Source organism: Telopea speciosissima, chromosome 3 (assembly GCF_018873765.1).
Source record: "Telopea speciosissima isolate NSW1024214 ecotype Mountain lineage chromosome 3, Tspe_v1, whole genome shotgun sequence".
Classification (NCBI taxonomy): Eukaryota; Viridiplantae; Streptophyta; class Magnoliopsida; order Proteales; family Proteaceae; genus Telopea; species Telopea speciosissima.
This window is the reverse complement of record NC_057918.1, coordinates 17264991-17337079: the sequence shown is the minus strand read 5'-3', so window position 1 is coordinate 17337079 and position 72089 is coordinate 17264991. Positions and strand designations below refer to the sequence as shown.

The 72089-nt window shown below is 38.5% G+C and overlaps 5 protein-coding genes across 6 annotated transcripts; 1 reads left to right on the top strand and 4 right to left on the bottom strand.

Annotated features, from left to right (window-relative positions):
- Nucleotides 1-755: 755 nt before the first annotated feature.
- On the bottom strand, nt 756-1137 carry LOC122653763 (histone H4). The gene has a single exon (XM_043847701.1). The coding sequence runs from the start codon at nt 1099-1101 to the stop codon at nt 790-792; it is 312 nt and encodes a 103-aa protein (XP_043703636.1). The 5' UTR covers nt 1102-1137; the 3' UTR covers nt 756-789.
- Nucleotides 1138-16262: 15125 nt separating this feature from the next.
- Nucleotides 16263-19231, top strand: LOC122655548 (probable inactive receptor kinase RLK902). Its single transcript, XM_043849742.1, has 2 exons — nt 16263-17698; nt 18438-19231. Exons 1-2 carry the CDS (start codon nt 16372-16374, stop codon nt 19073-19075), a joined length of 1965 nt encoding a protein of 654 aa, XP_043705677.1. The 5' UTR covers nt 16263-16371; the 3' UTR covers nt 19076-19231.
- A 9500-nt stretch (nt 19232-28731) lies between these two features.
- LOC122654906 (probable serine/threonine protein kinase IREH1) lies at nt 28732-34187 on the bottom strand. The gene is made up of 7 exons (XM_043849168.1): nt 34133-34187; nt 33610-33750; nt 33381-33450; nt 29619-29883; nt 29317-29394; nt 28913-29101; nt 28732-28811 (listed from the first exon to the last, which is right to left on the bottom strand). Exons 1-6 carry the CDS (start codon nt 34185-34187, stop codon nt 28985-28987), a joined length of 726 nt encoding a protein of 241 aa, XP_043705103.1. The 3' UTR covers nt 28732-28811; nt 28913-28984.
- Nucleotides 34188-35044: 857 nt separating this feature from the next.
- Nucleotides 35045-37508, bottom strand: LOC122654090 (pentatricopeptide repeat-containing protein At1g20230-like). The gene is made up of 2 exons (XM_043848068.1): nt 35206-37508; nt 35045-35174 (listed from the first exon to the last, which is right to left on the bottom strand). The coding sequence occupies exon 1, from the start codon at nt 37315-37317 to the stop codon at nt 35248-35250; it is 2070 nt and encodes a 689-aa protein (XP_043704003.1). The 5' UTR covers nt 37318-37508; the 3' UTR covers nt 35045-35174; nt 35206-35247.
- A 7779-nt stretch (nt 37509-45287) lies between these two features.
- LOC122654089 (probable serine/threonine protein kinase IREH1) lies at nt 45288-69381 on the bottom strand. Of its 2 annotated transcripts, none has more exons than XM_043848066.1 (18): nt 68451-69381; nt 64598-64662; nt 64292-64474; nt 62735-64099; nt 53872-54044; nt 53165-53411; nt 52710-52802; nt 52485-52625; nt 52309-52401; nt 51646-51856; nt 51436-51521; nt 50972-51060; nt 47504-47555; nt 47328-47384; nt 47041-47217; nt 46748-46840; nt 45749-45940; nt 45288-45650 (listed from the first exon to the last, which is right to left on the bottom strand). In XM_043848066.1, the coding sequence occupies exons 1-17, from the start codon at nt 69154-69156 to the stop codon at nt 45857-45859; spliced, it is 3915 nt and encodes a 1304-aa protein (XP_043704001.1). In that variant the 5' UTR covers nt 69157-69381; the 3' UTR covers nt 45288-45650; nt 45749-45856. The 2 variants fall into 2 exon arrangements, with proteins under 2 accessions (XP_043704001.1, XP_043704002.1); XM_043848067.1 differs by having other exon boundaries at nt 46748-46825; nt 47044-47217.
- Between the last annotated feature and the right edge of the window lie 2708 nt (nt 69382-72089).

The window sequence follows — 72089 nt, the reverse complement described above, 5'->3', positions numbered from 1 at the left end:
TTTTAAATTAAAGGAGAGAGATAGACACATAAATCAATCATTGTGCTATCATGATTTTTACCTTATTATGTTTTTTTTTTTCTTCTGGACAATCAAACATAACCTAAGATTATGTTTGAATGCCATGAAAAGAAGAAAAAAAAAACATTAGACAAAAATTATGATTCTATAATAATTAATTTATGTATCTATCTCTCACCTTAAATTCAAAATTTGTAAAATTGTTTTTCTTACCTTGACTTCCAAACATAGCCTTACAGAGGTGGCTACCATTATCCGCTAAAAATTCTATCATTAGTAGCATGTCATGGATATAGACTGTATTGGGTATCTACCAAAAAAAGACAAACTCAATTTTAGTTTCCTAATTTCTTGCTTCTGAATGCAATTTTAAACCTAGAATCCATTTCAAAAATACCTTAATTTTCTGTACAACGGTGGTCTTCATTGGCCTCAAATTTTATCACAGATCCATCCATTGTGGTTCAATTATTGTCAGTCCATCTTAAACTATGAATGTTGCCAACCATCAACTGGCTCAAATGAGATGGAATCTGTGTCGGCAACGTTAGCGACATCTAAATCTTATCATCATGTGCTCATGGATTGATGTTGGCTGATTCATGTGGTAGAGAAGCTTATACTCAACGCAAAGGTGTAATTTCAACTTGGAACAAGTATTGAAAAAGACAAAATGTTATAAATTCAGGAACAAATACAGCCAACATCTACAATCACTAATGGATTTTTCAAGAAAGACATCAATAAAACCCAAAAAGAAGAAATGTCTTAACCTCCGAATCCGTAAAGCGTCCTCCCCTGCCTCTTCAGAGCATAGACGACGTCCATGGCTGTCACTGTTTTCCTCCTTGCATGCTCTGTATAAGTCACAGCATCTCGAATGACGTTCTCAAGGAAGATCTTGAGAACACCTCTTGTCTCTTCGTAAATGAGACCACTGATCCTCTTAACTCCTCCTCTTCTCGCAAGACGACGAATTGCAGGCTTAGTGATGCCTTGGATGTTATCTCGCAAAACCTTTCTATGACGCTTCGCTCCTCCTTTGCCCAAACCCTTACCGCCCTTCCCTCGACCAGACATCTTCAAATGCTTCCTTCCTTCCTTCCTTCGATCGGGAGCAAAAGATTTCCGCTTCTGGTTTCCAATTTGGTGAAGTGAGTGGAGGTTCAAGAGAGTTTTTATAGATGGAAGTTTTTGAATTCCATTCTTGGCGGGGTTTATGGCGCCATCAGCCAATTTCAGCGTTTAATCTACGGCCGAAAAGGTCGATCCGCGTGTTACGATTTGGTTGATTATGAATCGTCGATCATATGTGAATCGACGATGGACATTGTTTATTCACAAACTCCAATGATCCACTCACCTAAAATACCATAAGCCCTCACATGTCCCCAGCCAAGCCCAATGGGCCAGTTTTAGTCATGCCAAATGATATTCTTTCTAGCCAATGGGATCTTATGCAACATATTTGTTGTACATGTTTTTGTTAATTAATTCATTTTTGGTGTTTATAACTTTATTTCCCTTTCATGGTAGGGGTGTTAATCGATCGGTTTGGGTTAGTTTTGGTCTAGACTGAATCAGTTTTGATGTGATAAAGTTGAATTTGAAACCTAACCAATAAGAAAAGTTTCGATTTCTATTCAATCTGGTTTCGGATTCATATTGGTTTCTCTTAATCGAGTTGGTTTGGATTTTGATCTAGTTTGGGTTCGATTTGAATTATATATGTAATCATAATTATGGGAAAAATACATTTTTCAAAATGAGTTTTGGGCTGGTATCAGGTTATATTGATTTTGGTTTGATTTTCAATCGTTTTTTATTTTAGCTTCGAGTTAAGTCGTTTTCAGTTTGATTTCAAGTGTGCAATGTCCCCAGCCCAAATTCGATCCAATAAAGATTGGTTCGGGCTAGATTTTGACATCCCTTCATCCCCAACCCCGAAAAAAAAGTGGGCCTAAATTTACCCTAAAATTTTCAATCCCATCAAGCCGTTCACTAATCAACACTTAGGGTATTTTTAAACCCCCCCCCCCCCCCAAAAAAAAAAAAAAATTCAACACTAGGCTATTAATAAACGCAGTTTCAATTTCTCCCTTGTGCATTGACAGAAGCCAGAAGGGACACTCATTGTGCCCTCTTGCGTGAGCACTTGCATGTGAATGTGGACATTTCAGTTCCCTAAACATGATCAATGGACGTGTGGGCTCTTGTAGCCATTTTCACTTTTCTTTTACTCATTTCCGAAGGGATTTTGGAGACAATGTTGCTCCAAAAATGAAAAGAAAACTTGGTTGAAACTTGTCGAAACCATCATGATATCTTGGTTTCGCAGGTTTTCGAGACGAGATAGAGGGGTATTTTAAAATTACATGGTTTCGATTCGATATCGACATCTTCGACCATGTTTCGGTCGAAACATGGTTGAACCATCTTGAACCAAGCCTATATAATACCTCATCTAGACTGAGAAAGGCATATCTCGACTTGGTTTCGACTGAAACCCCTCCAACCAAGGTTTCCCCATGAATGGGAAAAAGTACTAGGTTTTGACCTGGATTCGATTGGTTTCGACCAAATCTCGGTTTTAGCAAGGTCGATACCCGAGTTCTTGATCCTTGGCTCCAAAGAGTAATAGATGTTAAAGATTGACACTACCTTATTATTCAACTGTTAGAATTGACAAATCACCATTCCACATTTCCACTTGGCAAAATTAATCGTATGTACTCATGGCTTTAGGGGGGGGGGCGGGGGGGGGGGGGGGGAAGCATTAGATCGTAGAGATAGTTTTACAAAATTAAGTAAATAAATAAAGGGGTGTTGAGCACATGGGGGCTCATACTGCACCCAGACACATGGGGCAGGATGGGGTAGTTATTTCAGTCATTCAAGGGGCAGGGTGGTCATTACACCAACCCCATGTGTCTGGACGTATCCTGTGTCCCACTATAGAGAACATTTTCCCATAAAGAATCTTGGTTTTAATTAATTCTTAGATTCACTTTGTTAAAATTAATATCAAATTCAATCTTTTATTCAGAAGATTCAAGCAATGGAAGTTTCTAGAACACTAAAATGGCTAATTTGGGGAAGCCTTTGTAATAAAGTCTTACCAAAAGCCTATGTTACTTAAGGAAGACGTTACTTGCACGGGTAACATCAGTGTTATGTCTTTAATTTATGCAAGAAAGAAGCCACCAGGTCATGTAGCGCATGCTGCCCTTACGCCTAGACACAGGGTGCGTATATTGATCATCACATCCTCTGAAAATATGAAAATGACTAGACGTGTGTTGGTCATTTTGCGTGTCCTTGTGACGCATGGATGACATACGCTGTGTAACCGGATGTCATTCTCTTTCCCTTAATTTATTTATATTTGAGAAACATCTATTTTAAGACTTTAAGTTCATAATTACGTGGCAAGTAATAGAAAGACTTGATTGGATATCCATTTATAGATCCCCATCTCCTACAGTGTGCTCTTATTCTTGTAGGTAGGGGCGTCAAACGGTCGGTTCAGTGTGGTTTCAATCGAATTGAACCAATTCTGGGCTGATAATGGGTGATTGTGAAATTGAAGTCGGCTCGATGAGAGAAGGCTCAGTTTCAATATGATTTTGGGTTCAATTTTATTTGGTTTCTTCTTATCGGGTTGTTGTCATCTGATATTTGAAGTCGGCTCAATGTATTTAAAATATTATGAAAAAATGTTTTTTTCTCTTTCTCATAGTTTGTTTTTTATCAGGTTTTTTATTGGTTTTGTATCGAGTTTTTGGGTCCAATTTTTGGTAGATTCGGTGTCATAATACCCAAACCAAAGCCTGACCCGATTAAAAAACGGTTCGATTTGATTCACTTTGACCGATTGTGTTTAGGGTTTGATACGCCCACTTGTAAGGCAAGGGTCGGCATCTCTTTAAGCTGACTAATAAATGGGTCGGGTTAAAGCTTGGTGTATCAGCTGTCAGTCAATCCAACTAACCAATCACCATCTATTGCTTTTATTGACCGAAAGTTCCTGGATCCTTATGGCTCACCCACCATATGAAAAAAGAAAAAGGAAAAAAGAGAGAGAGAGAGAGAATTAAATATGCTTCACAACCAATTATACAATGACCTGATGATACTCATTATTACTAGACTTTTTAAGACAGCAAAAATCATCGGCTTTTTGACACTTCTTAAAAAATTATGTTGTGTTAAAAAATCTCATAATTAATCTATTGAATAGACAAAATTGTTTTGATTAAAGAAAATTAAACCTCATCATTATTTTTAAATCTTTTTAACATCTTCCACTGTTCTATGATATCACAAAAAGGATATGAAACTGGTCTTGCATTGTATATTTTTCTACCAAATTGAATGATTATAAAGCTCTTTTTCTTCATTTTTTTTTTTTAATGAAAAGAATCCCCACACCATAGTGTGGTAGTGTAACATCTCAGCATTCTTTCTCACTCTTGTTAGAATTTTAGTTCTAATAAAATTCCATATGAACATAATTAAATCTCTAAACCAGGTTAATTAGGATTTTTGTCTAATAAAGTGGGGTCATTAAGTTATATTAGAAGTCTAATGTGGACTAGCTTAGTGTGGGCCAGATAGATTCCTATTGGGACTGTGATGAGTCAGACCCTATAGGGATTACTATATAAGGAGAGCTAGGTACCCCCTCTACCCATCACAACTAATTATTCTCAATTGTTATTGAGGAGTGCATCTTGAAAGAGAGGGAGATATTCAGTGTTCGTAATCCCTGCGCATTCGGTATTCTCATCAAGCCAGTTACTTTGGAAATAGAGGGGAAGCACCTAAATCTTCATTCTTTATTTTCCGTTGCAATCATCATCATTATGGATGCGAAACAAAGTCAGTGGTTCTATCCCTATTTTCTATTATTTATTTGATTGTATTTTTGAACACCCTATGGAGATCCTGGCTTTTGGGATTTTGTCTCTATTCGGATCAATCTATTCTAACATGTGGTATCAAAGCCTCCATAGATCCGTTCTTGAACGTATATGGATTCAAAATAATAGATTTGGCTAAGGGAATCGAAAATTTTTCGTTTCAAATAAGGTTTTTTAGGGTGGACAAGGCTTACTGTAGGAATTTTTCTCCGACGAAAATCGAAACAGATCACATAGGAGTGTAGAGCTCGGAGAGCTGAACATCTGGATGGGTGGATCACCGCCGCCAGAAACTACTTGTTATTTTCAAATCTCATGAGAGTGAAAAGTCTAAAAACCATACTCATAAGTCTGCCAATAAATAATGCGATCGGATTAATAATTTGGGATCCAAGAAAGACTCTTTCAAGAAAGAGAGTGATCGCTGCTTCTTTTGCAAGAAGAAGGGTCACATAAAGAAGGACTGCAACAAATACAAGATTTGGTTATCAAAACCCAGGCCATCAGGTAACGATTCTTTGACTTTTGTTTGTGAATCCAATCTATCATAAGCCTCATCCAGTACTTGGAGGCTAGACGGCGGGGCAACTAACTAAGATGCTTTTACCATATAAGGATTCATAAACCGGAAGAGGCCAAATCAGGATGAATCAAGGCTTGTCATAGGGAACGATGGATATGATTGACGTAAAGTTCATGGGAGATATCATTTTATTACTAGTTTCTAGTTTTAATTTGACTGTAAATAATACTTTTTATGTACTATCCTTCAGGCGGAATTTAATTTCGATTTTAGTGTTGGACATTGGTAGTTACCATTTTGAAATAAATAATAGTATGATAAATTTGTTTCAAATAAAGTTGGTTCCTGCATCACGTCCAATGGATTGTACAGACTGTGTTTATCTCCCAATGATATCTACGCCTTCTATAATGTTGAAAACGTTGTTTCCAAAAGACCCTTAGCTAAAGAACGGTCTTTTACTTTGTGGCATAAGTTGTTAGGTCATATTTCTAATTACCATTTTGAAATAAATAACAGTATGATAAATTTGTTTCAAATAAAGTTGGTTCCGGCATTACGTCCAATGGATTGTATAGACTGTGTTTATCTCCCACTGATATCTACGCCTTTTATAATGTTGAAAACGTTGTTTCCAAAAGACCCTTAGCTAAAGAACGGTCTTTCACTTTGTGGCATAAGTTGTTAGGTCATATTTCTAAGACAAGAGTGGAAAGGCTGATAAAGTTTGACATCCTACCTACTCTCGAAAGTGATCTAGAAACTTATGTAGACTGATGTAAGGGAAAGATGACTAAGATAAGAAAACTGTAGTCTATAGTTCTGACCTGTTGGAGGTCATTCACATTGACATCAGTGGTCCCTATTCAGCCACATTGTGTGGAAATTTTTTATTCATCACTTCTAACAGACGACTACTCCCGATATGGCTATCTGTTCTTAATTGAAGAAAAGTCTGAATCTATTGACAAGTTCAAGATTTTTGGAACTGAAGTTGACAAACAGTTGGAAAAAGTTATTAAAATTGTTAAATCCGATCGTGGGGGTGAGCATTATGGCAGACATGGCGATGCTGGATAGCTTAAGGGCCTGTTTGCCAAATACTAAGAGGATTCTGGGATAGTTGGTCAGTTTACTATACCAGGAAGTTCTGAGAAAAATGGTGTCACTTAAAGGCATAACCGCACTGGTGAGGAGTATGATTAGTAAGACAAATTTTACCTAAGTTCTTATGGGAGAAGTTTTTTAAAACTACTCCTTGTATCCTTTACCATGTAGTTACTAAACCCATAAACCATCTTAGAGTTTGGGCGTGCCCTGCAGAAGTAAAACTATATTATCCAACTTTGAACAAGTTGGATCATAGGACTACTCGTTACTATTTTGTTAGCTACCCAGATCATTCGAAGGGATTTAAATTTTATAATCCCTACGGAGGCACTAGGATTGTGGACTTATCGATAGTGAAGTTTCTGGAATTTGATGTGGCCGAAAAGAATGATTGTTCTCAGACTGTTCAAGATAGTGACATGGTTAGTACATTAGTACCTATTCTTCTACCTGTTCAGACGGATGTGGGGCATACTATGCCATTGGTTACACCTGCTGGAGTTCAGGATCCTGATATTGATACGGTCCTTAACATTCATGTAGCACCTGATGAGATTTCTCTTAATCAGGATGCGGTTGAAGATCCTATCATTGATGCAGTTCCAGCTGAGATTCCTCAGATTTAGGGTGAGGCAGTCGTAGCACCATTACGGAAATCCATCAAGGAGAGAAATTCAGTTATACCATCTATCTATGAGGTCTATCTGGGAGAACATGACTACGACATAGGTTGTGTGGTTGATCCAAATACTTATTTGGGCGTTGTTTCTAGTCCTCAGTTAGATTTGTGGTTTGATGTAATGAGAGATGAGGTGAAATCAATGAAACATAATGATGTTTGGGAGCTTATTGAATTAAACCTGAGGGTCTTGCGGTGGATGGTTCAGACTATCTTGCGTGGACTCAAGAAGTCTATTTACGATCCCAAACAAGCTTTCAGGCAGTGGTATTTGAAGTTCGACAGTGTCGTGACTTCATTCGGTTTTGTGAAAAACAAAGTGGATCAGTGTATATATCATAAGGTCAATGGGAGCAAATTTTGTTTTCTGATATTTTATATGGATGACATCCTGCTTGCTAGCAGTGACCTAGGGATGTTGCATAAATGAAAGCAACTATTATCTAGGGAATTTGACATGAAGGACCTTGGTGAGGTTTCTTTTGTCCTTGGCATTGAAATCCATAGGGATCGTTCTTGCCGTTTACTAAGTTTTTCTCATAGGGCTTATGTTGATCGTATTCAGGAGAGGTTCAGTATGCTGGATTACAAACTTGGGAATGTTCCTGTTCTCAAACTGAGCTCGACACAGTGCAAAAAAAATGAAGCTGAGAAGGATGACATAATGAGGTGCCTTATGCTAGCGCACTAGGTAGTATCATGTATGCTCAGGTCTGTACCAAATCGGATATTACCTTTGTGACGGGTCTTTTTGACAGATATCAATCAGATCCTAGTCTTAGCTACTGAGTTGCTGCCAAGAAAGTATTACAGTACTTGAAGGAGACAAAAGATTAAATGTAACATAAAGACACATTCCTGAACTCAAGCTAGTGGGTCATACAGATTCCGACCTTGCTAGCTGTGAGAATGATAGGAGATCCATATCTGGTTATGTTTTTCTGATGGCAGGAAAGGTAGTATTATGGAACAGTACAAAACAGACATTGGTAACCACATTGACTATACAGATAAAGTTTATAGCATGCCATGGGACTGCTACTCAGGTTATTTGACTCAAGAATCTCATAAAGTAGTTGACCATTTAAGATTTTGTGGATAGACCCATCCAGATATATAGTCATAACAGTTTTGTTATGTTATTTATAAACAACAATAAAGAACTTAGAGGGTCTAAGGACATGAAGGTAAAGTGTTTGACCATAAAGGAGACAGTGAAGAAAGGTGACATTGCAGTGGAGCATATTGGTACAGATGATATGGTTATAGATCCCCTAACCTAAGGTCTTCGCCCTTGTGTTTTGAAAAACATGTCATAAGCATGGGTTTAGGTGCATCATGGGATGCGGTTGGTTAGTAGGAGTTGTTTTGCTCCATTGTAAATGAAGTTTATTTTCATCTGTAATTTTTACCGTGTGGTAAATCTTGGCTTATATGTATCAGTTGTCATTGCATGCAAAATTCTTTTGAACACTTGGGTGTTTCATTTATTGACATGATGTATATATATCTAGTTTTAAAGACTTAAGGAATGTGTTAATCTTAAGTAAGGCTGGGGTATTAAGTTATTAGCCTAAAGGTATGTCTTGTAACATATAAAGTAAAACTTGAGTTATTCAAGATGAGACATGCAAATTCGTTAGAATCATAAAGATTATTTCTCTAGTGAGCCTGTGCCACTTAAAGAAAAGAAATTTTGGACTGACAAATTGATAATACATGAGGAATCACTATGTGAGTATTATCTCATTGCCACACTACCACATTACATCCATGTTAGTAGAGTTGAGAGCTTTCGTGATCATGGAAGGCTCTGTGTCGCTTGATCATAGATGCAGTTACCGCCATGATTCGGTGTCTAAAACTCTATGGGATAGGATTGACTTTCTAATATGACCTCTAGATTAATTTATTTTAAAAAATTGTGCATATAAAGTTTTCTTAAAGAGTTGTTAGCCTTTGATTTATTTTGATCAAAACTGTTTTTAAATCTTTAAAAAAAAAAAAAAGAATTTAATGTAAATCTAAGTGGGAGAATGTTAGAATTTTAGTTCTAATAAAATTCCATATGGACATAATTAAATCCCTAAACCAGGCTAATTAGGATTTTGGTCTAATAAAGTGGGGTCATTAAGTTATATTAGAAGTCTAATGTGGACTGGCTTAGTGTGGGCCAGATAGATTCTTATTGGGACTGTGATGAGTTAGACCTTATAGGGATTACTATATAAGAAGAGCTAGGTCCCCCTCTACCCATCACAACTAATTATTCTTAATTGCTATTGAAGAGTGCATTATTGAAAGAGATGGAGATATTCAGTGTTCGTCGTCCCTGCGCATTCGGTATTCTCATCAAGGCAGTTACTTTGGGAATAGAGGGGAAGCACCTAGATCTTTATTCTTTATTTTTCGCTGCAATCATCATCACTATGGACGCGAAACAAGGTCAGTGGTTCTATCCTTATTTTTTATTATTTATTTGATTGTATACTTGAACGCCCTATGGAGATCTTGGCTTTTGGGATTTTGTCCCTAGTCGGATCGATCTATTCTAACAACGCTCACATGCAACTTTGATATACTTGGCTCTACATATAAACAAATAACTTAAAAAGACAACAACTTATGAAAAACAATATACAAACATATGATTTGATACCATATTTGAAGGTCTAACTCAAAATACTACAAGATTTTAGTTCATGGTATCGATGTCGATATCGAAATCGATCGGTCATATCAATCTATGTCGGATCAATTCCAATACCCAAACAAAAAGAAGAAAAAAAAAACCAAAAAACCTATTATTTTTTATTGTATTGATTGATGTCGATACGTCAATGTATGCTTGAGGCATTAGTTTGAGGTATCCCACAAGCATATTAAAATACATCCACTGTAGATCTTAATATACGTCCTAACCATGACTATCCCACAAAAACACTCTCTCTCCTGCTAATCATGTGGACCCCTATTAGAGGAATTCGAGCCACCTTTTGAGCACCTTTAGTCTAATAAGGTACTCATTTAAGGCGTTTCAAATGGGTAATTAATGAAACTCTTTAGTATATTCTTGTACGCTTCTTTCCCGTTGGTTGAAGTTTTGGAGTTTTTAAAAGAACGTATGGGTGGCGGAACAAATTTTCCACATAATCTGGACTTCATTTTCTCCCATGTTTCAATAGGTTCCTTATCTTTCAACTGCCCCATGCTATAGTTAATGTAGGATATGAAATCCCCCCCCCCCCCGGTTCCCTTCCTTTTGGCCTTCCTTACTAAGAAAATTGGGAAGTAGTTTTCTGTCCAATAAGAGTGTTGTCTATGCAAGCAATCTCATATGTCTCTTTCTCCTCCTCAAAATAAAGGGCAAATATATCTTTTCATATGGAGAGGAAAGATAGACTCGTGACAGTGTGAGTTCCTTTTTCAAAAACATAAAATCAACCAACACTATCGGCTGGTAAACTCTCTCTTTTTTGTAAATACAAATTATGGCTACAGTCTACTGACATGATTCTCACTACCCTTAAAAATCTAGACCTTCAAAAAGCTCCTGGTTGGCCATGCCCAGTTTTTGAGATAAGATTCGACTTTAGCAGTCAAAGGCTCAAAGCAGACTCCTTTTGCTGCATTGTTTCACATCCACCTGATCACCTTACCTAGAATTAGGCACATCTAATAGCTTCTGCTATCAAGAATCCAAACAGGACCTTATCAAAGTTTGCCCATTACTGTAATTGTACCTGCTGTAATGAGTTGCATGTAAAACTATTAAAAAGTAGACGCATGTGAATCTCGTATAATAAATGCCATAAATGCGTAACTGTTACTGGTTTTAAATCCATACAATTCTGACCAAGCAAAAAAAAAAAAATTCCATACAATTTTGAATTATTGACAATATTATTAATATAGACAAACAAGTTCCATAAGACCAACACTTCAAATAATAAATTGAACAGATAGATTTATCCAACCAACCTACAATTTGGTTAGCCTACCTTTGTATTCACTCATAAGTTATACTAATATGTACCACACGGTTCTAATAGGAAGATTATCGATTGGGACATCCATTAATGATTTTCCCATAGCTTCTAAAACTGGATCACTTACCCGGGAAAAAAAACCGAATACATTAATTGACCCGGCGCACAGGATTTAAGAGAATGGAATCGGGATGATGGATCCAAGTCAGTTAGAATTCAACCAGAATGAGCCAAAAATATGTCTTAATCCTAGAAATCAAATACGGATCAACCAATCCAAAGTGGCCGAATCAAAATCTTTCAAAGCCTACTGACGAGGTGTTTGGTCTTAATACTACTCAGTAACATTTTTTTCTTCTTCCCTTGGTTAGCCCGTGTTTTATAGTCAGAGATTCTTATTTGTTCTCTCATGACTTATTCTAAGAGTCGATCACATTTAATTGGTATAAGGCTAAGTTAAGTTCCCTTAAGTTTTTATGTGTTCATTTTACAAATAACCTTAGAATCGTCAGATGAGCTCCACCAAATGTAGGCCCCATGCATCAATGGTTTCAAATTGAAATGATTCTCAGTAAGAGCAAATAAATCCAAAAATTAGTTTATTTATTATTAAAATCGAGGGTCATGATACCGAAATTAAAAGTTATGGTCCCATCATCATCCATGTATGGTTAAAAGCTAAAAAGCATCATAGGTGTGTTGTAGGGTACTAAGTACCCAAATTCAACTTTCTTTTGTTGGCAAAGGGTCATAAAGGGTGGATTTGGAGTCGCTCCTAATTTCTACCTTTGGATTGCTTTTCTAGAATGGGTTTTTCTTGAGCAATCAAATTGTTGGATTTTTCAGGTTAGTTGAGAAGCTAGACATTTTTCTAACCAACCAAACGTAGACTATGGAAAGTAAATTAGAAAATAAAGGTCAAAATGTTTGTGTGTTACCTTACCATGGCCATGGTATCACGAGAAAGGGAAAGCTAAAGCACATATTGGATTTTAAGCTCCCCATTACTGTGCATGTGACCAGCCGACAAATACAAAAGAAAAGAAAAGAAAAGAAAAGCCAAAACCCCTATTCCAACTTCCAACTCATCCCACCTCAACAGCCTAGATTTATAGGTCTTTTTCTATGGGTGGTTGGCTTTACTCTTTACTATTTTGTGTACTTACGTCTTATTGGTGCCTAATGTTGATTCTCTCTTCTTCTTCTTAAGTTGCTCTTAATTAATTATAATGAATGCCTCATAAGAAACCCCTACTTCACTCCTCCTTCAATTCATTCCCTCCTCATTTCATTTCTCTACTTTTTTAGCTTTACTTCCTTAATTTCCACCTTCCACTTGGTTGTTGGTACCTAAGATTATTTAACTCGGAATCAAAACCTATATTAGATCTAGCTGATTTCGATTCAATCGAAGTAGATCAGAATCAATCTAAACCCTAGAAATGTAGTGGGAATTGACTACTCTAGAATGATGAGAATCAGGATTGGCATCCCAGCCTCGGTTGATTCAAAAATCAAATCAATCGATTTGGGCGATTCAATTTTGATTCTTGAATCCATGTAGGCACCTTGGTAGCTTTAAATCACAATTTGGAAGCATTAGATCACACTTTCAAGAACCGGGATCTGATTATTCTGATCACCGAAGCAATTCGGACTAATTTGGATGGTGCAATATTGTATGGTAAAAGCTTAGATGCCAAGAATATATCAATCCGGGCCGATACAGACCGACCCAGGCGGATGGACCAATCCGAATACCGATCCAGTGTTTTTAATCATTGCTTTAGATGCTTGAGATGTTAAAAAGTTCCTTTGGATTCCTGTTTTTTAAATAATCACTCCACCAAAGCTGCCAGCTCCAAAATAATGTTCTTGTCACTGTTGTCTCATTTCCTAACATCTTCTACAGCAAAAGACAGCCCACCTGGGCCCACTCTCATGTTTTCTTCAGGATATCATGGCCCTACAACCATCATCATAGATGGATCCCAATCATCAACCCTAGATGAGCTGAGAAAAGATAATCCGATCAAGAGTGGATGATCTCCACCCTACATTGGCCACCACAGGAGATATGGAGATATTCTGCGGCAGGGTCTGAAAGACAGAACGGTTATGATTATAAAAATCTCTAAGGTACTACTAACTTTTATCTGTATCCAACCGTCCACTAGCAGTCAAGCAGTGCGTCCCAGACAAGTGTTCACCACGTGTATGGTGTCTATTGGATCAGATTTTGGATCCATTTAACTGGTCCCCTCCTCTGGCCTACAACCTTTTGTACCTATAGTAGACTAGTAGTGTCTTTGACATACTTACACGTGGCGGACAACCAGTGCGCTGATGGCCAATCGAGGGATTTTAAGATGTGATAGATCGAATGGTTAACAGTTTCTCAAAGTGGTCCCTCTCCCCATTCCCTGTTTTTGCAAACTCTGGAATCTGTGTTGAACATCATTACACGTGTGTTTGGTACAGTTGGGACAGTGGGACCCACAGACAGAGCACTTCGCGCGCATTTTTTTCTCCCTCTCTTCCCATAATTTTTTCGTTAGGTTCCGTTTTTATACTGGGGAAGCTGTGGGCCCCGCAGTCAGCAGACTCAGTACCGTCTCGGCGGAATCAAAAGCAGATAAAAGGCATTTAATGAAATGTCAAATTTACCCTAATGAAGCCGGTATTTTTTGAGGGTGTTTTCGGTATTTCAAGATTTTATCTGTTCCAGGTTTTACGATGTCCGAGGCAACGAGTCAGAAAAGCCGCAACTCGGCGGTCTTTCCCAATAAAAAACAAACTTACGGCGTTTCCCTTCCAAGTCTAACGGGGGCAATATCCAGATAAAAGGCATTTAATGAAATGTCAAATTTACCCTAATGAAGCCGGTATTTTCGAGGGTGTTTTCGGTATTTCAAGATTTTATCTGTTCCAGGTTTTACGATGTCCGAGGCAACGAGTCGGAAAAGCCGCAACTCGGCGGTCTTTCCCAATAAAAAACAAAGTTACGGCGTTTCCCTTCCAAGTCTTACGGGGGGCAATATCCATACGGAACGGCGTCGGACCGGTAGGTCCCACTCTATGTTTGATTTGACGGTTAATCAGTTTAACGGCGACGGGGTGTGATAATGATGTGTGGGTTTTATGTGGAGAAGGTGTGGGACCCACAAGGAATTTTAACAAAGGCGTTCAACCGCTGCTATCTGCCGGAATTTGGGAGTTTAGGAGTTACCCTTATCTTGACGTATAGCTTACTGGCCGTTGACACATACATTTCCCGATATCCCCAACCACAATCTTGACTTTTCTCCTTTTTTTTAATTATTAACAATTAATTACCAGGCAAATCCACACCGTTTGTTCTGCGGATCCAGGTGAGGAAAAGCACATGATCAAAGCCCAACACAGATGATCATATAATCTGGGCGGTGAGGATTCATTATCTCATTACACCTGGTCCACTGGCCCCACCTGTCCGCAGACCCTTTTTTTTTTTATAATAATTTTCGCATAAAATCTCGGTCATCAGGCATCATTATAATAATATCTCCCCTTTTTCCTTAAATTAAAACTTCCAGTTTGGTTCTACGAAAAAAAATAAAATAAAATTCCAGTTTGGTTACAAATTTATAAAAAAAAAAAAAAAAAAGGGAAATTTACATGTACCTCCCTAATGCAAGGTCTAATTACAGATCCACCTATGAATTACACATAAACCCTTCATAGGATAAAGATATGCTCTTCACCCACAATCCATCGTTTAGGGTTTGAATACTCTAAAAACATCTATGTGCAAGAACATCTGTCATTCATCTTCCCTGCGTAAAAACACTTGCAACTCATCTTCTACGTCGTCGATGACCTGGTGGTAAGCTTTGAGAAGCTAAGCATCCTCTTGCGCTCACAACAAGATTGTACACTAATTTACCCTCTTCAAATGCAACTCATCCCTGAAGGAGTGATGATTTAGCGACAGCCCCATTCATCTCAACCTACAACTCTTCATCCAAAGATATCTTTCTAAGATAAAACTCATAAAAAATTTACATGTTTTCTTAGAGGTACGAAGGTTGAATTTTTGCTCACATCAGATCCTCCCATTAGAGTTATGAGAAAGGATGGAATCATTACTGCAGCTCCTAAAGCCAAGATGTAATGCTGAAAACCCCGAGCAATTGCTTCCCCCATCTCAAACACACACATACATGAACACAAGACAATTGTTAACAACATAGCAGAGTAAGGAGAAAGATGAATGGAAGTACCCCAAGAAGGGTTAGAATCTCAAGTTGAAGTTTAGAGAAAACTAATTTAAATGTGTTTGGTTGGATAGGATTGAAGAGAGTCCCTGATTGTGGAGTTGTTCTCGTTGCCTCTTGGTCATTTGGCTTTAGTCCTTTAAGTTGGAGGAAGACGGGGTACCCAGTTTTATTGTTGAAGATTATAGGCGAAACGCAAATTAGTTAATACACCATTCTAATTAGAGGGGGGGCGTAACCTCGAGTTAAGCTGGCAACCTTAGATCTTGTACGTATACAATGGCAAGTGCATTTTGGTTTCGGTGGAAATGAATATTTTCCACAATTTAGAGGACAACAGAGGAGCATTTGCATTGACAATGCTAACGAAAGAGGGAAACAGACCTGAACTTGGAAAGATCCATCATGGATGTTCAGAGGAAACCAAGAGATACCCAAATAGATTATGAGGTGTAGTAGCAGCAACAGGTAAAGGGTAATTTGATCAACAAATGAACAATTCTAATGTTTTCAATCACAGGTTGATAGAGTGGGTTTACTTATTAATTATTTTGAAAAGCAGCCAAGCAGGTGAGATATACATAAATATTTAAAACTCACAGGAAAATCTGTAATTAGGCTTTACCACAGGGGAGTTACGTGTAAATTTCCCAAAAATTAAATGTTATTTGTAACTCACATTTCACTCTCTGGTAGATTAAAATTACTAAAAACTCTACACGACAAGGGTTTTTTATAACGCTAAGCGGAGCTCTCTCTAAGTTCTCTCTCACTCTCAGCGTGGACTGTGTGAAAGAGGAGGGGGAGAAATGGTGGTCATGAAAACTGCTGTTTAAGGAGAGAGAGTGGTTGTGGCTTTGCGAAAACGCCAATGGCGTTGTCTCATTGTCTGGTTTTTCTCTGTTTACTGGTTTTGCTTCCTCTCGGAAAACCAGATCTTGCGTCGGAAAAGGCAGCACTTCTAGCATTCAAAGCCGCCGTCGGCAAGTATATTCCGTGGAACCAGAGCTCACCGACACCATGCACATGGCAGGGTGTACAGTGTGCGAACAACAGCGTTACCGTCATTCGCCTCCCCGGCTCTGCACTTACCGGTGAAATCCCGACCGGTATCTTTGGCAACCTCAGCCACCTCCGCACCCTTAGCCTCCGTTTCAACGCTCTCTCCGGTCAACTCCCGTCGGATCTCGCCGCCTGTACTGACCTCCGGAATCTCTACTTGCAGGGTAACCATTTCTCCGGTGAGATCCCTAACTTCTTGTTCGGTCTCTACAACCTCGTTCGCCTGAACCTCGCCCAGAATAACTTTGCTGGAGAGATCTCGCCGGATTTCAACAACCTTACCAGGTTGGGGACTCTTTATTTGGAGAACAATCAACTCAATGGTTCGTTACCGAATCTACCACAAATCAAGAGTCTTGTCCAGTTCAATGTCTCGTATAATCACTTGAACGGTTCAATTCCGTCAAGCCTAAGTGGAAAGAGTGCCAATGCGTTCCTCGGGAATTCACTTTGTGGCGGTCCGCTCCTTGCTTGTCCTGGCCAGGCACCGCCGCCCATGAGTAGGGTGGACGGTGGCGGCAGCGGTAGTGGAAAGAAGTTATCGGGAGGAGCAATTGCAGGGATTGCGATTGGATCCGTGATTGGGTTTTTGTTGATTCTTCTCATTATGTTCATTTTGTGCCGGAAGAAGAGTAGTGGAAAGACGAGATCGGTAGACATTGCTTCAGTTAAGCAGGGGCCTGAAGTAGAGATGCCGGGTGAGAAGAGAGAAAATGGTAGTTTTAGTAGCAGTGCTGTTCCCTCTGCAGCTGCTGCGGCAACAGCCGCAACCACGACAGTGGCAACAGCTTCGAAGGTGGACATGAACGGTAGTGGGAATAAGAAGCTTATTTTCTTTGGAAATGCTCCTAGGGTTTTCGATCTGGAGGATCTTTTGAGGGCTTCGGCCGAGGTTTTGGGGAAGGGAACGTTTGGCACGGCGTACAAGGCGGTTTTGGAGACGGGAACGGTTCTGGCTGTTAAGAGGCTCAAGGACGTAACCATTTCGGAGAGGGAATTCAGGGAGAAGATTGAAACTGTTGGATCCATGGATCACGAAAACTTGGTCCCGCTCAGGGCTTACTATTACAGCAAAGACGAGAAGCTCCTTGTCTACGATTACATGGCTATGGGTAGTCTTTCTGCACTATTGCATGGTGAGACTTTCCTCCTTCTTCTTTTCATTACCTTACTGCATCTTGCTCTGCTTTTAGTGTTTTTTAGTTCTGATTTTAGTTCCCTTTTTTTAGTTGTGGTTTTCATTTTTAATGATCTCTGCGAGATGTTTGTTTATTGTGCCTCATTTTTCTTTTATATGATTTTTTTATTTCCCCCTGTGCTAATTTTAAATTTTCTGCTCAAATTGTTTAATTGAGATTGTTCTGTGTGCCTACATTACGTAAAAATCTGCTAGAAGCTCAGAGATCCTGGCCCCCCTAAGTTTTGCGATAACTTATCTAGTTTGAATTTACCACACTTTACTGCTTGAATATTATCCTCCATCCATGCCTAGAATTTTTGCGGTTTTCTTGGCTAATGGATCTTTTGTTTTTTCTCAGTATACATTCTTTTGGATTGTATTACCAATGGAAACTTTAGTTGTTTCTGCTCTAGCTTCATTGTTGCTTCCGGTATTACTATGCTCTTGATGTATGCTGTGTAATTGCATGCTATTCCTCATTCATCTGCAACCTTCACTCAATTGAGTTTGAAACAAATTGATTCAAGTCAGACCCTTAGAACTTGTCTCAACCGTGTTAAATGGGAAGAAACCCCTCAAACAGTGATAGAAAAACGGAAAATGAACTTATGAGAGCAGAGTCAGTGTGTGCCTGCCTGATTACAATTTTTCTGTTTTTTTTATATTTTAAATTCTCTTTTCTCTCACAACTACAGGAAACAGAGGAGCAGGTAGGACTCCATTGAATTGGGTTACCAGGTCTGGCATTGCTCTTGGAGCTGCCCGTGGTATTGAGTATCTCCATGCGAGGGGATCCAGCATCTCGCATGGCAACATCAAGTCGTCCAATATCCTCCTCACCAAATCCTATGATGGCCGTGTATCTGACTTTGGTCTTGCACACCTTGTTGGCCCTACTTCCACCCCAAATCGTGTTGCAGGATACCGAGCACCTGAGGTGACGGATGCCCGTAAGGTATCACAAAAGGCAGATGTCTACAGCTTCGGTGTCCTTCTGTTGGAACTGTTGACAGGGAAGCCTCCAACGCATGCCCTCATGAATGAAGACGGAGTTGATCTACCAAGGTGGGTACAGTCGGTAGTGCGAGAGGAGTGGACATCAGAGGTGTTTGACCTTGAGCTCCTGAGGAACCAGAATGTGGAGGAAGAGATGGTTCAGCTCCTACAGCTTGCAATAGATTGTTGTGCTCAGTATCCCGACAAGCGACCATCAATGGTTGAGGTGACCCGGCGGATTGAAGAGCTTCGACGTTCCAGCATTGGCCAAGAAGAGGATCTGCAGCCTGATCTGGTTGACGAATTGGATGTTGGATCAGCCTGGCAAACCAACTGAGTTGGATTGGGCCAACCACATCCCTCACTTCTGCACTGAAGAGAGGATCATTTGCTATGCCCATTTTAAGCATGTTTAATTTGGGTTTTTTGGTGGTTTCATTGAATCAAGGTTTCGGATGGGCTTAATTCTTCTCATTAAGAATCGACTGGGCATTTTTTTTTTCATTCCCCACTGGATAGTGGCAGCCTTTTTTTCATTAGTTTTACCTTCATATATTTACATGATGGGTGGAGGAAGGTGGGTTAATCGTTTCTTTCTTTCTTTTTTCCTCACATGTTTCTCTTATGTAACTGTGTATTGTTAGTTCTTCATGGTGGGTTGGGGTTCGGGATGGTGTTGCTGTAATTACATTGGTTTTCACTTTTGAAGCAACTTCTCATTTGTTGAGGTTGAAATGTTTCGTTCTTTGCAAGTTTAGCTTTTGGTTTTTTGTTTTCAATCTCTCTCTCTCCAAAATAAGATATGAAACTTGCCCAGGCTATATCACATTTTGGTTACCTTACCTGAGCTAAATTAGGAAAAGGGTTAAAGAATGCTACCTGGGAGCATACGTAGTGCTTCCCCTGCGCCCAGAGCCCTAGACACGGGCAAGCAAAATGGCTGTCACGCTCTCATGGAAAAGTGGAATTTCTTAGGGGTGTGGTGGTCATTTTGCCCACCTATGTGTCTGAGCATAGAGATAGCACATCACACATGCCCAGGTAGCGTTCTCTTTTCCCGGAAGATAATTCATCTTCTTGGGCTTGGCGACATCAATGAAGACATTGCCCAGGAACCGCTAAGGGCATTAAGATGGTCTTCAGCCTTGAAGTCAGTAGTTTTCTGGCCTGCATTGTTGTGGTTGGAATTGACTACCGCTCTATAATTGGTGTCATACCTCAAATTATAAGACTCAGGAGTCGAGGGAAGTTATGACCCGAGTTAATACACAAGGCAATACTGAATTTGTATACTTCATAAAGAAGGAACTATCTATTCATAGATTATTAGATTATGATTTCTTATTATCTTACTGGTATGGTTCTCTTTCCTTCTTTTGTAGTTTAAACTATAAGCAATAATACAAAATAAAATTTCAACATATGATAAAATCACATCATTTCCTAAACATCCAACCATCACAATTTCAAGATCATTTTTCCATGTGCCAATACAAAACACAGAATATGTTGGTGTACTTCCAAGTGAAGGCATGTGGGAATAAATTGTCCCTTTAAATTGGAAGAAATAGACTCTTTTTCTCATTGATTTGTTTTAAAAATTAAATAGCAACATAGAATTGGAGATGGAGTGATGTCTTTTATCTTTACATGTTTTTCTAGGCTGAGCCACTCACCGTCATCTTAGACTTTAATTTTTCAATACTTAATTTTGTCATTTGACCAACTCCAATCACGATAAAACCTGACATGTGAGTAAGAGAAGATTCTACGATCCACCTATCCACAAAATCACAACCCTATCTTTCTTGCCAGATGATAGAACCAAGGCCCGCTTGAAGAACCCAATCCACACCGACACGCATAAAGACATCGCCCTCATAGTATATAATATAGATTAAAAAATCCCATCACATAGGTTCAAATTCAACTCGCTTGTCTGCTTGACTGGTTTCTCACTGTAGGCTGATGGGAAGGGAGTTAGCAGACAGAGATAAGATTAGGTCGTTTGAGGTTTTGGAATGTAAGGCTGAAAGAATTGAGAAGTCCCACATAGAGAGGTCATAATCAGTGGCCAGTGAAAAGGATTATAAAGAATCAAAGAAGGGTTTGGAGTAGGAGTTGTGAGGTAGCATGCATTTCGGCTTAGCTTTGATTACTTGTCCAATGCTGTTGTCCCCAATCCCTTTCATATTACGCCATTGGAATTTGAATCTGAAAGGCAAAGATTGCTTATCCTTGAGGTTATCTTGGCTTGGATTTTTTCATGGTCCCAATATTTAGCCAATTCACATTTTGTGTTTGAATTGCTTGTGGAACATGCCATTCCCCAATCTGTAGTTAATTCAAATTTTCTGTGTAAACTGGTCCGGTTCAATTTAAATTGACGGTTTTAATCTGAAACCAAAACCAAATTGAACCAAAAGAAATACCATTTTTCAAATCCAGAATCGATCTGAATTTTAACGATTTTTTTTTTTTTTTTTTGGTTCTAAATTGACAAACTTAGGCCCTAGATAAATGAGATATTTCTAAGATAGGTCACATGTCAAATTTAATAGACTATTTCGAACAAATATTCCTTTTCAACGTATGGTATATGTTGAAAACCAATTTTCAAGTGTTCTCTTGTAAATGCAAATTGTTGTGGATCCCTAACCTTTTTCGTTGTTGAGTATTTTACCCAAAAAGACTATTTATGGCAAAAAAAATTTCACACAAGCCCGCTTAGAGAGGTTAACAAAAAAGATCACTTATTTTTGTCTAAGTGGTGGGTGATATGGCATTTCTAAAACCTTTGTTTTACCACTTGACCAATTCCTCTCAGACTTAAACCAGACACGTGAGCAGAACAAGTTTTAAGTATCCTTTTGTACCCACTGATATTAATTGATATATATTGTATCTTTAAAATACTTATTTGATACGGTATCAATACAACATCTAAAAAAATTTGTATCAATTGTATCAGGTCAATACGTGACCTGATATAGTGATATGGTATTATACCTATTGATACACTTGATGGAATATCTCTTACAAACTATAGAACACAATTCGTGACTCCAAAGCACTTACATAGAGTTCCTATAAGACATGTTAATCTTTTTTTTTTTGGCAAAATCAACTCGATTCCTTGTCTCTGTGGAAAAATGTGCTCTAATAGTGTTGTTTTCATCATCTTTTAGGATTAAAAAGTCTGCAATCAGAGGATAGAAACCAAATTTACAAACAAAGTGTTGATTTAATCTATCAAAACTTTTGAATTTTTTTATCATTATTGATTTTCAATGTTTTTTTTTTTTTTTTTTAAAACAATAGATCACTAGATTAGTAAAAAAACAACTTAAAATGATTGCATTAAACTAGATTTTTTTTGCAATGATGTGTACATTTAAATCCTAAAATTGACAAATTTTTTGGTATTAGTACATGCAAGAAATTTCATCTTTCATACACAATCAATTGAATGCACTAGCCTCGTCATACTTTGTTCTCCTTTTTATACATGATATATTATATGGGAGAAAAAGCACTGCCTAGCTGTATGCGGTGTGCAGCCCCTGCGCTCCAGACACAGGGCCTTGGGAAATGAATGTTCCACCTTCAAGAATTTTCACCTTTCCATGGGGGCACGTCGGTCACTTCGCGTGTTACTTGTGTCTGAACGCAGCACGCGACCAAGTACCGCTCGCTTTCCCATATTATATATATTACCTATTTATAGTATTTAATGCCTCAAAACCGTATTTGAAATATACTCTAAGCATTTTCATATGTTTCTTGACTATTTTCATACCTATGGATGCCCCCTAGCAGCACAATCGAGATGTGTGCGGCATAGCTCAGCCGCTGGATGCCCCCTAGTAGCACCCTGGGCGTTGGGATCCTTGAAGACGATCCTAATCTGTCAAAGTGAACCCCATTGTTTATTAAGTGAGAAATGTATAATGAAATTTGTATAAAAGCCTATTCACTATATTGTGGTTCTCACATGTTTTTTTATCGACATCATCTATCGTTTGATAAAATGCTCTCTCAGATGCTCTATTAGGAACCATCATAGGTTCCATTAGGAACTTGTTTCGTGCTTCTTCATTTCAATTTACTTTAACAAACAGGGGCTTAGTCACTACTGTCGTGGTCTGATTGTCATAAACTCATACTGAGAAGGATCTCTTTTTGTTCCTTTCTTACAGATTCTTTATCTTCCGGATAAGTCCTTTTCTTAAAGATGAGATGTCCCACTTGTGTTGTTGAGCACTTGGGAGTTGGGCCTAGTGCCTACGCTCATGCCATTAAAGGAAGAAGCTTCCAAGGATTTCACTTGAAAGAGATAAGTCCCAAAATACAAGAATAACTCCCTTCCATAAAAACTTTCCTTTTGTCACTAAAAAGAGCCAAGTCTCAACTACAAGAATAACTCCACGACAGTCTTTCAAGAACACCCAAACCCTTAAAGAGTTCAGGGTATGAGTTTGTATCTAGTTATTTTTTTAGCATTAGTTTTGGCACAATAATTGTAATAATAGTCTTAGTTTTGATCTGCCTTCGGCATATTTTATATTAGAAGGGAAAAAGAATGCTATCTGGTCACATTCAGTGTGCGACCCCTACACCTAGACATAAGATCACGCAAAATGATCATCGTGTTCCATGGAAAGCCGTAAAATCTTGAGGGCGAGCCAGTTATTTTGCATGGCCCTGAGTGCTGAGACTACGTACCGCAATGACCAGATAGTGTTCTCTTTCTCATATTAATAAGTCAAAACTTGAGCATGGGTACTGCTTATTCATTTTTCAGGTTAATTTTTAGGATAAAATTAGACCAAGATCCAATGAAATAGAGTCACCAATTTGGTGGACTCAATTTGTGACATGACTTCTTCCATTTTAGAAACTTTGATTTAGTAATGCAATCTGATTAACCTATGAATAAGTGTGTGTTTAGATGCAGCCCACATCTTCCATTTTAGAAACTTTGATTTAGTAATGCAATCTGATTAACCTATGAATAAGTGTGTGTTTAGATGCAGCCCACAGGATAAGGTCATAGTTGTCACGACATCTAAGGCAATCCAAGGTGTTGGATGGGGACTTTATGCAAGACGACACCAATAGGGCGACCAAGCCGACAATAATAATTGGATTATAGGAGCATGCATCTCACTATCTCACATAGAGGACACAAGATTTTTTTTCAATAGCCAAAATCATCGGGCATGGTTCCCCCTACTTTTATTTATAAATTGGGAAAATGTTCTATGTGTGGTTGGGAGGCACATGCCTCGCTCAGACACAGTGGGAAGCGAAATGACCGTCATGTCCCCATGAAAGGTGAAAATTTCACCCCCAAGATGCCAATGCATGCTCTCATTGGCCGTTGCACATATGTGGCCCCTGCGCTTCCCCACAGAGAATACTCTCCCTTACAAATTTGGAAACATTAATACATGTTTAGTAACTCTCCATGTATTGAGATATCCTTGACAACTAAGAACAACAAATTAGAAAGTGTACAAAATAGAAAATCCCCAAATTAGAAACAACTCCTAACAGAAAACAGAAACTTGCTTGCTAAGAAAGCCTCCACAGAGTATTCCAGCAGCATATAAATATCTTCTAATCACACCTATGGCCCCAAACCATGGCCACGCATGAGATAAGTTCCAGTTCTGTTCTATACCAGAACCTATTCTTGAACCTGGTACAAAACAGAACTAGATCCAGGTCGAAAATCAGTTAGCACAGGTTCGTTCTCCACCAACGGTACGGTTGCCTTGAACCGCAATTCATCATTACTTTATATAATGTATTATTTTCTATTATTCCTGATCCGATTTCATATTCTTTAAACTCTTCGATATAAAAAATTGATGTTATCATCTGCAGGGAGCTTGACTCTTCGATCTCCATTCCAGTCTTACCCTTGCTTGAAGGAGAGGCTGTTATCATGCTTTTAAGAATTTGGAATCGATTCGGATCGGACTTGATCGTGATAATGAGATAATCTCAATTGCCACCGATCTGACATGGTTAATTCACACCTAAATCCCTAGAAATTCTCTATTTTTAGATCTGAGGATCGATTATAGGGTTCTTGAGCACCGATTCAGAACGATTTTGATCCAATCCGGATCAGAATCGCCAATTGTCGTCATGTTTTAAAATCCTGCTGTTTCTTGACTTACCACTTGATCACAATGAAGCAACCTTACTATTATCATTGCATGAATACCTTTAAAATCTTTCGATTCCTATTATATTGTTGAGCTTCAGCATTGATTTAGAGTTAGCTCACCCGTCAATCCTGCCATTGCTTTCTCTTTGTTCCTATTAATATCTTGCTCAGAACTGAATTTAAAACCTTTTCGTTCGAAGAAAATGAAAAACGAAAACAAAATAGAAAACTTTATAGGGCTGGTCCTTGGAGGCAATGACGGAGATCGAGGAGTCATGCTACCTGCATATGATGTTGTCATTCCTTGATCAGATTTAGGATCGAAATGCCCTTTAATGAGATGCATAAGTGGGTTGATTCCGGAAGGGCTGTTAAGAGATAGTAGGGCCAAAGGTACGTTAACATAGGTAATCTTATCGAACCATGTAAATCTTTGTATTCGATTATATGATTGTTTATTTACGATTTTTTTTTTTTTTTTTTGCATCATTTTGGGTTCACGCATAAACAATAAGAGCTCGTCACATGGCATCCCTTCTCTTCTTATATCCTTTTTGTCAATAATTTTCTTTATTTTTTTTATTGAACATAATTTTTACGTGTCTCGAGGAGGTCTAGTAAGTGAGTGCATACATATTGGTATTGTTTACATGAATGTTTAATTTTAGAAGTTGATTCGTATTTATCCAATTGCACCATTGGGGATGTCTGCAATCTTGAAGAATGGGACCAATGGCATGACTCAACCTAACTGATTCTTCCAGTTTGTTTGTGGTACAAATATGTTTTTCTCTCTTTTTTATATATTATTAGAATATTTCCAACACAAATATTTTCAAGAATGGTAAAAAGGTCAAGTTTCTCAAAAAGCAAAATTATTGTAAACCAATAGTGGCATAAAGTTCCATGAACTCCTAATGCAATAATTCCTCTTAGAATCAAACGATTGCAACCCGATTCAGCACTGCCATTATAAAGTAATGTTAGCATTGCTCCATCAGTCTCAGCCGTTGAATTATTATCATTTAATCTGGAACGTACATTTTATTAAACACATTATCTGTTCTTTACCTATATAGCTGGTGAACTTTTCATTTCTTTCTTTTTTGTACATGGATAGAGAGCATTCTACCCTTGATAGAGTGGAATGACAAAAATACCCTTACTTTAAAAAATTAAAATAAAAAAAAATAAAAAAACCAAAACCTGCAACCCATCTTCCCCAAATCGATTGGGGAAGATGAGTTGCAGGTATCCTTCAACCCCCATTTTCCTTCCTTCGTCGATTTCTTCCAAACTTCCTTTTCTTCTTCTTCCCTGTGTTCTCAGATGGGTTGCAGGTTGGAAATATTTTTAGAATAAACTTTAGACTGTTGTTGTAGTGTAGTGGGAATTCTTCTTTCCCAGATCGTTTGCTTTAACCAAAACCCAGCAAATTTTTAGTTGTGGCTCCTAGTTCCAGTGCATGAAAAATAACAGAATGGACACAGTCGCAGCTGTGACCGTAAGTGAGGTTTTTGACTCCCCAAAGCTAACTAGTATGAATTCGATCTGAAATCTTGTGGGCGATTTTAACTCGGCTTTGGAAATGGGAACACAGGTTACATCACGTTGTATTTTGATTGACTCATGTTCGAAATTCTGATTCGATAAGCTGATCAATTCAAAATGAAGTCGATGGATCGGAATGGGAGAGGGTCAATCCAAATCCAATTTCATTCTGTTAAACCCTAGTTTTATCTTGTAAACCAAAGCCACGCAATCTCGTATGACAAATTAACAAGTATTTATGATGTCTTGTACACCACTTAACATTGGATTATGTTTGCCTTCATCTACGATATATTGAGAATCTCTGCAGCTCCAAAGTCAAGAAGCCACAAAACAGGCGGATGTTTACCACTTTGGGTTCACCTCATGGATATATACAAATCATAATCGGATAGAAAATAAGCCGATTCAAATCGAATCAGCTATGCCCGATCCCAATTCCTGCTGTTTTGGAGCATATGATCCAATCTGAGTTTCAAAGGTTCTATCAGAATGTGAACGATTTCAGATCTTCGTGATGGGGAGGTTTAAAACCCTAGATTTCTCCCGAGCCGCCTCCGGAGTCTAGAAGAGGCATAAATGCTGGGCACATATGATTTCAAGGGATGATTGCAAATGGGTTCAATCAAAGGGGTTTGCAGGGATGATTGCAAATGGGTTGAAGGATACCTGCAACTCATCTTCCCCAATTGATTTGCGGAAGATGGGTTGCAGGTTTTTTTTTATTTTTATTTTTTTAAAGTAAGGGCATTTTTGTCATTCCACTCAATATTGATTCCTAGTCGAACCGTATCAGTGGGTTGGTACGGACAAGGGTGAAAATGTTAAAAAAAAAAATCTAATTTTTGAATAAAAAAAAAGGGTAAACCTAATTGATAAATCGATTTAGATCGGTATCGGTTGAGACCGATATCGATTCCGGGTCGATCTTGTATCAGTGGGTCAGTATAGACAAGGGTAAAAATATATTAAAAAAAATAAGTAACTTTTTTGAAGAACATAGGTTAACCTAACCGATGCAGTCCGATAAATACCGTCCCGGATCGGTATCGGTGGAGATGGAGATTGATATGTATTAGATTGCAAATACCGATATCAATTCCCAGCCGAACCCGTATCGGTGGGTTGGTACGGACAAAGGTGAAACTGTAAAAAAAAAAAATCTAACTTTTGAACAAAAAAAAAGGGTAAACTTAACTGATAGATCGATTTAGATCAGTATCGGTTGAAACTGATATCGATTCCGGGTCGACGTTATATCGGTGGATTAGAGGAAGGGAAAGGGATTTGGGGAACCGTGTATGAAAAAGAAAAGAGAGATGTTTGAAAGAGATGAAAATTTCACCGTCTATGGGTAAAGAACAGGTAATGTGTTTAATAAAATAAATGTTCCAGATTAAATGATAGTAATTCAACGGTTCGGATTGATGAAGTACTGCTAACATTTTAAAGTAATGGCAGCGCTGCGACCTTTTGGCCTTCTTTTTTTACCATTATCTACGGTGTGAATTACCTCACAGGCTCACACTCAACAATCAAATTACTACACCCCTGACGCAGTTAAGGCAATAGTACTCGTAGATCAGTTTGACCACCACCGAGAGAGAGCGCTCGTAGATCAGCTCAACAACCCTGAAAAAATGCTTTATGATCAGCTCCATCTTCCCCAAAAGTTACAAGACAAGAAGGAATAACCGATCAATAGGAGAACATATCAAATCTCAAAATCCAGATTTCTGATCCAAGAGATGGCACTAACTGACTGCATCAATTGTCTTATCATCGCCCAGTGAAGTATTTATAGCAGCTAATAGTGTTTTGCCTTGCATGCAAGGCAGCATGTCAACGCACGGTAGAGCTAGCGAGCTAGGCGATCTGGTTTACATGGAAAGTTTTTGGAGATTTTTGTGTCAATGGATTTATGGTAGCAAAAACCCTTTGGAAAAATAGTTTGACAAGGTATAAACCATATAATTAAAAGAAAGAGGGTTGGGCTTTCCTGGAGCTAGCGGCTGTGTCCAATGAAGTGGGTGGAAAGGGGACGGTAAGGAGTCATTTCCATAAGGGTGGGTGAGAGACAGACTCAGGCTGGAAATAGCACCAACGAACCCAGCCTTTACCCTAATTAAAAGATTGAGAAGCAATTTCAAGAATGGAAACTGGGTCAAGTTTTAAACAATGGTTTGAATAGGAAAAATTCCAATGCCGCAACACAATAAACCCTGTAGTCAAGTCAACCGTGATAAATGTCACATAGGTGCAATTGAAGCCCCAGGATATGGTGCAATAGCCTAAATCAGGAAATAGCACATCCCCACAGTTTGTCTACTCAAGCTTCTCTCTGCAAGGTGAGAATTAACCAAAAATAAATAAAAATTAGAAAACACAGTAATGAGAAGGAACAACATAACCATAGTCAAAGAACTCTGCTAAGCATCTTACATACAGGCTGTACAAAGCAACTACTGGGGTGAATGGGATCCTCAAGGTTCAAATGTTGACCAAACATCAACCCTACTTTCGTTTCTCAGCCGAGAACATCGGGTAGTTAAGCACCATAGTTTGCTGAGGGTCATCCTTCCATCCCTTTGAAAGCAAATCATAAATGATTGACGCAAGCTGGGAGAGATTCTGGGCACCAAACATAGAAAAACAGAGTTAAGGATCCATGTTGGAAGATTAGTGATAAACAAATAGAAGGCTGCATCAAAATATACCCAATGAGTCAAGGAAAAATAGGAAGCAAAAGACTGTTTTCTGGTAGTGTGCAATAGCAAAAATATAAGTTATCTTTCCAAAAGTATTATGGATAGCATTCTGTTCGTTGCCATTATGAATACACGTACCATGAATAAGAAATTACTAAATGAGTAATTGACAGATGAACTAGACTCAAACTCAGCAAGACCTCCGCATTCATCTCCCTGTTCCATATATCAACGTTGCCACTGAAAAGGTTAATCCCACAGAATAATGCTGATGACAGTGAGTATGATAATAAGCTGACAAAATAAAGGAAAAAGAAAAAAGAAAGTCCAATGAGGGCCCTTCATCATATATTTCCTATGAGGTTGTAGAATTAAATAAACCTACTTAGGTTTGTCCCTTCTGAATGCTGTAAGGTAAATCAAATTTTAAAGGTGGATACCTGTTCATCCTGGCGATTGCTTTGGCAGCTGCTGCTGCCACTCAAGCTACCACTGTCACTAGAATCATCAAATTCGCTGGGTGAATAAGCACAGTCCTCTGAAGTATTCCAGGAGTATTGGCTTGTGAAGATGCTTGTATCAAGTGTGATCTCTGAACCCGGAACAAATGCAGCCTGTGATAGATGCAGAAATTCAGATGACTTTATCAATTTAAGCCAAATGTCATTACCACAGCAGTATAAAACTTGATAGAAGAAATTCAGCCTGCGATAGATTCACATTGAATCTATTGTGGTTCAGCTCTCTTCTTCCCCCATCGTTCTCTCTCTCTCCTCTCTCTTCACAATCACAGGTACTGGTTTCAAGTCCTGGAATATTTTGAAAATTTGGTTCAGGGTTTCTTCTCTTTTTTTTTAGCAAGGAAAGCTTTATTACTGAGAAAAAATTAGTATACACCATCAAATAAGGAAAAGGCGACTATTTCACCCACCACAACAGAATCAAGAAACAGCCATACTGACCACAATCTACAAAGAAGGCTTTTCGCCATACAACATAAAAGGTCTAACCAACCCCTGCTTGGCTAATCATCGCCTTCCTGATTCACCACTCTCACATCCAACTGAATAAGCCATTCAGCCAGGTTGCAAGAGTTCGAAGATATCTACTGAGATGAGAGTACTGCCATGGATCATTATCAGCACATCTCATCCAGATAATAACATTAGCTAAATCTGCTTCCACTATAATCTGATTAAGATTTATGGATATGGCGCTCCAACCCCTCATTGGGAGACAACATTTCAGCTCTGGGGAATCACCACCTCTAATTTCTCCCAAATAAGCTCATACTAAAGGTCCATCCCAAGATCTGAAAAGACCACCAATGCCTCAAGGACCTGGTTTCCTAGAGAGAAAACATCAAGGTTCAACTCCACCAGTCCTTATGGTGGAGCCTGACATATAGGAACAACTTTGGTCCTCCTTGTTCTAGAATATATCAAAGAACTCCAATCTCTAGAGATGAGTAATTCTGGAAGACATCCAAATAGATCATTTACTGCTGCCCATAAGCTACTTGTAATCTTGTCAATCACCACCCTCTCTTAGAGAATCTGTCCTCGATCTACAGTTTCTCTCCTCCCAAAAACGCCAGACTGCGAAAAAAACTCCCTTCCATAAAACTTTCCTCTCCCACTAAAAAGAGCTAGGTCCCAAATACAAGAATAACTCCATGAAAATCTTTCAAGAACAACCAAGCCATTTGGAAAACCTCAAGAGTTCACGGTATCAATATGTGTCTACTGATTTTTTTAAGCATTAGTTTTTGTAGTCATAGTCATTATTTTGATCTGCCTTTGTTATACTTTATATATGGGCGGAGGTTGGGCATGCAGCTAGCTTTCCTGGAGCTAGCGGCTCAACCAATGGGGGACTGGGATGGGAGGGCCAGGGGGGACTCTTTCATGGGGGGGAGGAGAGAGGCAGAGACAGTGCTGGGCACAGCACTAGCGTGCCCAGCCTTTACCCATTTTATACAAAATAGTCAAAAGTTGAGCTTGGGTACTACTTATTCATTTTCAGGGTAAAAAAATTAACCATCTAGCATGGTTCCGGTGACATTTAAAAGGTTACCATGTTACTTTTGGCTTCACAATTAGATCAAGATCCAATGAATTAGAGTTAACAATTTGGTGGACTTATGGTTAAAATACCAGAGGGTGTCAGTTTGTGACATGATTTCTTCCATTTTAGAAGTTATGCTAAAGTTAGTAATGCAGTCTGATTAACCTAAGAGTAGGTTCAGACACAGGCCACAGGATCGGATCATAGTTATCACAGCGTATAGGCAACTCAAGGCGTTGGAGGGGGCCTGGATGCAAGGCAACACCAACAAGGCGTCCGCCTAGGCGACCAAGGCATCACCTGTCATCTACAACTATGGATAGGATTGCAGTGACAGGTTAGGAAACCAGATTATAGTGAATCTTAACTCAAAATCCAGAGTTCTGATCGAAACCAAAAGCTGGTCGAATGTAGCTTATAACCTATAGAAACAAAACTTAAAAAATCAGGAAGATTCAATGGACAGAAAATAGCATCTTAGATGATTCACAAAATAGAGAGTAAGAGAAATCCCGATAACTTTAGATCAGCAAAACTGCTGGTTTCCAAATCCTGGTTGAATAGAGCTGCTGTAGAGGAGAGTAAACGGTCAAAATTTGAGCCCAGTTGGATGGTTGGATCTGCTGTTACAGCAAGTCTTTACTGAAGTCAGTGTATCACAGGCTTATTTGATCAGGGAGAAAATAGGGTCAGAACTGAGATTAAAGTAGAGAATATCAACAGCAAGATAGCCCAGAATTCTGAAATATGAAAGCCAACTTTCAGAACCAAAATACTGCAGAAAACACCACATGCATGTAACTTCAAAGTACTGGAACGCAGAAAATGGAATTTGGAACGGAGGAAGGGAAAAAAGTAGGGACGTAAATGGATAACTGAAAATCCAAATTCGATCCGCATCCGTATCGGTTCAGGGACATCCGTATTCGTTTAGAGATATCTGGAGAAAGATCCGAATACTCCGACAAAAACCCGTCGGGAAAAAATCCAAATACTTAATAATAAAAAATTAAATAAAATAATGATCTTGAGGGTTTTTGAAGATTCAACAGGTTCTAGAATATGAGGAAAAGAGCATCATGATCTAAGAGATATGGATTGAGAGTGAATTGTATCCGCTAGAGGGGAGGAAGGTCTGGGTTACACAAGGCAGAGATATAAACGGATGGTTGAAAATCCGAATTCGATCCGCATCCAAATCTATTTAGATGTATCCGTATTCGGCCAGGAAATATCCGGATCCGATCACATCCTATCCGTATTCGAGCCGATCCGATCCATTTACATCCCTAGAAAAAAAGGGATATGACCTGGCTTCACCACCTAGGGTTGCTGCTGATTCACGACAGGGGCATGCATCTCACATAAAGGACTCAATAGCCAAAATCATGGGGGCATGGTTCCCCCTACTTGTATTTATAAATTTTGAACCAGGAATACATATTTAGTAACTCTCCATGTAGTGAAATATCCTTGACAACTGAGAACAACATAATAGAAAGTGTACAAAATAGAAAGTCCCCAAAACAGGTAGGAACTAGTAAAGATCTACTAACTTAATTTAGAAACAACTCCTAAAACAAAATAGAAACTTGCAACATAACCTCCACAGAATATTCCAGCAGCATATAAAGATCTTCTAGTCATATCTATGGCCCAAACCATGGCCCATTCATGAGAAGAGTACAAGTTCTGGTCTATACCAGAACCTATTCCAGAACCTGGTACAAAACAGAAGCAGACCCAGGTTGAAATCAGTTAGCCACGTTCTGTCTCCCCCCATGGTGGCCTTGTACTGCATCAGTTAGGAGGCTACAATGGAGTCTAATTGGGAAGGCAATTGAACCAAGTGACAATCTATTCTCTCTATAATAATGTGTAGCAATTTTCTAACAGTTTAAATATTTGAGTTGAGAAAAATTAATTTCTAATGTATTCACAAATTTTGGAAGCTATTAGCCATTGGGGTAGATGCCTGAAGAATGAAGATCTCTTGACAGATTATAAGAGCCCTCTAAATAAATTTCTGTACAAGCCTACACTTTGTCACTTTCCTCACTTCTTTCTCTATATCTTTTATAATTTTCTATTATTCCTGATCTGATTTCAAAATCTTTAAATTAGAGTTAGCTCACCCGATGATCCTCATTACCTTTTCTTTGTTCCTATTAATATCTTGATCAGAACTGACTATAACCTTTTCCTCTGAAGCAAGTGAAAAACGAAAACAAAATAGAAAAGATGGTTAAGAAGAAGATACCTGTGGAAGATCTTCATGTTCAGAACATGCACCCTTTCCTGCCTATAGCAAGTCTATATGGCTGGTCATTGGAGTGAATAATGGAGATCGAGGAGTCATGCTACCTGCAGATGATGTTGTCATCCCTTGATCACATTTAGGACCAAAATGTGTTTTACACGACATCAACGGTAGACCCTTTAGGTCATCCATGAAAACAGAATCATCAGCCTTAGGAACGCAACCAAGCATTGTCCTCTGAACCCCTGCAGGACCAAGCACTAAATTTTGGAGATAGAACGTCAACTTTATTTACCATTCTGGTCATTCCATATTATCATATTTTGGCCCCTACGCCATTGTGTTGCCGGTTTTTCCGCAAAGCCCCACCATCATCAAATTTATACCAGATTTCTTCACAGCATGTCATATTGCATGTACACTTTGTAGGAACACATGGTTTAGGAAGACTGACTCCGGCCGGGCGGACCAGATGCCTAACACTTCCCCATGTTCGTAACTTGACACTTACTCAGTCTAAGCAAACAAAAGTCATATCCATTGGAGCTCATTCTCTCCCCCGAAAGGGTAAGACATTTAGGGGTCCTAGACCCTTGTCTAGGTGGTGATTCTCAAAGATTCTTTTACCACTCTCCTCTGAGAACTCATCCAGTTGTTGAGAAATGGTGATCTTCGTAGGCATTTTGCACCGACAAATACATGGAAGAAAGTGCTCTTTGTATGGACAGGTACCACCATGATTCATGGGTTAAAGTTTTCACTACAAATATTTGATACTCCTTTTGAAATGAGTTCTGTACAGCCATACAGTCAGTTTGAACTTATATCGTTAGTTTGGCATGTGGCAGTATGGACAGGTAGGAGAATGTAAGCTGATGTAGCCTATGTGCCACTTCAACATAATAGGTGGGCATGGGTGACTCATCAGATAAATACCTTGATGGGAGGCAATTATTTGATTAGAATTTATAAATAGGAGAGAGGTCCATAGCTTTGGTTTGTATCATGCATTACTCACCATCACAGATAGCTTTCAGTAAACTCAAAAGCCAGAAGACCTTAATCTCACAGCACTGCCGCTCTCTCCGTCACCATTTCTTCGCTGGATAATACAACTTGGAATTGAACAGGATGGCCAGCAATGTAGGTCCTAACGGTGGAGGTAAGTCTGCTACCTCCCTACAGTTTATTTTATATCATATTCTCAGATTCTTGTATTTCAGTTTCTGACTGAAGAGATATGCTCATCCTTCTACCAAAGAACCATGAGAATATGAAATACTGTGAAGCATTTATCAAGTGGTATTTTATCAAACGTTATGAACATTAGAGACTCGGTCATGCAACCTCCAACCATTGATGCTGAAAGAAACATGACTGCAAAGTACTTCTTCCTTATCCTGATCCAAATCTTGCAGGAAAAATCTGAACAATTCATCATATTAACCTTCAGAGTTATAGACCTGCATAGTTTCCCTGATCCAAATATTGAACGAAAAATCTGAACAACTCATCATTAAACTTCAAAGTTATAGACCTTCAAAGGAATGCAAAAGAATGGGTCATTGGAATCATCAGACCATGTCGGTGGAACCAATGAACACATCTCATCACAGAATGTATGTCATGTAGAGGATATCTTGAGAGAGATGGTTCCTTCCAGTTCCCTGCCATCCGCCAACCTGCCCCTTTCAGTGTCCAGCATCAAACAAGAATTTCAGACATCAGAATGAATTTAGATTCTACCAAAAGTCTTTACAGGAACACAACCCAGATCTAAAATGATGAAACCTCAGGGAATCCCTTACAGTAATCTGTATTCCAACAATCTTTGACATAAACTTTATGGCATTATGGCAGTCTCTGCAGATCCTCAAGTTCTTGAAAACCCTAACTGATGATCCCCCATTCAGGTTAAGTATGCCAAAAGCAACGGCAAGCCTTTCACTGTGATTGCACAGAACCTCTTCCTTCTCCTCCTGATCCACATCTTGGAGAACAAAATCTGTATCAGGCAAATACCCAGCAAGTCTCATCTTCTCCCCCATCTCATCAAGAAATCTATAGATCTGGCCACTCTGATCATTTCTCTTGTCTCCCACAACAAAAGTATAAACTCTATTTTTCACCTGAACCCAACTGCAACCTGGTACTTTTATAATTCCTTTGTCTCTCATCAATTTTCTGATCTGTGACGCGTCACCCCATAGCTTGGCATTAACAAATATGTTGGATAACAAAACATAGTTCCCTGCATTATCCGGTTCAATCTCAAACAGTCTATGTGCTGCCATCCGTCCCAACTCTATATTCTTGTACACCCTACATGCACCAAGCAATGATCCCCAAGCACTGGCTGTTGGTTCCATTGGCATTTTCTGGATTAAGTCATATGCCTCGTCTAGGTAACCTGCACGGCTGAGTATATCAACCAAACATGAATAATGATCAGCATCAGGTTCAATCAAATAGTCCTTACTCATCAAATTAAAAATCAAGCGGCCTTCCTCAACAAGTTGTGAATGGCTACAGCCAGACAAAACAGCGGTGAAAGTGACATGATTAGGCTTGACACCTGAGTCTATCATCTTTTGGAAGACCGACAGTGCATCCTTGCCACTCCCATGCATTGAGTTTGCCATGATCATGGTGTTCCAAGCAATGGTATCCCGTCTAGGCAATCTATCGAATACCCTTCGGGAAAGCTCCAAGTCACCACATTTTGCATACATGAAGATCAGAGCTGTTGCTACAGTTACATCATCCAGAATCTGATGCCTGAAGGTATAGCTATGGATCTCTTTGCCTCCCCATAAGCTTTCTAAATTTGAGCAAGCCGGCAAGACACTGGCAACTGTGATAGGATTGGGTTTGTACCCTGAATCTTGCATTTGAGCAAATACCTCAAGTGCTTGTTCATTTCGCCCATTTTGTATGCATCCACTGATCACAGCATTCCATGAGGCAGGGTTCAACTTAACCCGTGCAGTACTCATCTGGTTGAAGATACTAAGCCCCTTTTCGAAGCCTCCATTTGAGAAATGTGCTGTTAAAATCACATTCCAGGACACCGTGTCTCTGTGTGACATGTAATCAAAGACGGTCTGTGCTTGCTGCATATTCAAACAATTAGCATACATGTCCACAAGCCCACTGCTCACAAAAACATTCTCTCCCATCCCATTTCGAACAACAAAACCATGAATTTCTCTTCCAGAACGTAGTTCTTTTAAAGCAGAGCATGCTGGCAGAATGGATGACACAGTTATTGAGTTGGGTCTCATTCCGGTCAACCTCATTTCTCGAATAACTTGCAGAGCTTCCCTTGGGAGCCCACAATGAACATAACACATAGACATCGAAGTCCAGGAAATCACGTCTTTCGAGGGCAGCTCATCAAAAACTTTGCACGCACCTAATAAGAACCTACACTTCCCATACATATCGATCAACGCATTGCCCAGTACAAGATCAGAGCAGAATCCGTACCTAATTGCATCTTCGTGAACCTCTTTGGCATGGATGAGGTCTGCCGAGACCGCACAAGCCTTGATGGCAGATAATAGAACCAACTTATCAGGCTTGACGTTACTCGTCTGTAATTCAGCATAGAGCTTCAAGGATTCCTGGGGAAGACCCCGCTTTGTAAAAGCAGAAATCAAGAGTGTCCATAAACGGTTGTCTGGTTCTGGTATTTTATTGAACAATTGGCGGGCATTTCCAAGATCACCTGATTTCACATAAAGATTGACAAGTTTTTGGCTGATACTGGGAGGCAAATTGGTGTGTACCTTTGTAAGCATGAGTTTCATGGGATTTCAAAATTGAAAAACCAAATAGAACATGAATTCAGTCTACTTTTCAATTTTCTTCGCCCCTTCCCCTCGGAGGGATATTGTTTCAGATGAATTTGACGAGTAGCCCGATTCCATTAGGCGTAAACGTAAAGAAAAGGCAAGGAAGTTGAGCTTAGGCGTTGCCACTAAGATTGCCCACAAACAGCAATTCAGGAATTCAATAGGAATGACCAGTAGATTGCATTACATTTTCCCCTGCGTCTCTTCCCTGAACGTTTTTTCTGATTTTGTTTGCTTCTCTCTGTTTTCACTTCTATTAGGTATGCTTTGTAAAAGACATATTACAGTGTTCGAGTTACTGAGATTAAATTAATTAATTATAATTTTAAGGTCATGTAGGTGTCACTATGCATAGTTGCAATTTGACAAAACATAAGTTACTCCATATGATAGACAACCCCACGTACAATTTGATAAAATTTAAGATCAAAGTAAGCAAGAAAGTTGACCATACAAAATGGCATCTATTGAAATTTTAACTACTTCCTGCATTCATTTTAAGTTGAATTGTACTAATGAGATGCTTGTCTAGTCCTATATCACATGGACTAACTCATGTATTGTCATGTAGCAAATAGTGACGTGTTATACTTTACTAGGCATAATAAAGAGGAAGAAAACCCATTAAGTAAAGATATCAAGCCTCTCAAAATGGATTTTTTTTTTGGGTTTTTTACAATTACCACCCCAAAAATTTTACTATCTACCATTACCCCCCCAAAATCTTTGAAACAACTGTTACCCCCCCATGCTGCAGACTAATAACCAACTGAACCCCGCCGTTACAGACCTGTAACGGTGGGGGTTAGTTGTGATGGTTTGCCGTTTTCACGATTTTATTAGGACCAAAATACCCTTAGTAGTGAAATAAACCATTGTCACAGATTTGTTAGGACTAAAATGCCCTTACTAGTGGAATAAACCCTATTCTTCACTTTCTCTTCACCTCATCCTCTTCACTTCATCCTCTTCGTTTCAAGCTGTGCGACAAACCGGAGGAAGAAGGAGAAGCTCGGCTCGACCCTCTTCTCGGGCCACGATTTCTTCAACCGTATAGAGAGGTGTCACCGTTAAAGGAAAAAATGTAGTTGATTGCTCTCTAAGAAGGGAAGAGAGAAGTGAAACCGGAGGAAGAAGAAGAACTTATCTCAGCCCTCTTCTCAGGCCACGATTTTAGCCCTCTCTGGTTTAACTATCTCCATCGTCTCAGGTGACATTGCAATTTCCGGTGAAGTTAAGGTTGTCTTCTTCTCCTTATTTTCTCTCTTCAATCAGGGCATAATTTCACAATGTGTTGTTGTACCCTTTTGATATTTGTTGTAGATGATCTCTTGCATTAGATATTGTTTATTTTCTTCTCCTCCACCAGTTACATTTTTAATCCCATTCGTGTTCTATACACTCCAATGGAAAATTTCATTTGTGGTCTTCTATTTCGTCTCGTTCACCATGAATATTGTCTGAATATTGTCTTTTTCTCTAGATCTAACCATTGTTCCTTGAAATATTTTAGGGTTCATATCTATTGATCAAACATAACCATTGATTTAGATTTGGTCCTGATCAGACCATTGAATTGGTATATCTTGATAGTTGCCAAATTTTAAAATTTTCAAGTTACTATTTCTGGGTAAGCATTATAATAGCCTATCCAACCATTGGATCATTATCAAAATTTGAAGGTTTTAAGCCCCAACCTAGCCCTATACTCGACCAGAGTTTGGGCCTAATCCGGACTGTTGATTTCAAGTTATTACTTTTCTCCTATCCTGCTGATTCCTAACACCCTACGATTCTGCTTGTTGGGGATATTTGCTATTGTTTTATTAGTTTGTGCTCTGTGTTCTGCTGTTGTGACTGATTTGGTGCTGCTGTTATATATTCTTTAATTCAATGGGTGATTCAAAATCCCCTGTGGACTTGATGAATGTCCAAATTACTACTACTAAACACAATGGAACATTCAACTATCTTCTGTGGCCATAGGCTGTGAATGTATAAATCAATGCAAAAGGGAAATTGAAATACTTGATTTCAAAACCTCCCTTTGCCAACTCTAAAGATTATGAGTGGATGTGTGAAGATGATACTATACTTGTGTGGATGTGGAATAGTATGAATACGTCTCTTGCTTGGTTGTAGGACTTGGGGAACAAGTGGATAGTGATCTTTTTTGTCAACTCATTTAGATCCCCATGTACAAACACCCAGCTGCAAATGGGTTTCTAGAGAATGAAAAGCCAAGTAATTTCTAAAGAAATTATGGAAGTGGGTATTTGTTTGACAATTCATGAAAACATCAAATACTTCTTTGTTTAAAAAGGAAACAAAGGCTAATTAATCTATGGTTTATTCTCCTGGAATGTTTGCAGGTAAGATGTCATCTGGGAGTGTGAATACCGGCTGTGCAAGGTGGGTGAGGTTCCAAAACATGGAATGTTATTGCCGGAGGAGATCTGCTGTGAGGATTTCAGAGTCAATGGACAACCCAGATAGGCTGTATTATATTTGTTTTAACAGAGACAATGGTGGTTGCAGATTCTTCAAATGGGCAGTACCCATTGGTGAAACAAGCCAATCTGTGCATGCTAATGATGCACCAAACAATGAGGGTGAAATAGAGCAGTAGAGAAGTGAAGAGATCGGTAGTCTGAATATTAGATTGAATACTGTAGAGAAGACTGTAGCAATAATGAAGATCACAAATCAAGTAGTAATAGCTTTGATTATATTGTACTGTATTTGGAATGTAGTGATTTAAGTCTGGGAATTTCAAAGTCATTTTGTTGAAGTCTATTTTTGTTACTCTTGGGTTGTAATCATGGATGTTTATTAGTTTTGGGTTGTAATGATGCATGCTAATTATGGTTGAATATTGTAGTAAAGTAGCATCTCATCTGTCAACACTCAACAAGGTGGTTTACAAGTTGGATATTTTAGAGACCTGTCACTGTAGGTGCCAACAAAGTTCTTTTTTTTTTTTTTATTTATTTATTTTATTTTATGGTGTGGAATAGGAAAAGAGAAAAATAAACAAATAGAGAGAGAGAGAGAGGTACATGATTAACAGAGTCCTGAGATTTTTTACTGCTGTGCTGAGAGACTCATTGTCATTATTTCCCCAATGGTAAAAAAAACTGCTCCTAATCAATGAATGAGAATGGCCCAGAATATCACATTTAGTTTTAAATCTAGAGGTGCTCAAAATTCTTTAAAAAAATTTCTGAAAGAATGACAAATCCTGCGCAGCCCACAATTCTAAAAAAGTCACAATGAAATTACAAAGACCCATTGTACTTAATATTGTTACAAAAAACCTATGACCCAGCACCTTAATACCAGCCCCACCCCAAGACATATTTGTAACTTCTAAAGACATAGTTGCAGCATCTCATTGAAGTTGGCTCCTCAGCTCAAGATCACATCACCATACCTACAAGTCATGAAACAAATTCCAAGTGACCAACTATACTTAAGTAAATGTTAAATGTTTGTTTTAAACAAATCAAGTTAATTACGTTTTACACCCCATTGATAATTAGTAGGACTCATACCCATTATTGTTGTGGGTTTGTTCTTCTGAGTGTCATAATCCTCTTCCTCACCATTTGATCCCTCTTTACTGTTCTCTTCCTCTTCTGCATCACTTCCAAATTCTTCATAGTCTTCATCATAACTCTCTGAACTATCACTTAAATCATCAGATTCTCTAGCTACATAATCAGAATCTGATGTGTCATTGTTCACTTCCTGTTCCTCACCCTCAAGTACCCTGCTAGCTGATGGATTGGTTGGATCAGGTGATGGAATGATTGCATCATTACTTCCCAAATCTACAGTGGCAGTAGTAGTTGTAGTAGATCTCACAATACTAGCACTCCTACACCTACTAGACATACCAACTTCAGTAAAAGCAACCCCACTATCATGCATAACTACAGAACTCCTATTGTCAAATGTGACTCGGTTATGAGATGCATTACTTGATCTAAGAACAGCAGTCCGACTGCTATTATGCGTCACAGTAGCACCACCCTTCTGAACATTCATGTCACCATCCCTTTGAATATTTCTACCACCATCCCTTTGAGGATTACTGAGGCCACCCCTTCTTATATTAGCTTTTGGCCTAGTACTTGTAGACATATCAGTAAGGGGAACAACTGGATATGGTGCTCTAATCTCTGGTCTATTTCTTGCAGTATCACCCACAAACTTGACATGATGTCCGTTGATGGTAACATTATCAGTGTTATTACCAACTTGGACATTGTAGACATACATGTGGATACAATCAACCTGAGTACCAAGCATGTCTACCATTTTCATCACATCTTTATCTGTCTTCACTACCATATCTTTCATCTTGTCAACTGTCAAATATTTGACATTGAAGTCCACAGATCTCCCTTTGGGAATAGTACTCAAAAGTGAGTTATATATGTCAGATATCATATCTAGGTAACCATATCTTTCAACATCAATAATCTTTGTAAATGTGCCTTGAAGATAGTGGTACTATACTTCAGTTGTTGTCATCTTGAAAATTAGAGACTGTTTGGTTACATGGTATATGGATTTTATAGAAAAGTGGGAGAAGCATCACATTAGTCAAGAACAGTCATTAAAATTCAAGTTTGACAAATTACATCCAAGTATCAATATTATTAGATAAACTTCTCAACTAAAGAAACAAATACAAGATTATCCATTAGATAAACTTCTCAATTACAATGAGGATTTCAGTTTCAAGAAGGGAAGAAGTTAGGGCTTTTAAATGGAAAAAAATTCATGCAAAAGCCTGAACCTTTGCCTATTTTTAGAACCAAATTTGCAGCACCCCATTGAAGTTGGGTCACATACAAGAAAAATGCAATTTACACAGTCAAACTACAACAAAGTTGGGTCACATTAAAACAAAATGCAAGTGACAATGAGTGTTGACTTGGATGAAATATGGTCCATATTTCTGGTGGGATCTATGAGAACAGTCTGTTTGCTAGGGTCCATGCATTTTGTATTGGTCTTTCATTTGCAGAATAACCATGACTACTAGTTTACTACGATTATGTTTAAAAGGAGGGCAGCTGCCTCCTTAGTTAATGAACTGAAATAGAATGAACATCATTTCTATCAACATAGAAGAGAATCAACAAATTTGACTACTTAACTAGCTAAATCCCATGTAACCAAGCAAGAGATTGATCAAGGAATGCATTCTTTATGTAGCATCTTGAAGAGAAAAACAGAAAATCTCTCTATTTTCAAGCAAAAATAGAACACCAGACACAGACGCCAAACATGTTTATGAAGATGGTATGAACAGTTTTTGCCATGAAGAAACTTACATTTAATTTTGTAATTTAGAAAGATCAGTCTCGGATTCTCTATTCACCGTGAGCACCTTCCCTAAAAATCAATTCACCTAGCATGTCTAAAATGGCAGCCTCCATTAGGACCATACAGAAATGCACAGGGGGTTTACCAGGCCAGCTGGCCACCCCTCTCACCCCACTTCACTCTCTCTTTGTCTCTCTCATAAACTCTTTCCTCTTTCTTCTCTGCCATCATTACACTTTCTGGCTTATATCATGAATTCACTCTCATTTGTTTATCAGCTATGTACTAAATAGTTCAATTTTACTGTAGAGAAGTCCCCGCCAATAAATCAAACAACACCATTACAGAACCTCAGTGAGCTTTTATACCATCTTGTGCTTGATTTCAAGGGTGTACAGTTTAAGGCTAGTAATATACATGCTCTTCTACAGAGCTTAAAGACAAAACTACAAAAGAAATGAGCAAGTAAAAGAAAGGAAAATACTAGAATTTCTTACAATGTTAAGACAAATAAGACAAATGTGAATATGAGGGAAATACGCCAGATCAGAAGACAGGTTATCTGTTCAAGCACAATTATCTGTGACAAGGTTTCTGTACTGATCCTTACAGGAAATAGAGAAGGGAATCCTAAGCAAATGGGAGGAAATAAGGAAAATGGGTTGATGTGTGCCAATATCATGAACGCCATTTACCATTGGATAAGGGATCTATAATCTTCCCAAACGTCACCACCACCCCCACTTCAATGCAACATTAAAAAAGAGAAATTGGACAGATCTCACACACAACAGAGACATCCAATAATACCATTATCATAATCACAAAAGGAACAATCCCACACGAAAAATGGACAGATCTCACACAAAACAGAGACAGATGAGTTCAATAAACGACAGATCTATGGTAGCAACAACTTGACAGAAAATCTTTTCAAAACATTCACAACGAATACAAATTTGAGCCGAAAACCTTAGTTCTTAGCGAGTTTGAATCGAAAAATATACCTTTGTGCCCTTGCTCGCTTCTCTCTTCCCTTCTCAGAGAGCAATCTGCGTTTTTTCCTTCTGTCTTGCTCCGAGAGCTTTAACGGTGGCACCGGCACCTCTCTATCCTTTTATAGGGTGGAAGAAATCGTGGCCTGAGCTGAGCTTCTCCTTCTTCCTCCGGTTTGCCGCAACAGTTGAAACGAAGAGGATGAAGTGAAGAGGATGAGGTGAAGAGAAAGTGAAGAATAGGGTTTATTCCACTAGTAAGGGCATTTTAGTCTTAACAAATCTGTGACAATGGTTTATTTCACTACTAAGGGTATTTTGGTCCTAATAAAATCGTGAAAACGGCAAACCATCACGACTAACCCCCACGATTCTGTGCATAACGCGGGGTTCGATTGGTTATTAGTCCGCACGACGGGGGTAATAGTTGTTTCAAAGATTTTGGGGGGTAATGGTAGATAGTAAAGTTTTTGGGGTGGTAATTGTAAAAAACCCTTTTTTTTTTTGGGTGGGGGTTGGGGGGGTGGGGGAACTGGAGGTGTCCGGCTTTTGGCCGACTAATTCCCCCAAGGCTCGTGCACGACTCCACAACACAAACCGGGAGGTATTAGGGTCCCCATGTTCACCAGAGAGTTTCCTCTCAGGCGAGTGGCCTGAAAGAAGGAGGAAGAGTCGAACTCAAGACCTTCGGCTTCCTTAGGCCTCGTCCTTTGCCAACTGTGCTGCCCCTTGGGGTTCAAAATGGAAATTATTGTGTTCCACTTCCATTAACTCCCAATGCAATAATTCCTCTAGAAATCAAAGGATTACATCCTGATGGTGTCATGTATTTCTATTTTATTTTTGTTTTTTGCTGATTGCGCAAGTCAGCTTGCACTCAACAATCAAACTATTATTCTTACCAAATAAAAAAACAATCAAACTATTATAGCTAGGAAAGAAGTGCTCGTAGATCAACTAGACTACAGGAAGAGAGTGCTTGTAGATCAACTCCATGATCACCCAAAGTCGCGGAGAGAGAGCTTGTAGATCAGTCCCATGATCACCCAAAGTCGCAAGACAAGAAAGAATAACCGATCAATAGGAAAGCATATCTAATCTACAAATCCAAGGAAACTATTTATTTGTTTGAAAACAGAAACTGCTGATACATTGCTCCAGAACAATCGAGGGCACTGACAGACTGCATCAAACATCGTTCAGTGATTTATTTATGACTGAACTACTTATTATCCACTAAAAGCACTTCGCTTGCATGCAAGGCGGCATGCGAGCACCAGGTAGAGCAATCGCGCTAGGTGATCTAGTTTTCTATAAAAGGTTTTGCAGCTTTTTTTTGTGTTACAGTAGATTTAAGGTAGCAAAAGTGCAAAACCCTTCAGAAAAATAGTTTGCAAAGATAAACCATAAAACTAAAATATTGAAAAGTAATTTCGAGAATGGAAAATATGGGGTCCTCCATGGCTACCAAGAGTTGCAATAGTCAAGATACTAATCACTACTTTGGAACCCCCCCCCCCCCCAAATTTTGGATTACATCACAGTAAAACATTTTCCCCTTTTCCATTGAAACAATCAGAGCCTTAATTCTTCATGTTGCTTGCATGCCTTTTAAATTTCAAGAAAAAAGGAAATTTTAACCCCATAGGACGGGGAACTAAACTTTTTGAAGCCACGAGTTATATTCAGTTTCGGTCAGCATATTAACTTCATAACTCATGCTCTGAGAGAAATACACATCAGTAAAAGGGATGTCATCTCTTTGCTTATGGTAGAGAAACCGTCAAACCGCATGTTTACATCTGAAGGCCCACCCTGAGGCATGTATCAATGTACAGAGAGGTCCTCAAAAGAAATAACTCACTCAGACTAAAATTGAAGCCCCACAATGTGGTGCAATAGCCTACATCAGGAAAGAGCACATCCCCACAGTTTGTCTACTCAAGCTTCTCTCTGCAAGATTAGATTAAAAAAATATATATATATTAGAAAACACAGCAATGAGAAGGAACAACATAACCATATTCAAAGAATTCTGCTTAGCATCTTACATTTACAGGCTGTACAACGCAACCACTGAGGTGAATGGGATCCCTCAAGGCTCAAATGTTGACCAAGCGTCAAAACCCACTTTGGTTTTTCCGCCGAGACATGGGTAGTTAAGCACCATGGTTTGCAGAGGGTTCATCCTTCCATCCCTTTGAAAGCAAATCATAGTTGATTGACGCAAGCTGGGAGAGATTCTGAGCACCAAACATAGAAAAACACAAAAAAAAGGATCCATGATAGAACAAAAATAAAAGGCGGCATCAAAATATACCCAGTAAGTCGAGGAAAAATAGGAAACAAAAGATTGTTTGCTGGTAGTATGCAATGGCAAGAATTAAGGCACCTTTCCAAAAATAATACGAATAGACTGAATTTCAATTTTCAATACTCTGGGCATTTAATTTCTGGCGAAACGAATATCTTCCTACGAATCCTAGCAAGTGCTAAATTTGCCAGCATGGTGATGCTATTGCTGGATTTTGTAATGCAGGTCCCAAAATCATCAAATGGAGAACAGCATCAAGCCAAATTCTTCACACTTCCATTTTTGATCATATTGAATCACCAGTCAGAACATTCCCTCTTTGCAAAAACCTTTACTTAAAAATATTGCTTGAATCACTATGAAGTATCAAGAAAAGTAAACTTCTAAGGTGCCAACAACTTAGTTTCACATTAATCAACCAGGCTATTTGTAATCCCCCAAAACTTAACCTCTTAGCACATCTATTACTGAGTGGTTTAGCACCAAAACCAACTTATAATAAATCAATGACCTGTTACATTAATACAATTATGAGTAGGCAATGATTTAATAAGAATGTGGGCAGGTGCTACTGTGCTATCAAGCATTACGCTGGTAAGATTGGGACCACAAGGGCATTTATTTCAACTAAATAAAGGAATCGAGTTGAATCTGAATCTAACAGTTCAGACTTTGATACTTTATAGCACTGAGCTCTCAATAGCTTTCTGTTCATTGCCAATATGAATACACGTACCTTGAATGAGAAATTACTAAATGAGTAATTGACAGACGAACTAGACTCAAACTCAGCAAGACCTCCGCATTCATCTCCCTGTTCAATATATTCAACGTTAACACTGCAAAGGTTAATCCCACAGAATAATGCTGATGATGATGAGTATGATAATAAGCTGACAAATAAAGGAAAAAGAAAGTCCAAGGAGGGCCCTTGTCATATATTTCCTAAGAGGTTCTAGAATTTAAAAAACCTACTTAGGTATGTCCCTTCTGAATGCTTTAAGGTAAATCAATTTCTAAAGGTATCCATACCTGTTCATCCTGGCGATTGCTTTGGCAGCTGCTGCTGCCACTCAAGCTACCACTGTCGCTAGAATCATCAAATTCACTGGGTGCATCAGCACGATCCTCCGAAGTATTCCAGGAGTATCGGCTTGTGAAGTAGCTTGTATCAAGTGCGCTCTCTGAAGCCGGAACAAATGCAGCCTGTGATAAATGCAGAAATTTCATGACTTTATCAATCTAAGTCAAATGTCATTATCACAACAGTATAGAACTAGATAGAAGAAATGAGAAGAAAAATATATAGTGTCCACCTTCTGCCTGGCAAGTGTGTCCCAGTTGATATCTTTGAAGAATACATGTTGCTTCACCTGGAACATAAGTCTCTGATTAGTTTCTAATTTTCCCTGGGAATCAATTCCAAGAGGAAATAAAGAGCTTCTACACTTAAACATAATAATAGTCCCAGAAATCAATCATGAAAAATTACCTCTGACGCTCCTTTAGCTCCAAGTCTCTGATGAGGATCTTCCGTCAATAATCTAGAATATGATGAAATCAGAAACAACTCTCAAGTTATTAACATATAAAATGCATCACACAAAAATTAACAGCCATATTGATTACCACAATGTTACAAAATCCATATCAGGGATTGACCCACGCAGTAACGTGTGACAACATGGACTTGCATGGCAACTTGGCAAGCCAAGTCAGCTCATCTCCAAATTTAAATAAAGAAAAAAAAAATTGATTTCAGTTCCTAATTTTCTGTTTGAACAGTATTTATCAGCTTGGTTGAATACTCGTCCAGTTCTCATGCACACCAACTTTCTGGGAATAGACCAACCTTTCTATCCATACTAGATTCAGTTCATAAAGGTTTTAATAAATCTCAAGTAATCATCGAAGCTCACATCTGATTAAAGAGAGAGGTATTTGGATTTCAAAGTATGTCTGGAAACTGAACAATCAACTTTCACATTGTAAATGTTTCAGACAAGTCTGCAGTTTCTGAAAGTATCACATTACTGGATTCCCTTTCTCCCTTGAGAGGAACTCGTTCTCAGGAGATCTCATTTTAACATTCCATCAGGTTCCTATCTAGAAAATACTTGGAGAATGAAGAAAACAAAAGATCAGGAATATAAACCAAAACATGAACGCATACAGGTGCACACATTAAGAGGTTTTAACAAATAAAATACTGTGCTAAATAATGAATACATCCTTCTTGAGGAAAGAGAGGAAACATTCACGAGTTCCAATCAAGAAGATTTAGAAACAAATCAAATTCTAGATTTGGATATTTCATTTCTTCAAGGAACTTGAAAATTAATACATTCTTGATCTTCGAAATGGTAAGACTACCAGCTATTTACAGAAGTTCCACCCCGAAAACAATTTGAATCCATGAAACTAAACAATGGTATACCGTTTTTTAAATGCATTCATATAAATGAATGGAACTAGGAACATAAATCTCAGACCATCCAACTCTTATTTTATCATAACATAAACATGTATGGATAATCACATTTCCCTGATCTTCAGATGTAGGTGAGGCACTTAAATGGTTGAATTAGGGAAGCTCAGGCTATATTCCTGGACAAAACCCCATCCATTTACTAGATGAGCAAGGAACAAACATGCCTGCACAATTTATAACCAGGCAGTTTTGGGTGGCCCACAAAAAAATTAAAATTTAATATAAATAAATAGAATATGTTAACAGGGGAAATCAAGCAGATTTTGGGGACGTAGTGCTGGTTTTGTGGATGGATAACGTTGGGCCATTTAGATTGTGCCTTCTGATATTATCACATTGATAGTGTGTTAGACAGTGAGTTTCAGTCAACATGTCTTTTTCAATGGGCCATGGACTGAAGCCTTTGCCAAAGAATAAAGGAGGTCACCAAGTGAATTTGCACTGAGAAAATGAGAGTATAATGGAAGAACATTAAAAATATGGCTTAATGACTTTTGTCGTTTTTCAATAAAACATTCCATAATCTTTAAAGTATTCCTTCTTCATTATATTCAAAGTTTCATACCAGGAAATGATGCTGGAAAACTTGAAATTAGGTTCCAATGTGACTAGTCGTAAAAGCCAATGAACTGATTGGGCAATGCATTCGCTTACCAACCTTCTACCAAGATGTCACTCATACACCAGAATCTTGCTCCCATTCTTGAGACCATATACACATTTTAAAATGGTGCAAGTAAAAATTCATTTTTAAGTCTCACCAGCTTTAGCACCCAAACCCTCTCCCATGCCCAGAAGCCCCAGACACACTTCACACGGGTAAGGACGAAAGTAAGATTCAGACAACTCAATGAGTTTTTAGAAGACAAAAGAAAGTTTCTAATTGTCCAACTTATTACTTACCAATGAAGTTTACAAGAGGAAGGCAAAAACAGAAGTGGTAGTCATACAGATTGATAACAAGGAACAAATGCTTAAGAAGTACTAGTAGAACTAAATGATTTGCTTAAGATAATAAAAATACTTGCCCCATAGTAGATAGGGAACCTTGAAAAGAAGACAGGAGAACAACATCAATAGAAAACTATCAACCAAAGCCAGATTCCGTATGTCCCAAATCTGTGTAAGAAATCAACTGGTAACCCCCCCCCTCCCAATTCTTGTCAGATGCATACCATAACAGTTTACATTGTTGACTCCATATTTTAATAGATTTATTATTATTAGTTAATATTTAAACATGAACTTCTAAGATTTTTTCAACATTATTTCCTTGAATAGAAATGTCTGTGTGCCTGACACACATACATTGGTTTCTGACATGACAACATTTTCAGAGATTGAAAAGGGGCACCCAAAAAAGAAAGATAGAGAGCACATACTTAAGATTGTGAGACCTCGATACATGAATTCAAAAGAAACAACACCTAAACCAAATAACATCATAGCAGTACTCATAATGGCCTTGGTTAAAGTAAAGGCGTCTTAAAAAAGGGACTTGTCTAAATGGCAGACCTCAATATGTGTATTTAGAACCTGACACTTTCTTTTGATTGCCCCTTGTCTTATTCCTAAAAGTTCTTTAAGTTGGGTAAAAAAGAGATTTTCAAATAATTTTAAAGTGACTTATTATTACACCATTATTATCTTGCACATTTTCTGATTATACATGTGAAATGACAGGATTTAACCTCATTGGAGGGAAAAAAGTGTGTTAATACTTAATACTAAAAGGGCAACAAAGTGATTTTGTTAGGTATCTGGGCTCAACCATAAATAAAGAAGGATATATAGAGGATGATGATTCACAGAGAATTAAAATAGGATGGATGAAGTGGAGAGGTGCGTCCGGAGTGTTGTGTGATCTATGTATTCCTTTAAAACTTATGAGGAAAATTTTATAGGACAATCATACAACCAACTATGATGTATGGTGCGGAATGTTGGGCAGTTAAGAAGCATCATACAGATAAACTCAGTGTAGCAGAGATGAGGATGTTGAGAATTGAGATGGATGTGTGGCAAAACTAGGAAGAATAAAGTATGGAATGATAATATTATAGCTGATTTGAGAGTAGCTCCGATACATGATAAGCTACAAGAAAGTCGCTTGAGGTGGCATGGCCATGTTCAACAGAGGCCTTTGGATGCTCCAGCACGAAGGAGTGATTTGATTAAGATTGAAGAAATTAAAAGAGCCAGGGACAGGCCTAAAATGACCCTAGGAGGAGTGGTGAGGAAAGACATGCTTAGCTTAGGCTTTGTATCAAGCATGACCTCGAATACAGCTGATTGGAGGGCAAGGACCCATGTAGCTGACCCCATTTAGTTGGGATAAGGCTGAGATGTTGTTGTATACTAAAAGGGCCAAAAAGTAGGGTTACAAATTATTTGACACCTTACGGGATATCAACAAGAAAATCCCCTTAAAAATGTGCACATAATGGCAACAGGAACAGACTTTCTTACCGATCAATTAGATCTTGTGCTTCAGGACTCATTTCTTCAGGCGCCCGGGGCCAAGGAATTTTACGATTGAGTATATTGTCAAAAATAATCTACAAGACAATAAAGGAGATAAACAAGAAAACGTCACATAAGTACTTCAAACTTGCAACAAATGTCGGAACAAAGAACAAAACTTTATGCATGCACGCACAAACGGGAGCGTTATGCATGACATGCAGACACAGGGGTTCATCATTGCAATAAAGCATATGGGTTGACAAAGCATAATATAAATCATAATAACTATTGATAAACCCCTGGATTAAACTAAACAATAAGAAAGTGGATCAATCCTCATGCTAAAATGTGCAGTGCCAAAATCACTATGATATCAAAAAAAAAAGAGAGAGAAAAAAAAAACATAAAAACAAATAAAAAATGGGCTTCTAGGTTCTAGAATAAAAATATAGAATCAAGAAAATAACCTGCGGATGTTCTGCATTAAAGGGAGGAATGCCAACAATCAGCTCAAAAAGAATAACACCCACAGACCACCAATCAGCCGTTGTTCCTGAGGAAAAGAAAGAATCACAAGATAAGAAATTCTGGAATTGCAAGATACAAACATCTAATATAGAATAAGGCAATGAACTAATAAATACATCAGAAAGTCGAACAGAGAAAGCTTTACAGACCATGTCCAGTTCCTAAGAGTATCTCTGGAGCCAAATAATCAGGAGTTCCCACAGCCGAACGTTTTTGCCGTCTTTCCCGCTGATTCAATTTCTCGGATGCCGATAATTGTGGTTCATCCTCCTCCAATAAAGATGTCCCACTAACTGCTGGACCAGACAAATCATCCGTGCTGTTGATGAGACCAACCTTTGACAGCCCGAAGTCTGTCAACTGCACAGGAGTAAAGCTGGAACATGTTAACATTTAGAATAAGCATATATAATTGTGTAAATAACAACACAAGCAGTACCCGCCGTGGGGGGGGGGCGCAAATACGCCAAGAGCTACATAAAGGGTAAAGGGATGCAGTAGCAAACAAGAAAAGAAAATAAATTTAACTCTTCAAGACAAAGCATTTGTACTTTATATGGCATTATCAGATACCAAGCCAGTAAACAAGGATGAATACATACACTAGGATAAATGACAAAGCCAGTACCATATAAGATGTAATTAAGAACAAATAAAGCAATAATAGGTGCACTTTGAATACATATACTACATAGAGAACAAGATAAAACATTAAGGTCACAATGCCATTTCGAAAAGCAATTAAACAAACCATATATACTCCTTCCGAAGCCCTACATTCCCCAGATTATATCAAGAAGAAACATATTCACCTTAATATGACCGTCATGTGCTATCAACAAATTATCGGGCTTCAAATCACGATGAACTACATGTAGCGAATGCAAATATTCCAGAGCAAGCACCTGCATGACATTACTTATGAATTCAAAGAGTACAATCCAACAAAGAAACAACACAATTTCCCACAGAAAAAACTTGAGCTTACAACTTCAGCAATATATATGCGAGCAACATCTTCATCCAAGCATCCTAAATTCCTCAACAATGAATACAGATCTCCTCCATTCAAGTATTCCATGACAAGATATAAGTTATCACGGCATGTAAAAGAATAGAAAAAGCGCACCTGATAAAATTCACAATCCAGTTAGAATGAGAAGGAATTGTACTGTATTTTAAAAGAAATACTTCACTCGCTAGACCTGCTCACCACAAAAGGATTGCGGACTGAAATCAAGATGTCACGCTCAGCCAAAATACTCTCAACAGCATTCTTACGGATCATATCTGCCTTCTTAAGAACCTGCAAAAATGTTACAAATGAATAAATAATCATATAGCACCCATTAATGCTCCTAAATGATAAGATAACGTAAAAATAATAAAAAATAGATAATTAGACTATGACGGGTCCAAGAATTTAAAAAGAAAAGTTGATAACATGTCTTTCTTGAACCAATGTAGCTTGAAATGAGGGCCATTCTTTCTTTGAACATCTCAATTTAATAGTAGTTCATTTCTCTTCCTATCAACTTAGATATGCTTTAAGTAGTTATTTCAGCTGAAAGAAACTATATGGCATCTACAAAAAGCATTTGATGCAAACGACCAATGTCTTGATGCAATTATGAACTATATGTAATTGTAAAAATTAAATATAAATACCTTTATTGCAAAAAGATCACCCGTTGTTCTCTTCTTCGCCAAAAAAACCCGACCAAATGCCCCACGACTGATTGGTTTTATTATTTCAAAGTCATCTATAGAAGTGCGGTCCTTTGAAGAGTGAATAGGGCTTGTTCTCAAACTACGAACCACATCATCTTCCAAGGGGGCATCTTCATCAATTACAGTGCTTGTTATATCACCCTTCTCATCATCAACTAGCTCACAAAGCTGCAAGTATTTCTCCCTGTAGAACCACAATCACCACTAAGTACTGAAGGAAAGTACAGGAAGTTCCACCACTAACAATTCCATTCAAATGAAGGACCAACATATTGCTGCCAAAAGAGCTTGATAAAAGTTCCAGTAAAAGCAATAGCATTAGCAACAGTTTTGTTATTTGGATATTAGCTTATATATATATATATATATATGAGTGTACATAAGAACAAACTAAAAGAAGACTTTTATGTTCAAAAGTTTTGCAGATCAAACTTAGGCAATCAAAGGTCCTAGCTAGCACAGCTGGTGAGGACTTAGGCATGTTGTCATCAACCCTAGGGATTGAATCTTATCCCCTGCTGATAAGGACTTTTATGTTGCATTTGAGGGTCAAAGGGAGGGGGTTTTCCTCATAATGCCACAAGAATGGTAGCACTTCACACAAAAAGGGGATTATTAAGCAAACTGTGAAGCTCAATACTTACCTGATCAATTTCTCTATGCGTGCTCCAAATGTCTCCACAGTTAGTGCATCTAGCTTCCTATGGTCAACTACAACCCGTAGGTCTTCAAGACAGGACACCAAATATGGCATAGACTGATCATCATCCATGGGAGAATTTGCAGCACATCTAGCAATATCTGCGAGTTCATTCATCTGCACCAATTCAAAAGTTGTTCAATACCTCAGTGACAATCAATACTAAATTCAAATATGAGAAAATCAAAATCTGGATGTCCTAACTCCTAATCAATATCAACAACTATCATGCTGTCTTGAATTCTTGTCAGCTCTTTATGAATTAGAATCCTTATTGAACTAAAATAGATAAAGAGAAATCCATAATATGCCCTACTCAACGTTAAACTGTTCTTCTACACAGGTTACATGTCCACAACATATATCAGTTAAGGAAACTTATATGCCATCTAACAAAAGGCAAAATTACAAAGTTCCACAACCACCAGATGGAGGGGAAATTATGATGTGAATAGTGAGTCATGCCACTGTCATGGGCCTTCCCACGCTTGACAAGAGGTAGCAAACAATGTTTGAGACTTCGCCAGGTGGGGTGATTCGACCCCAAGGGAAACAGAAACATTTCACCAATTTGACAGGTTCCTCTAAAAATTTCAGCAATTTCACCCATTTTACCAGATTTCGACCTCCGAGGAAACAGAAATATTTCGGCAATTTTGATAGATTTTGCACACAATTTCAAACATTGGTAGCAACCAGTACTTTATGGTTTCTTCAAAACAGGCAAAGCATCTCTGCTCTGCAGTGTCAATGTATGACAGATTGTGATAAGCAATGATAAAAGTTTGACAATCTATGTTTTATCATCCACTTTCATCAAATAATATATGATCATTATAACTTTTACAGGACTAAATTCAAAGGACCAGTAACATATCCTATTTCAAGGGTTTGTGAAATATGAGAATCCACAACCAAGTTGGTTTCTGAACTCAAACTATATATCTATTGAAAATAGATACGAAGAGACTTTAAAAGGAGGTGCAATTCTTTGGAAAAAAGTGGAAGGACCTGGTAGCAGATGCAGCAAGTCTAGACCAAAAAAAGCCTGAGAGGTTTCGTGGTGTAGAAGCAGTTTCTAAGGATATCTCAATCCGGCAAGTCTATGACTCATCGCATTGAATATGTAGTAATAGTCTCTTTCAACTAGGTCCTACATTATCTTGATAGTTGAAGCATTGCCCTCCTCTCAGTGATACATGAAAAGGAGCAGGAAATCCAAGCAAAAACAAATACTTCATTCCCTCATTATTTCTGTATTCAAATACTTCCTCTTCCATTCATCTACCGTCCACACTCTACTTTACTTGGGGCTCAACAGACAGCCTTCGAAACCTTTGCAATGAAATGGCTACAAAATTTAAGCAATCTGTTTCTTCCAACATTAAAATCCTCCATATACTACCTATTCAGCAATCAGGAACAGGTATGTATTAGGGAATTAGATCCATGTGATCCCTATTACTTAAGACACAGGGATACAACAACAACAACATCATGGCCTTATCCCAACTTAATGGGGTCGGCTACATGGATCCTGTAAATTAATGAAGAAAAAGAAGAAGAAGAAGGAGAGAAACCGAGAGGGAGAAGAGGAGAAGAGATATGCAACTTGGGAGTTACACGATATGTGTAACCCTCCCTCCAAAACTTCAACATATAGCCACTCAAGGGCAAAATAGGAAAACAGATAAAATAAAAGAAATTAACTAAATTACTAATCTACCCTCCTCACCCCTCTCTCGGTATTAGCTATCGATGCTAATACCAAGCTCATATAATTCACGATAACACTCCCCCTCAAGCTGGAGCATAGATGTTAATCATGCCCAGCTTGTTACAAATATAATCCACTCTTGCACCTCCCAAAGACTTCGTGAACACATCTGCAAGTTGTTCTCCTGCACGGACATGACCAGGAGAAATTAAACCTTCTTGTAACTTTTCTCAAACGAAATGACAGTCAACCTCAATGTGTTTCGTCCTTTCATGAAACACCGGATTTGAAGCAATATGGACAGCAGCTTAATTGTCACACCACAGTTTCATTGGAGAACTATCGACAAAGTCAAGTTCACCCATTAATTGTTTCACCCACATCAACTCACAGGTAACATGTGCCATAGCCCTATACTCTGACTCTGCACTGGAACGAGCAACGACTATCTGTTTCTTACTCTTCCAGGACACCAAATTTCCACCAACAAACACACAGTAACCTATAGTAGATCTCCTATAAACCGGAGATCCTGCCCAGTCAGCATCTGAAAAACCTACTATCTACCCATGGCCATGATCACTGTAGAGAAGACCATGTCCAGGAGCCTTTTTAAGATAGCGTAAGATACGTATAATAGCCTCCCAATGAGATGTCTGAGGAGCAGATAAAAACTGGCTCACCACACTAACAGGAAAAGCTATATCAGGCCTAGTCACTGTTAGATAATTCAATTTTCCAACAAGCCTCCGATACTTCTCTGGATCAGCTAAGACCTCCCCATCATCTGCAACAAGCTTTAAATTAGGATCCATAGGAGTATCTAGAGGTTTAGAACCTAGCATTCCTGTTTCTGACAGAAGATCAAGAACATATTTTCGCTGTGAGAGCGAAATTCCTTTCTTTGACTGAGCAACTTCCACACCCAAAAAATATTTCAACCCCAGGTCCTTGGTCTGAAATTTCTGCTGCAAGTGTGTCTTCAAACCTTCAATACCAGAAACATCATCTTCTATAATGACTATATCATCGACATAAACCACAAAGAATGATTTTCCAACTTCAGAACAGCGGAAAAATTCAGAATGATCACTATCACACCGTGTCAGCTCAAACTCTAACACAACTTCAGTGAATCTGCCGAACCAAGCTCTAGGGGACTGTTTCAGCCCATACAGAGACTTCTTCGATTTACATACCAAACCAGACTCCTCCTGAGCAACAAACCCAGGAGGTTGCTCCATATAAACCTCTTCATTCAAATCACCATGCAAGAATGCATTCTTGACATCAAGTTGATATAAGGGCCCATGGTAAGCGGCAGCAAGTGATATCAAAATACGAACAGAAGTAAGCTTTGCCACAGGAGAAAATGTATCTAAGTAATCCACACCATATACTTGAGCATAACCTTTGGCAACCAAGCGGGCTTTCAAGCTAGCCAAGGACCCATCAAGGTTCACTTTCACCACATACACCCATTGACAACCAATAGCTGATTTCCCTGAAGGTAAGGGAACAAGATCCCAAGTCTGATTTTCTTCCAATGCCAACAATTCCTCATTCATAGCAGCCCTCCAACCAGGACTAGACAATGCCTCTGCGACAGACTTAGGAACAGGATAATTTTCAACAGTATATAAACAAGAATGAAAAATGGAAGACAAACCATCATAGGAGACAAAATTAGAAATGGGGTGTTGGCTACAAGCCCTAACCCCCTTACGACGAGCAATAGGAACATCAAGATCAGAATAAGGTTCCAAAGGAGGAGGACCATTACCTATTGCAGGATCTGTCGGCAAAGGAGGAGATGGTGTAGAAGTCGATGTAGCGGGGGCCCAAGCACATACTTTCCATTGGTGACGTTGAAACACACTGGGTTGAGGTGCCGGTGATGAGGTAGCCTGTGGAGCATGGTGAACAGTAGACTGAACAATAGAAACGGGAAGATCATTATCCAAGTCAGACACATTACTAGAAGAATTATCAAACGGTGTAGACTCAAAGAAAGAGACATCAGCTATAACAATATATTTTCGCAACTCAAAAGAATAACAATGATAACCCTTTTGAGTACGAGAATAACCAACAAAAAGACACTTGAGAGCCTTGGTATCCAACTTGGAAACACCAGGACGATGATCACGAATAAAGCAAACACTACCAAACACACGGGGTGGCAAAACAAACAGTGGCGTAGAAGGAAACAACAAAGAAACGGGAATACCACCATGTAAAACGGAAGAAGGCATACGATTAACGAGATAACACGAAGTTAAAACAGCATCTGCCCAAAAGGATTTAGCTACCTTCATTTCAAACAACAGACAACAAGTAACCTCCATCAAATGTCTATTTTTCCTCTTAGCTACACCATTTTGCTAGGGGGTATAAGCACAAGAGGACTGATGAATAATACCACGTTGAGTCATAAATTCAACAAAAGGAGTGGAAAAATATTCCTTAGCATTATCACTACGAAGCGAAAATTGATTATTTATTTCATTCACAAATGCACAGAAGATAGAAAATAACTCAGAATGATGTTTCAATAAGTAGATCCAGGTAACCCTGGAATAATCATCAACAAAAGTTACAAAGTAACGAAAACCCAAAGTGGAAACGACAGGACATTGACCCCAAACTTCTGAATGAACTAAAAAAAGAGGTTGGTTAGACCGTTTATTGACTCTAGGAGGATAACTCACACGGTGGAGTTTCCCAAACTGACACGACTCACAATTTAATCTAGAAAGTGACCGAAAACGACTATCAAGAAGCTTCAAACTCTCCAACGAAGGATGACCCAAACGACAATGAATCTGGTGGGGTGACGCCACACTGGTACACGCCGTAGATGAAGTGTCCTCAAGTATGTATACCAATCATCCTCTTCGACGAAAGATCCTAAAATACACAAGAATCAGAAGAAAAGGTTACAGAACAATTATGGGTTTTAATAAACCGACTAACAGATAAAAGGTTAAAAGGAAAATCAGATACATAAAGAACGGAAGACAAAGAAAGAGAAGGTGAAATATGGGCAGTACCAATACCAGTCACTTTAGCCAAGGAACCATTAGCTAAAGTGACACTCGAAGAAGATTTCTGAAAAGAAGAAAGTATACTTGAAACGCCAGTCATATGTTCGGAGGCCCTTGAATCAAGATCCAGACAGTCAAAAGGCACGCAGTGGTATTACCTGTCTGAACAAAGGTCGCAGTTGGAGGCTGGGCTGACTGAGAAATCTGGAACTGTGTATAACGGGCATATTCATCATCAGACATCTTCACAGTCTTACCTTCAGGCTGTGGAGATACAGGAGACTCAGTAGTAGCAGAGTTGGCAAACTGTTGCTGATTTGGTTTGCCATGAAGTTTCCAACAGAAACGTTGGATATGTCCCGGACGACCACAATAATGACAAGTTCGCACTGAACCACCAGAAATATCAAAGTTACATGAGCACCCGAAGTAGGTGCCTTACTAGAAGAACCAGCCCCACCACCATGACCACGGCCACCACTAGAGCTGACATTACCACCACCACCAGCCCCACTGTTGGGCCCACGATTGGATGGGAAAGAAGCTAGGGCTGAAGTATCACTATTAGTAGTATGCTCTCGAGAAACACGAAGAACCCTGGAAAAGTTTCAGACAAAGTGGCTGGCTACCTTGTCACCACCAAGAATTTGGGACCGAACAGAATCAAATTCTTTCCCAAGGCCTCCCAAAAATCCCATAACAGCAAGTTGTTCCCGCTGACTTTGCATCTGTTCCACATTAGCAGTGATAGGAAGTAAGGAATTAAGCTCCTCATACATTCTCTTAAAATCAGCAAAATATTGGGTCAAAGTACGACCCTTTCGATCAACTCGGTAGAACTCTTGGGACAAGTAATAAATGCGGGAAAGGTTGTTTTGTCCAGAATACAAAACATTAAGATACTCCCACAACTCTTTCACTGTATCAATGTGTTACCAAATCCACGATTTGGTTCTCCATGGAATTCAACATCTGTCCCAAGATTCGAGCAACAATTGTGTCCCACAAAGGGTCATTCTCAGGCTTAGTGTTGAAGAGGTGTTGGGGCTGATCACGTCCAGTTAACACTAGCCTAACAATTTTCTTCCACTGCAAAAAATTTGTAATCCCTTCCAATTTCTTCTCGGTAATGCGATTGGAGAAGGAAGAAAAAATTCCTGTAGTTGTTACAGACTTTGAACCTTCACCAGATTTCAATTCATCACCCATTGTGTACTTGATGAAGTGAAGAAAGATAAGATAAAGGATGCTGAAAGCAGGGACAGAAATTGACAAAGGCAGAAACCCTGACAAAAGTCGACAAAGGTAGAAACCCTGACAAAAGTCGACAAAGGCAGCAATTGATTCCTTCAAAAAACCCTGTTAAAATTCGATTTTTCTTCCTCTAGAAAAATCGATCTAAGAAACCCTGTGAATATTGTCGATTGATGCTTGAGACTCCAACACAACCTTCACTCCATCAAAACTCCTTCAAATATATCCACAAACCAAAGGAGACCTAGTTCTTAATTTATATCATGAACTAGTCTCTATACAATCCGAAAATACAGCATAGGGTGTTGCACCCCTTCAAACAGAAATTAGGAGAAACCGCAAGGTCTTCAAGTCTTCAAATACTTCTTAAATCTTCAATTGGATGTTGTAGATAAGAGACGTAGTGATCTACGAAATTTGTAGCAGTTCTTACAGCTCTGATACCATGTAAATTAATGAAGAAAAAGAAGAAGAAGAAGGAGAGAAACCGAGGGGGAGAAGAGAAGAGATGTGCAACTTGGGAGTTACACGATATGTGTAACCCTCCCTCTAAACTTCAATATATAACCACTCAAGGGCAAAATAGGAAAACAGATCAAATAAAAGAAATAAACTAAATTACTAATCTACCCTCCTCACCCCTCTCTTGGTATTAGCTATCGACGCTAATACCAAGCTCATACAATTCACGATAACAGATCCTAGAAGAGACAGCAAAATAATAATAAAGAAGTAAAGCATGGGGGGGGCATACAACATCGACACAAACTCTAGGGCATCGACCCTTGATGCAGATTCATCACCAAACTGGGCTTGTTTGCTTAGGAATAAATCTAGGGTTGAGTTGTATACACGTTGGGCCTTTGATCCCATGGGTTTTCAATGTAATATGCCACTTTTATGGGTCTAAAGTATGGGTAATAAGGTTGCATACGGGATTTGCTAGTTTGTTTCATTACTTAGTTTAATTTTTAAGTTTTTTGGGTGAATTCAATTGAATTGGTTCTATGTGGTTCAACTTAAGTTGCAAGTAATTGTTATTAAGTGTTTTAGTTGGTCTGGATTAGGATTCTACAAGTCCAACAATGTTTTGAGTCTATTTCCTTTAGTATTGTCAGTTTAGGTTACCTTATTAGTTAAGGATTGTGTTAGGCCTTTCCTTTTCAGTGTAGGAGTCTATTTTTGAGTCTTCCATATAAGTTTGAAAAGGGGCCTAGCATTGTACACGAATTTGATTAATGAAATTGCTGTTGTTGCTGCTCTTCTTCTCCATTGAAGAACCCCTTGTGTTTGATCCAATCGAACCACCTTGTGGTGTGAAGCCCAGGCCTTGTACATTGATACATGCCTCAGTTAGTAAAGATCTACTAACTTAAATTAGAAACAACTCCTAACACAAAATAGAAACTTGCAACATAACCTCCACAGAATATTTCTCCCCCCAGAGTGGCCTTGTAATGGATCAGTTAGGAGGCTACAATGGAGTCTAATTGGGAAGGCAATTGAACCAAGTGACAATCTATTCTCTCTATAATAATGTGTAGCACTTTTCTAAGAGTTTAAATATTTGAGTTGAGAAAAAATTAATATTTAATGTATTCCCAAATTTTGGAAGCTATTAGCCATTGGGGTGCCTGAAGAGTGAAGATCTCTTGACATATTAAAAGAGCCCTCTAAACAAATTTCTGTACAAGCCTACACTTTGTCACTTTCCTTGCTTCTTTCTCTATATTATTTATTATTTTCTATTATTCCTGTTGAGATTTCAAAATCTGTCAACTCTTTGATATAACAAATTGTTGTTCTCATTGCATATATACCTCTAAAATCCCTCAATTCTTATTTTATTGTTAAGCATCAGTCATGGTACCCAGGTCTCGAGATGAGACCAGTGGCGAAACAGAAAAATGACAATATCTCGGTCGAGATCTTGGTATCTCACCGAGATTTCGGCACTTATCTCAGTCTCGATTCAACTCGAGACCAAACCAAGCTATAAAAAGGCACCCTCTCTCGCTTTGCTGTGAAAGAAAAACACTTGGAGGTTAGGGTTTTGGTGCTTTTTTTTTTTTTAGCAAGTCTCATCTCAACTGGAGATTAAAGCTTGGAGAGTTCGAGATTCAAGATTGAAGCTTCAACATCAGGAGAGGGAGTTGCATTGCATCGCAAGAACAGTTTTAAGTACACGTTAATTAACAAACCGTCAAACCATCACCATGTATGATTATGAATATGATGCCTAATGCTTAAATGACTTATAGTTTGATGTTTTCTAATTCCTAATGTTTATTTAAGTTGTTTTACACCTCTACTTTAATTATATGTGTTCTAAATATTGTGTGGAATAGCCTAGGGTAGACCACACATATGCCGTAGACTACAAACCTAGGGTCCGAAGTCAAATTACCATTTTGGATTTGAATTTGTAAAAACTAATGTTTTCATTGTGTTTAGAAGGCCTAAACTAGGTTGGATGTCAAGTTTCAGGACCTATTTTGGCGATATGGCTACCGAAACCCACCACTGAGTTGAGAAGGGAAAAAATACAATATCTTGCAGAGATCTCGGCAGAACTTGGTTTCACGGCCTAGCAAAACCAGGGGCGAAACCGAGACCTAAAACCTTGGCATCAGCATCGATTTAGAGTTAGATACTTAGCTCATCCAATGATCCTGCATTACTTTTTCTTTGTTCCTATTAATATCTTGCTCAGAACTGAGATTAACCTTTTCTTCTGAAGCAAGTCAAAAACGAAAACAGAATAGAAAAGATGGTTAAGAAGAAGATACCTGTGGAAGATCTTCATGTTCAGAATATGCACCCTTTCCTGCCAATAGCAAGTCGATATGGCTGCTCCTTGGGGTCAATAATGGAGATCGAGGAGTCATGCTACCTGCAGATGATGTTGTCATCCCTTGATCAGATTTAGGACCAAAACGTGTTTTACATGACATCAATGGCAGACCCTTTAGGTCATCCATGAAAACAGAATCATCAGCCTCAGGAAGACAATCAAGCATATCCTCTGAACCCCTGCGGGACCAATCACTGAGTTTTGGAGATAGACCATCAGATTCTTCAGTAACACTTGAGTTTGAAACTTTTGCAACATCTGGGCTTCCAACTGCATTCTGCAAGTCCTTCTGTGAAAATGACTCAATCATTTTCTCAAGAGTTTCGGCAATCCTGATAAGACGCTCATTAACACTTAAACCTTTCTGATCACATCCATCAGCAATTGCACATATTCTTGAATGGTCTTCTACATGAGAGGTTGGAACTTCCTCCTCACAAATGCGACAAATGATCGAAGTATCATCAGAAAGATTCTGCTGATCACCCCAGTAGCCCCAAGAAACCTTGTGCTGGTGCTTGGAAGGTTGGGGGGTATGTCCAGGGGAATCTTTGGCAGGAGGATGCTCAGGAGGCTTAGACACAACTGCATCAGAACTTTCTCTCCTGTTTTCTAACGAATCCACCTGTTCACCCTTCGCTGAAATAGATTCTATCTGGTTCTTTGCAGCTGGAGATGGTAGTTTCTTCCAAGAAGCAATCCGGTCCCTGTTTGCAGGGGATTCAGTGGTCTTTAGAGATTCTGCATCAGGAGGTGAGAGGAAATTGGGCTGCATCGCATGTTCTCTCTTCCAATCCAAGCCATGTTGCTCTTGACTATAAGATTTCCTTGCGGAAGCTGCCTTTGAGCCCCTAGCAACATTGAGGCGTTTCCCCTCCCTTCCTGTGCCTGATGGGGCTTGTTTATCTGCAGAATATAAAACTCTAGATTGACGAAGACCAAGAGCATGCTCATCCTCAGCTAACCCACTTTCCTTGTGGAACTGCAACAAACGGGTACATCTGGTGAGGATGAAAAGCATTCGTGTGTGCAACTGCTTAAGCATACCCATAGGAAGCTCCTGACGCCGATCATCCAAATCCTGAACTATCCCTTCACATTGAAGCCAAAACTCGCCAGGTGACATAACGGCACAACGACGTGCCAAAATCAGCAAATCCTCAATGATTTCCTGCCATTCAAGATGAGTTTCTGTGTTCTTTTCAAGAATTCCAACCAAATCTCCGGCAAAAATTTCTAGATCAGAGTTCACTTCTTCCTTTGCTTTGTCAAATTTTGCCCGTATGACAACCAAAACCTCCTGTACAGCACAATGTAGAATGTTAAGAACATCATAGAGCACTCGGGGCAACATTGCACAAATAGCAAGGACAGATGCAAAGCAACATGCCAATGTCAGCACTGGAAACAAATAAAAAAAAAGGGAACCAATTCCTTGATGATATAAGAAGGATAGCATACTTAGCAACCAACAACCACATTGTCTAATTACCTCCAAATTGGTTAAACCTCGAGGCTTCCAAAATGGAAAAGGCCTTACACCTTTGGAATTCAGTTCATGAGAGAAGCTCTTTATATCAGCAGGAAACCTTTTCCTAGGAGCACTTGTAATCCGAAGTAGGGCTTGAAACCGAGGAGATTCAGACTCCTTCGGTGTTTCACAATCATATGAAGCCTACATATACAAAATTACAAATATTTAACCTCCTTAGTAGGTAATAAAAGAATCATACTTTAGTCGAAACATACAAGATAGAGGCACAAAAAACAAAAATAAAGGAACAATAACTAATAGTACCTCTGGAGTACAAACATCTGTGCTTCTTAAGCCTCCAGACTTGCCCCATGATGAATCGTATTGCCCTGGAGGAGAGATCAAAGAATCAAATGGGTCTTTTGGTCAAAAAACTCAAAATCCCTCAGCAATCTTAAATGCGCAGACAACGAATAATAGAATGCATAAAACTTCTCTTTAGAAGGACTTGTAAACAAAGAGCAAGAGAGGAGGGGAAGAAAGTAATAATTGCCAAAGAGAAAAGCATGGACTCTAGCAAAATCTCCAAAAGGGAATGGAAATAAATAACCAAACTTTAGTGGTTTTCCAATCACAGGTTCAGAGCACAATTAAGGTACCAATGCAGGTCATATTATTCTCATTTGGTCTATAATAATCTAATAACAGTGTTCCATTTGTTTGTCCAGTTATTAATTTCAATTCAGCTTCCAAAATTTCATTTCAGTCGCCAAACTGAAATGACACTGATAATCAAATATCTCATTTCGGCCCATGTTAAAAAGTAAACCTGAATGGTTGTTGTTAGAGGGACATGAACACAAAACCATCCAAACTACACATACCTTAGCCACTAGGAAAGATCTATTCTCAAGTCAGAAACTAATCTTTGTATCTCATAATTGATACTAAAATATACCTTAAAAAAAGAGCGTACCCTGTGCACGAGGCTCCCGTTACTGCGGGAAGGGTCATAATGTACGCAACCTTACCCCCGCTTCGCGGAGAGGCTGTTTCCTGAGACTCGAACCAGTGACCACTAGGTCACAATGGAACAACCTTACCATTGCACCAAGGTCCACCCTTTTAAACTAAAATATACCTACATATAGTCTTTTATAATATATATAAATAATCACCAAGGTCCACCCTCTTATACTAATAAATAATCACCAAACAACTAGACCAAGCAGCTGAACAAAATGACTATTATATACCACAAAAAAAAAAAAACTCATTTCATTCACCATACCAGAATTGCCACGGAAACAAAATTTATAACATTATGTGTAATTGCAGAATTTGCTACTCTTTCCACTTGTAAAAATTAGGAAAAGAATTTAATCCCCATGCTCTATGATTCTTAATTTTCTCCTACCAGTCTCAGAGACAAATACACTTGAAAGCTTTGGAAAGGACAAAAAGTTTTCAGGATAAATTAGCTTCAAGTCCTCCAGTGCTCCAAAGGGCAAAGGATTTGCTCTTCTTTTGTCCACTCATCCTTAGAAGTTTGAACAAATTAAATAATTGAATCAATCTTTACATGTGAAAATTGAAGGAAAAAAATCTCTGGAATTCCTTTGATATTCTCCTACTGGTTCCAAAATCTAAACCCACCTGAAATCTCTAGAAAGAACAAAAAAAATTCAGTATAGCTTGCTTCAACTCCTACAGCTCTCCAACCAAAAGGTCAAGGACATGTTCTAGGTATTTGGAGTTCGGCATAAACTGGGGATCATGTAATTAGCGGAGATAATGTGGGACCAAAGCTGTATGGGAGCAGCACCAAAAACCAGGCCCACAAAATCCTCCCGCTTTACTTCAAGCCCTTCAAAAGTTGATCTCACATCAATCATCCAACCTTTGCACCTTAAGACATATTAAAAAGATCCTCAGAAATCTCTTTCTCACTCTCCTTTCATAGGCCTCAATGTGTAGCCTAAGGATTTTCTAAAGAATTTACCCTTTCAAACAAAATGAATCAGTGGATAATATGTGGATAACACTGGATTTTCCCTTAAGTACCCCAAAACGAACCAAAAGAGAAACAACAAGAAGAAAAAGCAGCACTACCACAGCCACATAACAATGGAAAAGATTGTTAAGAATTTTGCCTTGCTCCCACCAATTGATATAGTGATCCAAGACTAAAACCCATTCATCAATAAAGTGATCGATTATGAGTTATTGATCACAGATATTTAAATGTAAGGAGGGCAGCCTTGGCGGAACGGTAAGGTTGCTCCATTACGACCTAGAGGTCGCGGGTTCGAGTCTGGAAACAGCCTCTCCACGAAGTGGGGGTAAGGCTCCGTACATTATAACCCTCCCCAGACCCCTCAATGGCGGGAGCCTTGTGCACTGGGTAAGCCCTTTTTGACATCTAAATGTAAGCATTCAATGTACTAGGAATTAATTTTTCCCAAACGGCCAGCCTCTATTGCAGATTCCCATAATGTCGCATCATTCAGCCTGAACATAAACCTTTCTTTTCGATATCCACACGGGACTCCTACAAGTGTTCTGAAAGATACATACACTTCTTTAGACCCCCTTTCAACATGGGCCACATAATGATCAGGCCTCCCAGCCATGATGTTAATTGTTGTTTTAAGAACCTAATTCATAGGTGAGCCCAATTCCCAAGTGGGAATCACCCCGTAAAGTTAAAGCAAAAGATGCAATACTTTCCCACCCTACTACATTCGTCCCTATAAAAACAAATTCTCTCACCAGTTCAAACCATGAGTATGAGAAAATTAGCATAACCCCACCACATAGGAACAAGGAACCTCATGGAACATATTCTCCCTCATGAAGAAGAGTTCTCTATCCCATATCTCCAATGCCAATTGCTTACAATGTATTGCCTTATTTATCACCCTTAACTTTCTAATACCCATAGGGATCTACCATCCCCAACCCAGTGCATACTTGAAAATACATTAAAATACCTATATAAAGTGGATACAAACTCAACCAATCTAACATCTTGGATAGCAACATAGAGTAAATAGGAAACATGGCAAGAGAACAACTGACCGAAGTAACTTCTACCTCCATGGTACAACTGGGAAAAATGAATTTTGAATGGGTGTTACAAGGGGATCTTATCATGGGTATTCATATAAAACCAACCCAACCCCAACCCTGAAAAATCTCAACACAAGATATGTCCACTTAAGTCCCTCTTCTTGTATGAACACGATAGACATATGTGCTACTCTATATTTATCATATGGCATCTAAAATGATGACATTAATCAAATGGAACCATATACATTACACTGGATTTTAGCTTTTGTGTTTTGAATGAAAACCTGTATAAAGCATGCATATACGCTCAACATTGTTAGTTTTTAATTTCCCTCTTTTTTTAGTAGACTTCTAATCTTATCGTCAATCATTGAAACTAAACCAAACCATGTTTGTCCTAGACTTTGCTTTTTTACATCCAAACAAATACTACTTATGTGCTCACCTTGCCAGAGAATATCCACTGATGATCTCATAATGGAGTTAACTGGTAACGGAGTATTTAGGGGACGGTTTTCCTTCAGCCACACTCAAGGGAGAATCCCTTGACCAAGGCCTTCGGATGGTGTTAGGACTTAGGAGGGTATCGGGGAACAGTACAGGGGTATTATCGACCCTGTACAGTAGGGAAGCAGATATTGACAAGGATTGATGGCTGTACTTTTCCTGCTACCATGGTGCAGGAAAACTTTCTCCTAGTATGTATGGGCATCAATTCAAATTAGAAGCTGGTTTTTTTTTTTCCATCTACATACAATTTTCTGTTGATTCTGTTATTCAATTCTTGCTGTAGCTTCTCAGTTAACTACACACTTACATTTTACCTGATCATATTTGGATACTGCACAAATTCTTCGTAAATCGTGCCACCTTGCATATACATCTATACAAATTCAGTAAGAAATTTAGGAATGAAAACATTCACAACCACCTAAAGCTAACAGAAAACGTAACAATCGTGAATAAACCTCCATCAACTAGTCTCAATGAATTTATCACCCATGGATTTTGGATCCCTTAATGTATAGCCAAGTAGTAAACATTTCCAAAACAGTGAAAGAAACAATAATACCCTGGACTTAATAGCCATGTAGATCCATACCCATTTCAGTTGAGGTGTCATCATTCTTGAGACGAGATTGGACCTGAACATTTGGGCTCTGGTCTCTCGACTGTGCACTCTCAGTCGACATGCTATCACTGTTGCTGCCGTTGTCCACCCAACCACTAGAGAACGCATTGTCCTGAGAAGCCATCTTATTTGTTTTCAGAGCCTCCTCTTTCTTGCCAGAACTCCTCCCAACTGCATCAGGCCTTGATAGATTGCTGCCACAAAGAGTAGACCCCTTGTCCGCACGATAACCAAAGAAACTCTCTTGCGGCAATGGCCCTGATCTCGTCTTTATTCGATTCAAACCAAGCGACGATGCAAGAATTGGTGAAACGGAAGAAGGCGCCTCCTTTAAGTCGGGAACATTTCGCAATTTCGAAGACGAATTGGTAGCAGAACTGGGAACTGCCGTCGGTTTCTGCTTCGACGGAGTCTGAGCTTCTTTCCCTTTGATATCCTTCTTCTTCTGCTGTTGCTGTGTCGGCTGATTACCACCATCCTTAACATGCGTCTGTCGAAAAACAGCACCAAAGCTTCCTCCACTGCTCCCGATCTGCTGCTCTTCCTTCACGGATTTGACCTTTTTCTTCTCCGATCTGACGGGAGAATCCGAACTTACAGTTTTAGGACTATTCGATCCGTCGGGGCTTGACGAACCCGATTTCTTCGAAGAGAAAAATCTTCCCTTGAAAACCATATCTAACAATCGAGTTTCACTTTTATTTGCAGCCCTAGCAGAGTCGCAGGGCTGCTGAATCAAAACATGGAACACAAGTAACTTTGTAGAAATTGTAGAAACAGAAAAAGACCTAATTTCGAAATATAGAAGAAGGAAGAAGAAGAAGAAGAAGAAGCGGAGACGGCCATGTCTGAAAGCCGTGATAGTTAGTAGAGCTGCTTCGAAGTAACCGAGACTACGGTATGACTGGATTTGAGCGTAAAATGACCAGTCTAAGTACATTAATTAACTAATACTTATGAGATTATCAAAAATAAATAAATAAATTGATTACCAACATCACTAATTAAATTTTCTTGTCAGTAGATTGACGAGAATACCCTCCTATTTTTTCCTATATTTTGGGGATTGACTTCAACAATTTCTGGGTGTTTCGATACTTTGGCTAGGGTTAGACTGGATCTTTCACTTAGGTCCATAATGAGTTTAATATTACAATTGGGTGATTGTTATAATAACAGTTTTAAGGAAAGGCACGTGCGATCCCAGTGGGAGATGAAATAGTTTCCACCCATTTGGGTCCAAACTTGTTTTTGCTTTGCTTCAACAGCAGAAGACTTATATGTTAATTAGGATTAACAATTAATATAATGGATGAATATAATCGCTTTAAAAATATATATTTAAAAGGATTTTCAAGGATTTTCTTATTGATAGTTGTCTATTAGTAGATGCTCTTTACACGTTCAATAATTTGCTATTTATTTATTTTAATAAGAATAAATCTTGTCATTTTACATGTGTACTCAAAATAATAACTTTTAATAATGACATAACGATAATTCACTATCAAATTTTTTGAAAATTCATTTTTGCCTTTAGTTCAAACAATTTTTAGGAATAAGCCATGGGTAGTCACAATAAGGTTACAAATTTAAGAATACATATATAGTCTCACATTTGAAATAGAATAACTAGAAAACCCTGAAACTCTAATAAACAAAAATATATATATAAAGTAAGTGTTAAAGAAAAAAAAAGATAATGCTTCTGTCATGCTGATTTGTCACTAATGTCTTTGTTGGTTACACTCAACTTACCTTTTTTATGCGTAAGTTTCGTCATGTTGATTTGTCAGTGATGTCTTCGTTGGTTACACACTTACACTGAACTTATCCTTTTTATGGGTTATATATGCTATCTAAACAACTTTCAATCGTAAGTATACAAAATGACTAAATAATTTCTTAAAATCTCTTTAAAACATTTTCTTTTAGATGTTTTGTCATTTATATGTTTTACCTTTCTGAGAGTTTGTAATGATACTTATAATATTGTTTTCTTAAAACATATTTGGTACTTAGAATATATTTAGCCATTTAGAACAATTGGACAGGTGGAAGTGCTAATTTGTATGTTTATATTTCAATAAATATGATTTTAACTGTTGGATGTTTTCGATCCATATGATCACAAAATTTATATGTGCAAATAAAAACTGAAAAGTTATGATGACATTAATGAAGACAATAATTTATCAAAAAGGACCACTTAGATAAGCTTGTCAAGAGGTTTCAAAAATTTTCCATGTGACAAATGCAGTGAAACCCAAATTCCGTGGACAACTAAATCCATGTTCTTTGCTTACGAGTAGAATTTCAATGCAAATAACAAGTTGCAAGATAGAAATCTGAAAATCAAGACTATGGGGAGATGCACACAGATTTTCATAAGTGTTTAAACTAAGGATGCACCCAATTACACAGAAAGAAATTTGATTAAATTACACTTTGACATTTGATATCTGACTAATTAAAGGTTTTACTAAATATTTAATTGTGACAGTAAGATAGGTCAAGTTTACAAGCTTATCAAGGTCGACCATCCAAATGAGTATTTCCCCACATTAACTATCTTATCCAAATTGAAAAGGAATTGATTTACCACTTTTGATAAACTTGGGTACCGTTTCATAACTTTACGTGTGTTTCTATTCCGTTTCTCACAAAAAATGTTTTTTTTTTTGGTTGCATAAATATATTTCTGGGTTGCAAAATGATGTTTGATAAACCTGAGTGAATATCTCTCTCTGATTCTTCATTCTCCCCCACTCTCTCTCTCCCCTGCTATTCTTCTCAATGATCTTTTCCCTATTCTGTTCTTCTTCTTCCTCCTTTTCTTTCCTAATTTATGTTATCTATAGTTGTGACCGAACAACACCAGCAGCAACCCCTACCTTCCCTTTGATTCCCGTGAAATCCCACCCATCAGTACCCCTTCTTCTTCCTCCTTTTATTTCCTAATTTATTTTCTCCACAGTTGTGACCGAACAACACCAGCAGCAACCCACCACCTCATTTGTTTTCACTCGCTCAACACCCATTGCCCCACTCCAACACAAACCCCTTCCTTCTAGGTTCTGATAGAATCGAAAAAAAAATTAAAAAAAAAAAAAAAAACACTATTCGATATCATCCTGTGATATCCTAGCAACCCATCCTCTCTTACTTCGCCAACCCATTGAAACCTAAACCCACTCCTTTTGTCTCAATGTTCTGCAAAAAAAAAAAAAAAAACAGAACTCTCTCCCCTCTTCCGCAACAACCCATAGCCCACTAAAACCTAGTCCCAACCCTCTTTTCACATAACCACCCTCACCGACTTCCCTTTCCCTTGTGAGAATTCAGCAACAATGACCTAAAAAAAAACAAAAGACTAGAAAAGAGACGAGAGAGCAGAATTTTCAAAGGAGAGAGATCAAGCAACAGTATTTGGTTCGAGACTCACATCGTGAGTCGAGAGATGGCCTCTTGTTTTTTTTTATTTTTTATCAGAAAACACTTTTATTCAATTGGTACAAGATTGTATATAAAACAAGTAAAACTTGTTTCTACAAATCTGTTACATGATGCATAAATGACCATAAATTTTGATTTATGGTACCAAAAACA

Excerpts from the sequence above, each read along its gene's own strand:
- LOC122654090 (XM_043848068.1), bottom strand. The coding sequence starts at position 37,317 with ATGAAACTCATGCTTACAAAGGTACACACCAATTTGCCTCCCAGTATC.
- LOC122654906 (XM_043849168.1), bottom strand. The coding sequence starts at position 34,187 with ATGCCTACGAAGATCACCATTTCTCAACAACTGGATGAGTTCTCAGAG. Across the intron at positions 33,451-33,609 it reads GATGACAACATCATCTGCAG|AGGAAAAGGTTATAGTCAGT; the intron begins GTAGCATGACTC and ends CACTTGCTTCAG. Across the intron at positions 29,102-29,316 it reads TTAGTAATTTCTTATTCATG|AATCTCTCCCAGCTTGCGTC; the intron begins GTACGTGTATTC and ends TTTGGTGCCCAG.
- LOC122655548 (XM_043849742.1), top strand. The coding sequence starts at position 16,372 with ATGGCGTTGTCTCATTGTCTGGTTTTTCTCTGTTTACTGGTTTTGCTT. Across the intron at positions 17,699-18,437 it reads TCTTTCTGCACTATTGCATG|GAAACAGAGGAGCAGGTAGG; the intron begins GTGAGACTTTCC and ends TCACAACTACAG.
- LOC122653763 (XM_043847701.1), bottom strand. The coding sequence starts at position 1,101 with ATGTCTGGTCGAGGGAAGGGCGGTAAGGGTTTGGGCAAAGGAGGAGCG.
- LOC122654089 (XM_043848066.1), bottom strand. The coding sequence starts at position 69,156 with ATGGTTTTCAAGGGAAGATTTTTCTCTTCGAAGAAATCGGGTTCGTCA. Across the intron at positions 54,045-62,734 it reads AACATGAAGATCTTCCACAG|ATGAATGAACTCGCAGATAT; the intron begins GTATCTTCTTCT and ends GAATTGGTGCAG. Across the intron at positions 53,412-53,871 it reads CGCATAGAGAAATTGATCAG|GGAGAAATACTTGCAGCTTT; the intron begins GTAAGTATTGAG and ends GTGGTTCTACAG.